Here is a 72,089-nt window from a genome sequence, read left to right on the forward strand (position 1 = left end):
ACGTGTGCGTAATGCGCATACAGACGCACATTCGTGAGAGGAAGAAAACGAGAAAGAAAGAAGAGAGACGGTGAAAACGAGAGAAAGATGATATGTATTTACGCACTACTGGCCTCTTCCTCCGGATCTCCAAGATCAGATCACAATCAAATCGAGAAGGACGAGGATTTCGGCACGAGCCAAAAGCACAGATAGCAACGGTAGAAGGTGGAATGCGGAATGTCCTCTTGGAATTTCGATTTAAAGTAAAGATAAAGATAAGAAAGCAGATTTGTTCGACGTCATCGGGTATCATTCACCAACGTGCCACTGATTGACATTCTTATTGATTTAGCGATTTCGCGCTAACCACTATGCAAATAACCATGGAAATTTGTGCGAGACTACTCTCACGAAAGATTTAGGTGTTACGTCCTGTTTTTTACTTGCTAAATGCAATGGTGAAGATACAGCAGCTGCGACAGGAATTGCCTACTTGTCAGAACTTTCAAAGAGACACATGTGCAATGTGCTATGCATTAAAGATGAATTATCTGTGGTAGCATAAATTATTTGGCGTAGTCTTCTCTCCGGATGACTCTTGAAATGACTTGCCAAATTGAATCACTTGTCATAATTAGTTTCTAGGACAGAATAAGGGGACTATCCATATTTAATTTATTATCGAATTTAATCTCTTTTGTTATAATGCACTTCCACTTGCGCTTAAACTTTAAAGAAGGAATGTGTCTTAGAATCTCTAATTAACGTTACTTTTATTTCAAAAAATCTCATGGCACCATTTGCAAAAGATCTTATATTATATTAATAGAGAAGTCGATAGTCGATCATAATTTGACCAAACACTACGTTCAAGATAAGTTAGTTTATGATTTCACTTTCAAAGTATATTTCACCGACAAAGTATACTTCTATACTATCAAGTAGATGATACTTCATTCGCGTAGACCTCTACAACTTTCCAATGTGCTTATAATTTTATAGCCGATGATGGTATTGCAAGAAGTCGCATAGCGACTCATTCATTATTATCTGTAATTGTGACGTTCCTCGCTTACCGAAGCTTCGCTCTTATTATGGGATCACATTTTTTAGATTAACTTTATTACTATAGTTATATTTCCCAATAATATATCTCGATTTTCGCTGATGATAGTTACTTTTGGATTATGTATTTGTAATATTGCATTCCTCTTAATTTTCTTCTCCGCTTACCCTCTTTCTCTTTCTTTGTCTATTTCTTTTTCGTTTTCTATCCTATTCACTATATTAGTCCTACAACTTAAACACATTGTTAAGTTAAGATCAATATGATAACCAGTCAGTAATCTTTGAAATTAATGTATTCCAGTGACTCTGTCGCACGGAACATTTAACGGTTTTTCACATGGAATGTGCGTGCATCACTGTGGTTCGATCATGTGTGTGAGTTGGGCCCAAGCCAGAGGTTTCCTCCAGGAGGACAAGCCGCGCCTCGCTACGTCTCACCTTGCCTTGCCTCGTTCCGCATCATCGTGACCCGAAGGCTTCTTGTCTAGAAAAAAAGATGGAAAAAGGGAGGAGACATATCCAAAAGTATTTCATCGCTGCCAGTGTATCCATGCTCGAAGGAAAGAACTCGGATGTGCGACTGACTTTCTCCGCGCTTCAAGTTCGAAGATGGTCAAACGAATCTCTGCATCGGTCCAGCTTACGTTCTCACGAAGTCACGAACTCGTCTTATCGAAGAATTTGCTTACGGTATTTTAACTCACGACAAGCTATTTAAATGAATGGTATGAAATCTTCATTTAAAAATGATATCTAAAAATCAATTCTATAATTGTTTTTTTACTGTATTTATTAAATTGATGAAATTTACGTTAGAATAAGTAAAAAATTTGACATATCTAAAAGATATTGTCTAAAATGTATTAAAACGCTTAACATTTTTTTGTTTTTTTTTTTCAGATAGAAATATAAGATACAAATAGTATGAGAATATGAAAAAAAACTTTAATATTTGGTTTGTAAAGATATACATTTTTTTGTATAAACTATCGTGATGTAAAAACAACTGATATAAATGTTAATTATTTCTATGTATATTTTTATTGCTCTAAAATTAAACTATTAAACTATTGCCTCTTTTCTTTCTCTCAGTTTTTCGTGACTTCCTCGCGACAGTACATAATATACAATGGGTCTCAAGTGCAACTTTCACTTTGTTCCCGCTACTTTTTTCTCCCGTCCCTCACAAGAAACATTTATTTTCCTCACATGTTAGATTCCATTGTTATCAAATGTCCCTTTATGATCGGCAAATCTGAAAGCTCTGCTGTACTTAGCATTATATATGTATATCATATGTAAATTAACTTGTACATAGCATCGCAAACTAAAACACTAATCCGAGTGGTACATCGAGCTGGGTGGCAGCCGTGCGTACTCTTGGTGGTGGAACACTTTCCTCTCGTCGACGTCGGCGAGAGTGAACTCGTCCGAGGATCGAGGTCAGGTCAAGGCCCCCACGAAGTGAAGCCTCCGTACCTGAGAGTTCTCGCTCTCCTGCTTGTTCTGCTTCTTCTCATACCTCATCCTATGCCTTCGTATATTCCGTCCATTCGTTCGTGCGCTGACCGCTTCTTTAATGCTTATGAAACGTTTTTATAAAAAAAGTTTATCAAAACAAACTATCATGATAAAAGAACGAAGAAAATATTATTTGCTACGTATAAAATCATTTCTTAAATTTATTTATCCATAGTTTTTAGAGTGTATTTTTTTTCCTACTTTTTATGTACGATACGAAAGATAAGTGAAATGTGTATGAAAGTACATAATTTTGTGCAGTTATTACATGCATTTTATGTCGCTATGCGGGTTAGCAAAATCATAGTATTGATCCGTTTTGCTTCGTACCGTTGGGAATGCGAAGTAGGATACAAAAGAAAAAGAAAGAAAAGAATTCGCACCTTGCACGTTGGAAATATATATGAATGAACGAAACGAAAGTTCTCGCTTCTCTTTTTTCTCATTTGCGCTTGGATGCGATTCCGTTGCTTTTTACCTAACGAGCTCTTCTCTTTATAGTTCATTTAGAACAAACGAGGTGGACTAATAAAAACTCGCACAGACGAATAAAGCCGCATAAACAAATACACAAGAGCTATAATCGTTGAAATAATACACCCACCAAGATGCAAACAATAGGATAGGCAAGCAGATGAATGGTTAATAACTACTTCGTAATAACAGCGCCCGCGATACCGCAAATACGGGTATTCTCTGTGCACAGCTCTAATTTGTTTATTCGCCGCCGAAGAAAGCAGCGATATTAGTACTTTCACGAGAATAAATTTGTGCTTAATATAAACTCACTCAACTAGTTAGTGCTAATTCTTGCGTATGACCTACATACGACACTTTCCTAATCCGTTCCTCAGCCTATTTTACATCGCTGTTCGCCAATCATGACTGGAATTTCTAGGAATACCGTTGCAATTACGAGCAACATTGTAACTTTGAATGCATAAACGCAGTATCAAAATATCTATAAGCGATCGGTACATGCCGTATCTAATAAAAAGAAAAAAAAGAAGTGAAGGATTCCAAATCTCGATTCACACTGAGATTACTATTGAAATTCAAACGTGGAAGGGCATTTCCAGCACACGTGTCAGGAACGATCACTTGGGCAGAGATGCGTTCTTGAAAATCGGCAAACTTCGGATTTGGATGAGAGATGGAGAGGTCGACTGATGAGGACGAATATAGAGAGAAAGAGAGACGTGGACTTGCAGAAGATCGGAGAGAATCGGGGGACCAGGCTTCAACTTTTTCTCCGGTATGGTAGAGAGTGTTAGGCGCACCTTGAAAAGACTCAGCGCGGATGCTGACTGGCCCGATCGGTCTGCTCGGCCTGGTTTACTTCCCGAGTATGTGTCCACCGACTGGTCCCCGCGTGTACATCCTACGTATACGCAGGCTCTCTCGTGAGCGCGCACGTGTACGTTTACACGCTCGAATACTCCGTGGACGGGACGAGAGTCGAACAAGTGCGTAAAGATGGATATGTGCTCGCGTGGACACATCAGGTTTTATTCGTGCGTTTCTCGTATGTAGGTGATGCCGCTCCTTCCCTCGGTCCCTCTATCTACGTATCTACGTCCTATTCCGCTGCTTACTACTTTGACGATCTTTCTCCATTTTTCTCAAAGAGACAACCGGAGACTTCGGAGACGTATGTCCAGTTAGTTACTTGCATCGAAATGCTAAACCGTCATTCAGATGACAACTCATCGCGTACTATGCCCATAAAAGCCTTTCTCTATCTCATGTATTTGTCTCGGCGCTTTCCACCTCTGATTCTCTCACCCCTCCATCTTTCGTCGCGTCTCGCGCATTGAGATCTCTTACTTTCGATCGCGAGTCCCGAATCAATGGGCCATCAGTCGGTCAGGCTCCAGTTCTTTTACACGCCTCATCGTCTTCTCGCATCTATCTCACTCATGCTCCTTCTAGCATTTCGCTCTTTTCCGCTTGTTGTTCTCTCCTCGTCGCTCTATGATTTTAATATATCATCCGTTAATTTCGTCCGAATTTTAAACATCTAGCAGGTGATGCCTGAATTCCAGCTAGTAAGCGTAAAAATACGAGACAGTATAGTCGAGTATAACTAACACACAGTAAGAAGTTGAAATAACCAGCCGTGCGTATATGAATTTCATTCAAGGAATAGTAAGAATTCGTTGATAGGGATGAAAATGAGAACATAAAACATACAGCCGTATTCGATAATTATAGGCTTAATTTATTTGCGTATTTATAAATATACATATTTTATCGCAGCTACGCGAAACAATAAATATCGAGGATGATTGGTGCATGAATAGTTTGATACGTGCAATGATTTAAAATGTCGTAGAGTGAACACAACTAAATAAGAGACGGTGAAAAGAGAAATCAGACAGATATGAGAGTTTTATCAATAGTTTAGAGAGAATTATCCGCAAGATAGAAATAAATAAAAATTACACGAAAAGAAAGAAGAAAATTTTGCAAGAGAAAACGACGACATGATTAAAAAGATGCTATGATAACGTTTGTAATTTTTTTCCTAGATTGACGATGGTTTGTATGCGGAATAGGCAATATCATGTCCCGATCTCGCCCATCCGCCCGATCCATGTCCTCCTCCCCCAACTTGAACAACTTCATGTCCGTGCTCGTGGCTGCCAGATACGAGTTTCTTCAATCCGATGATAGAAGCGAGTACGAGAGCAAGTTTGCTCACTATCAATGCTTTACCAGCTAACAGCGCGAGAGCGCCGAGCGCCAGGGGTACTAATGTACCACCAATTAACAGAGGAATAGCAAGAAGACCACCCATTTTACCTTTCTTCTTACGACCTAGAAAAGATAATATAATTACGATTTAATGAAAAAAATTCTATATATTTAACAATAAAATAATAGGATTATAACAAACAATTATTTAAATTAATCTCATTATAATAAACATGTAAACTGTTTAAATTGTGCCTATATTATATATATATATATATATATATACATATTTATTTCAATTATACAAAGATATCTGATTAATCATCAGGCAACTTTTATTTTATTATTTATCACGTTATTGGAACAACTTTATTAACGGTATCTTCCTACCTTCTTCCGTGAGACTACGTTGAAATTCTTCTACATTTGGTAACTTTAGCTTTAGAGTGTGACTTTGAAAGAATTTAGCGATTTTGTCAAAAATCATGCTATTAAGAGCGTCCTCTTTGTCTTCCAACGCTCGGGGTAAACTAGCTTCAATTTCCTGCATAGATTTTTCTGGTTCAGATTCGTTAGTAGTTGATTCATCTTGAACTAGCGTGACGCCATCAGCTACATTCAATTGTGCAGTTCGAGAGACCCTATCTATAGCCGACAAGAGTTTCAGCTTTAGACAAGGACTTAGTTCCGCGCCGGAACATTCCTTGTATACTTGATAGACAGAGCGTAAGTCGCTAAATAGGCCATTACTATTCGATCTTGCGGTTTGTTGCTCGTTGATGGAATTAGATATGGGATTAGTTTCAGCTGATCTCGCAGAGACCGCTGTTAATACAGCCAGACATACATAATAGTGCGCAAATCGTTTCATTTTGCGAAGTGAATATCTGCGAAGAAATATTAATTTGATATTCCCACCAAATGATTGATATATTGATAATTTAGTTCTATAATTTAATAATCAAGACAATTATAACATGTTGATAGCGTAAGCCAACTAATAAATAAATCAGTTATTAAAGGATAAGGCAATTACTAATTTTCGTACATGTGTGTATAAGCACAAATAATTTTTTAATAGTTTTAAATTTTAGATTGTAAAAAAATTGTTATTCATACCATAATTAATTATATTGTTAAATTATAATTGATTAAAATTTATTAAACTTAGAAAAAGTCAACTTCTAAATTTATAAAAAATGTTTATGCCCTATAAAATATATCTCAAAGCATAATTTCTATTCAAGAATATATCGTGATATTCTTCGAATCACTTTTGCATTATCTAACTAAATCAATTCTGGATATATTTTTATATAAAATTGTATATGTGTGTGTGTATGTGTATTTCTCGTATATATCACAGGTCTATAAAACTTCAACACTTAATACGATTGCTCAAAGTTCGAATGAAGCCACGCAAGTCAATCAAGCACTGTACCTTCCACGTGGCTCGATACGAAAATCAAATTTGTCCTTTGCTTCTCTCTCAGCTATCCAACTGCATCCACGCGGATATCGACTTTTGGTTAGTTTGGTTAATTTACCACGATGCGTATATACCTGAGAGCGTATATACGAGATGCGTGTATACCTGAGAGCACTCTAAGTAGACTGTACGTAACGGAAGCCCTGCCCTAGCTCTATATATCTGGCCAGGTATACCTCCGTACCGAGCGATATTCTCCCCACCCGGTTAGCTTCAGTATTTGCCGCCACCATTTCGCGACTATTTTCATGCTCAGACATTGATTTGAGAACGGCTTTTACACTTGCAACCAACCACCCGGGAGGGCGAGAGTAGAGAGCAGAATCCCATGCGCTTCATGATCTGTCGAGTGCTCCCCCCGGATTTATCTCCCACCAGCGACCACGTGTTAGATGCATCCGAGCGATTCCATCGCAGTTTTGCCGTGAGCGGACAAATAATTCTGTGCTTTCCCGAGGGTCTCTTCTTTTTCTTCTTAATTATTCTTCGTCCGTTGGCGAGTTGATACTCTGCCGAATTATTTCGACCGGTTTAACCGCATTTTGTTCATATCGTTATTCCGTTGCCCTTCTTGTGCGTGGGCGGCACCGTTTATACTCACGCATTAACTGCCAGTCGACGCGGTTCGATGATCCCGCCTTTGTTCCTTGGATCTAATTTCTCGTTGTCATTCAGGTTCATGGAGGCATAAGAATAAGACTGAAAATGAAAGGAATAAACACACTTTGGAATGAGCCGTTGAAAACGCAAGATACACGTACCAAAATGTCAAGTCGAAATATTATAATGTGTCGCGGATGTACAATAGAAAGCGCTTTGAATGACGTTCACACGCGGTCATTGATATATTTGATAAGCAGGAAGCGCAATAAAATATTAAGTGTGTTATTGGCACAGGGCTACATGCCCATAGATTATTCTCTCCCGTTTATGATACTATAAAATCGTTTCCTTAAACCGAGGCGGTGAGGTAATTTTTAAGAATCCGTTGCGCTATCTGCTCTTTTCCTACCATAGATTGTCTTAATTATTTGAGATTTTAACGGTAATACCCAATTTAGAGATTTAGTAGAAGAGATATATTTCTAAATGTAATACCTGTTAAAAATGTTTCATAAAAAAACGTTTGCAGATATTGATCGAGACCGTTTAAAGTTACTACGATACAAAATTATCATCATCACATATGTACGATTGGATATAACTGCATTTCTCAAGTATTGAACACACAGTTATACTACTGGCATTAAACTTGTGATTCTTTGGTTCAGCTATTAAATCAAGGTGACAATGTACGTTCCACTTTTCAATGAAAGATCGAACAAACGTTTCCCTTTACGCATCAACATAATCATGTCATCGAAAAAGAGAAACGATGAATCGGCGAATTAACGTATACCGTTACGCGCGTTAGGCACAATTTCTTCATCCAATTAATCATCTAATTCACATGATGCTTCATCCTTCTACTTGGTCCTTCGTATCCTTGACTTTTCATCCTGTTCAATTCGACATACGCCAATGGACACAGCATTAACTAGGTCATACTAATTGTAAGTGAAAACTTGTAGTATGTATATATATATATAATATATATATATAATATATTATATAGAGAGATATCATTTTTTCTTTCCAAAGCTTGCCTTGAATAATGTTACAAAGCGTATCTGAATTATCTTCAAGTGTCTCCATGTAATTCAAAATTGTTTTCAAAACATTTGGTAATTCAATGTCAGTATATGAATTTCGATAGGCTAACGCAACTAAAAAATTTGCTGCTACAACCAAAAACTGGCAGCCGATTAAAAATGCTATGCCATATTTTACTATCTAAATTGTTGCAGCAACCAATCTTTTCTTTCAGTGTAGAAATATTATTAGAATATAATTTGCTTTAGCATATCATTGTACTACCCCCTTCGCCTTCATTAACACAGCGTTAAAACTGTCAGTGCATGACGTTTTCATTGAGTCGCACGCTACTCAAGAAAGCATTGCGACCGGATAACGGATACAAAGGAAAGAGACGCTTCTTCTTCTCATTCGCGATCGTTTAGCAGCTCGCTCCCCGCCGCGCCGCGTTCTTGTCACGAGTCCACGCGACTGCAATGCTGCCGACCGGAACTTACCTGCATAATGTCGCGTTACCGATTTCTCATACGCATACGTGCCATGAAAATGATCTCCTAACGCGACGGCGCGGCGCGGCGCGGCGTGGCATGGCGAAAGCGACGGATCTCGTAGGACATTACGATAAGACGCGAGATAATAATCGTGCGTCCAGGTCTTCACCATTTCTGGTTCGCGGAACCATCGGGCCGCAGTTCTGAATTCCATTTTGCACAACCTCGTCGTACGGTGATTTTCTCGACCGGCCCGATACGCGTGGCTGCTCGGCCGATGAAACTGTCGTTATTATACATCCTTTTTCTTCTTTAAGGCCACTCTGGTAGCAGCGGGAGGAGCAGTATTACCCACGGTATGCAGGTTACCAGTTGTACCTGACTGCCTGTGTGTCCGGTTTTGGAGGATAATTACTGGGTTAAATTAAATATCGTCGATGTTATACCGTGATTATAATGCATTTTTTTATTTCCACTATACCTATGAATCAGCGAAAAATCTAGGAAAATCTTATTCAAAATTCACGGACACTTTATCATATGTAGAATTAATCCTCGTGAGACTAATAGTAAATCAAATTAGTGTCCTATATTAGTGTTATATGACATGGAAACACATATTTCTAATATTAATGCTGCTCACGATTTTATATGAATATTAACTTGTGTTTTGCAACGAAGGTTATATTTTAAAGATAAATTAACTTTTTATGAATAATTCAACTCAAGTAATCTCAACTTTTGCAGAAATAAATTAATTACATATAAATATATATATACATATATATATGTATATATATATATATATATATATATACAAATAGCTAAATAAAAAATTTAATTGTTTCCAACATATATTAATCCCTTTTAAGTTTTTTGAATGAGAAAATTGCTTTGAATTTCTGCAGAAATTTGCTAATAATTCTAATAAAAATAGGCAACAAAAAATGCAAAAAAGAGAGAAAGACAGAAGTTGCAAAATATTTCTGCATATATCGTAAGTCTACATTTATAAATGAATCGTGCATGATCCTGTATATATTATATGATATTGCATTCCTGCAATAGACCGTTTATGTTGCACATTCCTCGACTACTTTCGCCCGCACTTATTAACTTCATCCTATTTTCTTTATCTATTTATGTATGGAAAATGTGGTACAGCAGCGCATCCGGTCTATGATCGTCATGCTACGAGTTCAATAGACCGTATTTCACGGCCTTACGTTACGCTTTATGACTCCGAGTGCAAGTGCAGTATTATGTATAAATAGAAGCACTCGGTCGTGAACCACGGTCACTCTTACGAGAGCCGCAGGATGCGCTGGTTTCTTCGGCCGGCGAACGCTATAGATGAACTTATCAATGAAATTTTTTTTTTCTTCGGGATAAGGACGGAGGCATCTCATTTGTTGTTTTTTTTATTACAAAAACAGGAGGTGTCATATGGAAGCACGCAGTCGAACATATCAAATAAATATTAATTATATAAGATACAACGAATAAATAACGAATTCACGTAACTCTATACGTATATAAAACAATGAGCATCTCCCAGAGGTACTGGTGACTGGCCGCGGAATCGGCCGTTATATAAGATAAAATAAAAGAGAGCAAGAAGTTAAAAAAGATAAGAATCAGAATATAAGAGATCATGTAGGCATGAGAAAAGGATAGATAGATTAATTCGAGAAGATTTTAAACTGAAAATAGCGTAATCGAATCGGAAATAACATTGGAAATTATAGGTAGCGGCACATTTTCTTGGAAAGTAGGAGAAGACTACACAGACAGCAACAGTTTAAGTAAGAAAGGAAAAAGGAAAGAAATAACGAGGAATGCAGCAAGTGAAGCAGGCGTGAGTGTAATGAAAGGGAAGAGAATCATCGGAAGAAAATGGAAGAGAAGCGAGAAGCGGCGCGGGACGGAAACTTTCTATGGTACGCTTAAGCTTGTGGTTGGGGTTGGTGGGCGCGATACGCAATTTCATGAGCATCTTGTGGCAGACTCCTGGCCCATCCGTGTCCACTGGTACCATAACCACCGCCGAAGTCACCGCCGCCGCCACCGCCGTAACCGCCATGGTCATCATGGCTAACATGGCTGCTGCTGTGATGCGGATGCGAGACTACTTCGTAAGTCACATGCTTCTGGTGAGAACCGAGAAGTTTCTTCAGTCCGATGATGGCTGAGATCACGAGAGCGATCTTGCCCACGAGTAAAGCCTTGCCAGCGATCATGGCAATCGCTCCGAGTGCCAGTGGTAATAAAGCGGCCGCTTTCAGAGCCATGGCCATCATCAGGGGTCCCAAGATCTTTTGCGCCTTCTCTGTAATATTTTAAATATTTAGATTTTAGTTTATATCAAAATAAGGAATAGATATTTTTCTCGGACGTATTTCTTCAAAATTACTCTTAAATAGCTGCTTAATCTGATTTTATCAGCATATAAATATGATTTAAAAACGTATTTGTCTTTACTATTTCTGTTATACTTTATTTTAAACGCCTGAAAGTATATCTTTGATTTAAAAAAACGTGTTTTTATATATGTCTATTTGGAATTTATAATCGTATTATTGTAATTAATGTAAATTATTAGTCTATTCAGACATTTTATTTGTGTAAAATAAGATTAGTATGTGTAATTCATATATTTATGTATATATTTCTTGCTAACTATGAAATGTGAATATGGAATATGAATTGCAAGGTTTGATGTTATCATTACTCTCTTTTCACACTTCTGTGGAGAACGGGAATTTGAGTACATCGTGAGCTGTATAGCAGGTACGTTAAGAATGTACGATATTCATTCCATAATGCGAATTACCCTATTATGTGATGTACTATTAACATATATATATATATTTTCACGGAATGATATATTTATGTACAAAATGCATATCATCTTTGTGTACTTATTTATAGTTGATCGTGCATTTAGATTTAATTTGATAAAGATATAAAAATCTTCAATTACAAGAAAAATTAATTTCATTAAAAGACAATATCAATTCTTAGGTAGTAATAATTAAAGATTCAAAAATCTCTAATATAATATAAAATTAATATAACAAAATATGATCTTCAAACTTCAAAAAATATGTATATTGATTGAAATGTCATAACGTAACGATTGCATCAAGATAATAAAATTTGTAAATGATGTGATATAATCCCGAACTAATTTGTATGGAAAACTGATCGTTAATATTCGTACGCTGGAATTAATAATCGTGTAACAGTAATAGCAATTTATAAATAGATAAGATGCTGAGATACGAACGTGCACACAAGTCAATTGTTCGAGCATCGTTTGTAACCCCGATAATAATAGTCTTCGGTAAATCACGTCACGCCGATCACGGAGATGTTAATGTTTTTTAAAATGGAATGGTCGAAGGTCAAGGCAAAGTACTAGGATGGAAAGTGTGTCAAAAATCTTGCGCGGCAGGATCTCTCTCGCTCTTTATCTATCTCTCTCCCAACCTTTCGGTATCACCGGCGCTCTCCTCCTCCGTTGAGAGGTTCAAGGAGAAGCGGAACCAGTTTCTCAGTGGGTCAACGTCTGCGACCGGTATGAGCTTCCTCGTCGTCATCGTCGCTGTTCACACGGCGGCAATGAACGCAGAGAACTCTCATACCGCAGCTGACGTTGTCCCGATGAACTGTGATTACTTCTTCGTTATGCGAAGAATTTATTTCTTTTTCTTTTCTATTATATATTTCCATATAACTTGAGAAATATTTTTGTTAAAAATAGAAGAATGCAAATTAATAGCAAAGAAACGTGTTATATAGATATATATTATTTATATTATATATTAATAAAAAATACATATATATATATATATATTACATTAAATATTAATAAAAAAAACTTTTACATGCAAAAATATAATAGAAAAGCTCTAAAACTCCGAAATTACATGATATAAAAATTGTAAATAATTGCATAAATAAATATTTTTCACCGCAAAATTATCCCTTAAAGTATTTGTATAAATAACTTCTTTCTTCTCGTATTGTGTATGGAGTAATTACAAAAGCTCTATAATTTTGATTAAAATTCTGATATTTATAGATGCAAATATTGAGAATCACACTTGGGATGACTCACAGAATTACTCAATTACTAGTTTCGCTTTTAAAGCAGTCGTTTATTTAGCAAGAATAAGCAATTATTGTAAGCAAATTTAATCAAATGTAATTATAAATGCTGCTGTAATCGATTTTATATTACGGGTTGTATTACGTTTGTATTCGAGTGTATCCAAGTCCTTAACTAAATATTAAAATGTAATTTTCATGACGTGCTATACTCACTCTTTTTTCCACGGCTCTCGACAGCATTGTCGCTAAAATCCTCGAAACTGCGTCCAGCAGACTCAATTGCTCCCAAAATATCGCTGCCCTTGAGGTCAACTTTGACTGAATGTGTCTTGAGGAATCTTCCAAGACGATCGAACAATAATGTATCCAAATCGCTGGATTCGATAGATCTGGCAAAAATGCAAATATAAATATATTCAAACAAAGTTCGATGTTTAAATTGGCATAAGCGCAATCTCGGAGTTCACAGAACAACAACAAACAACCAACCTTGGAGCACCTTCGCCCTCGGCGTTGGACGTTTTAACAACAGTGATGCCTTCAGATAGTGTAATGTCTTCTTTGTCGGCCAGCATCTTGTCGACAAACGTGAATACTTTGTACTTGATGCAGCTGATGGACTCCTTCTTCAAACAATCGGTGTATATACTCGCCACCAGATCGTTCTCACTTCCGCTGGCCTTGTCGCTGGTCGGCAATGCCAAGGTCGCGGTCAACGCCGCCGACACCCACAATAACGTCACGAAATGCTTGGCCATGGTCACCGAAGTACGACTTCACCGCGTTGTACGCGTCGTCAAGTCGCGTGCGTCACCGTGCAGTCCGTTTCTCGACTCCTCCGTGCCCAACGTGCGCGTTGTTCGATCAAGCACGCCAGGATGCACCGATGCTGCCTCGTGTGTTACATCTAAAAGAGGTTGCTTTGCTTTTATACCGAAGTATCGCACGAGGGGAACCCTCGTGGATTCGCAGGCCACCGGGGGTCCGCATTCGCGACATACGCTCTCTCGCCTCCCTCCTTTCGCCTTGCTCCTCTCTCGCCTTACCCCCCCACCCCTTTCTCTCTCTTGCTCTGTAGAGTGTATCGGGTGCCCCAGGATCTCCCCACGCTCACTTCCTCCCCTTTCATCGACCTCCCTCTCATCGTCATCCCGCTTATTTTGGCAAAGTAAAAACTAAGCGAGGCGCGAGAAAGAGGAAAGATGGTAGAAATGCGATCAAAGAAAGATTGAAAAAAAATATATAGTACAGATGCCTATATCGATTATCTTGATACATACTCGGAGCATTTTGTGCTAGCTAGGACGTGTATTTTCGAATGACATATAAATATAATCTTAAATTGCATTCTTCCGAAGCCTACAAGTCTTCTCTTCTTCATATTTCTCCACTCTGATCCTGCTAACATATCCATGGTCTCACGCCATGGACCTACTTTAAGTCACATTAACCCACGAAGAAGAGGAGTCTCTCCGGTATCAATTGGAATTAAATACAAAATGAAGGAAGTATAGAATGAAAGAAACTTGTAGGCAACCTGGACGATGGAAAAAGTATATGTAGATCCTCTGTGATTTACCGCACCATTTCGCCCGACCACCCGCCTACTATTATTACGACCTAGAGTGTTGTGCGACTTAAATTACCATTGCACATGCAGAAGTATGGCCGTATGCGTCGTAGTGACGTTGATTCGAGACGCCTAATCGAGAAATTCTGGTCAACTGTGAGATTCCTCGATGATCGTCTGCCAGTGTGCAATTCATGGAACGAAATTCTAGGGCTCTTAAAATGAGTTACTCAATATTTCTCCTCGTTTATTCAAATAACCAGAAGTGCTTCGGCCGCTCCAGATACTTCAACTCAACGAGGCCATATAGGCAGTAGTTTCGATAGGTATACGATGCGTCGCGTGTACCTCTCAAGGATGAAGATTCGGTGTCGGCGGATGCGATTACAAGGTCCATTAGCGACAACTGATGACTCATGTCGTACAACTTTGGCTTGATTAATTCATTGTACTAAGTAGCACAATGTAGAACGCAAAGAATCTAGATACTAAGTCGCTTACGGTAAACTGTAATTATTTTCGTTCCTTTACGCAGCTTTCCTAAATACAATGGTGAATATAAGGAATTATCTTGCCGTCTGATCGCTTAATTTTAGTCGGAAGTTGCGATTTATAGCGATCGCTCTGAACCTATAGATAGAGACAAAACTATACAAAGGACATCTCGTCTATGAGCGTTCTTAACATACAGAAAGCATTTAATTGTTGCAGATGATATTGCTCCACCTTCGAAAATTCATTGGCAGATGATAAACGTGAGATATCATTCCTGGAACGAGGTCGCTCACCTATTTATAACTGGGTCGAGAGTTGGGCAATCATTTTGGTATCTTTCTCTCTCTTTCTCTCTCTTTCTCTCTCGCCTCCCTCTCCTCTATCTCTGTCTCTCTCTTTCTCTTTTTCTTATTCTTTCTCACAGTAACCATGTTCTCGATCCCGACTTCTCTCGGGGATCAAGATCCCCCCTGTACCCAAGAATGAATGTCGCCTTGAGCGAAATCACACACCTGACGCAGCCTGTAACCCGGCGGGTTCTTTAAAACAAGCTTCAAGTAAAACGAACAAAATATTCAACAGAAAATCACGCCTATATCTTTTAAATAAAAGCAAACGTTTCTTATATCCTCGATACATAACTGGATCGAAAAATAACCGATGTCCTCATTAATAATTCGTTTATTTGGCAAAATATATGAGTAAATGAATAAATTAATTAGTGTTTATACTCTTGTTATACTAGTATTATACTATTATATTTATGACACTGAAAACTGTTGCTTATAATGGAGTTATGTTAATATATTTTTATCAGCACGTTTTTCATCTTTAGATCGCATTAAAACAAGGAAATTGACTGAAAGTAGAGAAGTCTTTATTAAAGCTTCCTCAGAACACATGTTACAGGGGAGACAGAGAGATCAATGCTGGGCGAGCACGAAGAGAGCGTTGAGAACAAGTGATGAGAGAAACCGGGCTCGAATATCGCAACGCTTCTGCGATACTAATTAGTCAGCCGCCGAAAGCAATTAAGCACGAGAACAGCAATTAGATTGCGTTGTAGCAGATATATCCATTCTGTACGACTACGTGACCCTGGCCGTAAGTCGTTGAAAGTCACGGGAAAGGTAACGGTCGTCTAGCAATTGTTTCGAAATCGTGGTGCTCGGTTAAGTTCAAGTTGTATGCACCAACCAGAATCTTATCCAATGCATAATGCCTATGCATGAGCCATTGAATTCAGACGTAACACCAATATCTTATACATACTATGTATCAAGATTTCAGACTGTCTGATCTGCCAAGTAAAAGTGCTTTTCACGGATATCTTACGTGAGAATATGTCAAATTAAATATATAATAATAAAAGATCGGAAAGTAGATAAAGCGTGCGACGAATTTCAACTCGCAAATTTGGAAGATTGAATAATTTTATTTATAAATAAGTAGAATATATGAATAATATATGAACAAAATATATGAATAATATATGAACAAAGACTTTATTATATTTTTGACATTATAAATAAGTAGAGTATAACTAGGAACGTAATGATTCAAAATTTTTAATTGCTAAATGTCTCGCCATTGTTAGTGAAGAGAAATGTTTGAATTGCTAAGTAAAATGATAAAAAGATCATTCTATGCCAATTGACAACACGATGATATGCATACCTAATAATGACCTAGCAAATCGACCTATCACTAGGAAATCTAGTAACCCAGTGACGCATGAGAAACTCTCGAAACTAATCGTGACGTGAGAATCATACTTGGATTTAGATGCCAGTAAAGACGCTATCGACATGGAACTTTACGACTCTCTAATAATAAGACGATGAACGCTTGGCGCTATCAACACGGAGAAATTACGCTTTTGTGAGCTCAAAGAACGATTTTATTCATCCGCCTGCTCAACGCGGGCCACAATGCTACGTTTCATAAAATTTTTTGTTCACTCCATGCACATCGCTCCGCATTACATGGTACAGAAGAAATACTATAATATTTTCTATTTTCAAAATATTACAAATAATACTATATTTGCGATGTATGATACTTTATGATACTTTAAATAAAAAATTAAGTAAAATTCTAAGTGATTATCTGAAACAAATAAATTACTAATTATATAAAAATGCAAGTATAAATATACATTAAAATAAATTTATATTACTATACCAACAAGCAAGAATATCCTATGAATTAAGTAATTTAAATTTAAAAGAATATCTTTTATTGCAATGTATAAATAATATAGGGGATTAAGTACATAGTATACATACCTTGAATATAAATTACAAAAAATGTAAAGCAATAAATAGCTTGAAATTGTTAGGAAAAAAGATTTGTTCCAATCTCAGTGGTATTGATATAACGTTGCACTCGGTTATATTATGAACGAAAGTAACTCCTCTTCCTCTCGAAGCAATTCCGCGTCTTTTTCCCTGTTGTTCCTCCCGCAGTCACGTCGTCGTAGTCGTTGTGTTACAGAGGAGTGTAATGATGCATGACAATCGCTTTTTTTGCACTGACGCATTGCCTCCTCTTCGCGCCATTCTTATATCTCATACTATGTTTCATACAAATAATATGTTTCTTGTCATATTTCATTCACTTGCAAATCTAATATATTTTCTATTTAGCTACATGCTTTTTGCTTAAAGCAAATTATTTACGGGCTATTATCGCGATGAAGTCGTCTATACGCTGCACTGGTTAAAAGAATCACAGGTTTTACTTTACTCCCAAAACTTACTATCAATTGCTTTCCTTTCTTTTTCGATGACAATCATATTTTTTCAGTATATGTAAGTATTAATTATCAATGTCCACATTGTCGTAATCCAATGAACGTCGTTCTAGAAAATACGACGTTATACATACCTGGACATCTATAATGTATTGTCGAAGTAAAATAATTCTTTTTATTGCATCAAGTGAGGTTTTAGCGTAGTGCGAGAAAGAAACGCGCTATTTTGCCTCAACCTCCTTTCCAGCTAGTTATTTTTCTTCTATGTGGGACTTAAGGACATCCGTTTCGAGAGATTTAGTTGTATGCCTATCCTCTCGACCCGATTAGGAATGACGTACGCGTGCCGCGACCTCTTCTCGACCTCTGGCCATCACGGACCGAGAAAACAATCGACTCTGCCCGGATGCACCTGAGACATGCACTTTCCCCTACAACCGTCCGAGAATGCCGAGAGTCAGCCAGCATTTCCATCTCATCGGCTCAGTTTCGAGCAGCCGCTGGCCGGATGACTCGTCAAGGAAGCAGAACACTCGCGATGTATTAACGATTTCGAATGTGCTCTTTATGCAACGCGGCCGCGGCGCAGTTTCGCTCGTGAGAAAAAAAAAAGAATGTTTCGGACCTTCCTGGAAGACTGGAAAGTTGCCGCTGCTGTCGCGATGATTTCTCTTTTTTGAAGCTTCTCTCTACCGGCTTATGAACGATTTTCGTATTCAGCATTAAAAATAAAAATACAAAAAGGTCCTCTTAAAAAGGTCCTAACCTCTTAAAATTAGTGGAGTTGACGAATCAAAATTGATTATCATTTTAAGATTGAAGTACTTTCACTATTATGTTACAGAAATATCTCACAGAAAAGAAAAACAAAATATTTATTTTAAATATAAATATAAAAAACGCGCGTAAATGGAAAAAAATCAATAAATACACATTCGAATTTTTTAAATACTATTAATGAATTACATATTACAAATTTGTAGCATATATTTAATACGTTGCATATATATTGTATTGGACTAGATGTAAATATTGAATTACGAATCATTACAGAAACGTTTGTGAGCACGCTAAAACTTATGCAGAAATGCCAAGTCGTAATACATACATAATATCGTATATTTCGTAATTAGTAAATTATATCTTCACACCAATCATACATATTATGACTAGCTTTTCAGTTTGATTATTTATTCATATTTTTCAGATCTATTTTTCACATACGTACGCGGACGAAGTATTGTTATATATTTAATGTACATCACGGAAGGGCCAGAGGCGCCCTATTTACTATTTAATTAATAAAATAAATAAAAATAAATATCTCCATGATTATATGAATGAAAATCAACGTGAGGCTTAAAAATCATCTGACTTCCACCGACATCCCGTTCTTTCCACTAGCCGTTGATTAATAAAAAAAAAGAAATAGAAGAAGAAAGTATCAACGATCACTAGTGATGATATCCATTATATGCTTGGTTTTGCGCGTAATGAGAATCTTCCCAACCGGAAGAACCACCATTGCTCCATCCACCAGGTACGGAATTGGACCATCCACTGTTAACGGGACTTGGCCATCCACCGCTAACAGGACTTGAAAATCCACCACTCCAGCCACCATTGTAAGGAGTGACGTCGTGGTGGTTGTTTTTGCCTGACCAGAATGTTTTCATACCGACGAAGGCAGAGATGATGAGGGAAATGATGGACGCTTGGATCGCCCTTTTCGCTAAGAATCCGGTGACAAAGTATAAGAGAACTCCCAAAATACCAAACTTTATTTTCGCGGCAACCAGGAGGGGTAAGATTCCTTTTAGAGATCCTTTTTTCTTCTTGCCTCGCGCTAGAATGTTAGAAGAGATTTATTAAATTAAGACCAATCAAATTAAGTTATTCTTTTAAATGATTGTAAGACACGTAATGTCAATTTAATTTTGTCGTAACACAAATAGAGATAAAATTAGTGTGTGAAAATTATTAGAAATAATTTATTAATTCTAATGCTACCTTCAACAATCTCGTTGACAGCTTGACGAATTTCTGGTGGAGCAGATTCACTAAAGGTACGAACCGATTCTTGGATTTTCTCAAAAGCAGGTGCAAGATTGATCTGAAAAAAATTGGTGGTTTGTATTCAACCACGCCGTGTTTCTGAATATAAGATGCTAAGAGAGATAAAAAAGTATATAGATCATTAAAGTGACATTAAACCGTTACACTAAGGTACATTTCGTATTTCCCGAGTGACCCCTATGTATCATTTTATCCTTGTTTAATATTCGATAAACAACAACAATTATATAATAGTTTTAATAATTTTTTAAGTACCCTAAGATTGCGACCGGTCAAAAATTGCCCAGCTTCATCACTAATGAAGTTTTCGAGAGAATTTTGTCTTTCCACGATATTATTAGTGGCCTCCATCTCTTGATCATAAGTAAGTTCCTTGATAGATCTGGCATTGACATTACTCTTCACGAGACTGACTCCGTTTATAAGCTCTAATTTATCCTTGGCAAAGAATTCTTTGGCGGTCCTATATAGAGTCTTCTGCACGCAGGATATGCTGTCTTGCTTCAGGCACTCGTCGATACTCTGACCGGTGGTAAAAACGACCGCAGTTATTAAAATTAAGAATTTCTTCATTATTTTCATGACTTCTTGCGAATTCCACGAGGCGTGTGATAAAAGCACCTGATTGCAGCACGCGTTTACAGGAGATATAAGAAATTCGTAAATACCGATGGATCTAAACTTCACCGAACCTCGTTGTGTGCAGTCAAATTTCGTGTGGTCCATGAGACAATCCGTTAGCTTATATTTGGCGGGCCCCTCCTTTACGGTTTCCATCACAGACTGCCCCACCGACTTCTTTTTTTTTTTCTTATTTTGCATGCATGAATACGTGTTCATCCAATAGACGAAGTGTACTTATGACAGAGGTTTGGCTAAGCCACCTATTACGACCTGCGACCTACCTACGACAAAACAAATAGAGGCCGGGCATATAGATGTTACAAGGGGCAACGCCTTGAGCGCTAGTAAAATCGCTTTCTTTCAACAACGATCTTCTCAAGTATACCGGACTAACTTTACATTGCATTAGGATATGCAATTTTTAGTTGAATGTATTGGATGTAGAATATTAAGAATTCCGACCAAATGCGAATATAATATATAATAAAATGTAAAAACAGACTACACAATTTTGCAATATCACATTACTAATAAAATTACTTCAATATTATGATTATATAAAAAATTATATGCATGAAATATAAAATATTTCTATTTTTATACATATAGGCATCTATATAGTACTTATTCTTTTAACTTTATTTGTTACTTAATTTTTAATCTTTAATTCGGTTGAATTAAATTTTGTAAATAATATGAGTTTAACATTATTCGCATTTCATATAAGAAATATTTTAATATATAATAATATAAAATAACTTAATATTTTCAATAATATTTGTTTTTGACTTTAGTAAATTTTTTAATTTGATGAAACATATTTATGATAATTACTTTAAATAATGTTAATATTTAATTCATGCACATATTGTGTAAAAAACGGTAAATTATTAATTTTTAAAGGTAAACTTATGTTCGCTCGAATTCAATGATGTATATTTCTAGTTTGTCCTAATTATTTTACGTATTTACATATTTAAAATTGGAGAACGGATGAGACCTGAATTTCAAGAATGTGTTAAATCTTATGTAAATAAACTCTAGAGAAAGCTCTTTCAACAATCTCTTAAACTCCAGCTTTAATTCTAATTAGCTTCGGTAAAAATGTCTGATCTATTCTAATTTATATTAACATTGCCTCGGTTTATTATTATCTTCAATACAAGAACAATAAAAAATTTAATAAGAAATGATAGCTACACGTACCTGTTTATTTAAACTACGGATATATTTCAATTGAGCATATATAAAGTGTAGTATATGAATTACGAAGATATTGAAAAATTTAATTGCCTAGTCCGTCTAGCCATAATGCATTTATTATAATTTCTGCAAACAGCAACAAGTTATGTTAAATAAGCTTATATAACAGTCTATTGCATTGTACTTTCTAATAAGGAAAAAAGAAAAATGATAGTAAATAATAGACGAATAACGTAATCTTTACGTCTGATTAAATCCTATACTTTTACTACTGAAAACTTCATTTGTAAAATTAGTACATACATTCGAGCTATACGAGACTCGAATAAACTCGTTTAAGCAAATTGTAATATAGCTAGCGATACTTAAGTAGCCAATTAGCTTTTTAGCGATGAACTATCATTGCAATTCAAGGGAAAGAGTCTCGCAATACTCTCTTTTAGGACATAAATCCTTCTGTGTGAGTCGTTCGGCGTTTAAGGAGCAGATACGGGACATGATCGATATGAATGAAAGAAAACTGGTATAGATCAGGTTCAAACATCCCGGATCCGACCTTCATTGCGGCGCACGCGGACACCACTTTCTAGTGTGACCCTGCAATTCTCACGGGCCAACGGATAACGCTTCTTGTCATTTTCATTTCGTTTCTTCTTACCGGAAGTGTAAAGCAGTACAATGCGACAATCAAGAAAATCTTCATATTCAATAAGCGTATACGTGCGGCGTAGGTTTAAATTCCGAGAAAGTAAAACCAATGGTCTGTATAGGACTAGATCTATAAGACTGTAAGGCTATCAATGCGAGGACGCATACTTCCATACTTATCAAAATTTCCAATTTGCGGAAATATAATTAAAAATATATGTAAGATACAAAAATGTTTATTTACACCTTGGAAAGACAGCAACATATTTAAAACAGGAATTAGACTTTTTTACTTAGAAAGTATTATATTAGACGTTTTCTATAGAAAGTGCGTTCTCTCTCCTCTCTGTTTCTCTCTCTCTCTCTCTCTCTCTCTCTCTCTCTCTCTCTCTCTCTCTCTCTCTCTCTATTCTACTTTTTTTATCTTTAAATCAGTTAAAGACATGTGACTTAGAACTGAGATGAGAAACGCGTTCCACATATTTTTATAGTAAACGACCTAATATTATGGAAAAGATAAACATCATCCGATTATAAATTTGCAAGACTTTCTAACATTGATTTTTTATCTTTTAACGTTACACATTACAATCATTACTTTCCTTTATCATTTATATGTTCAATAAAATGAGATTATAAGGTGGAAGAGAGGAAGTGAAAAAATTGCATTCATATTGTACATTTTACGTCCATTCTCTACCATTACTAAAGACCGCACGAGTCTCTTTATTAATTTATGTACATAATCACTACGGAGTGAAGAAGGAGCACTCTCGTCTTGAATTCGGTCAACAAATTCTCTCGTCATAAGAAGGGATTCAATGAAAAGCAAGTGTAACAACAACACAGTTCCCATTCCCGATCTTACGTCAATGCTCATTCATCCTTTCTCGGTCATTGGGTAGCACTCAGAATCCTTTCGTCAATCCTTCACTCCCAACAGAAGAGCAGCCTTAAAAAGTAAAACCAAAGTTTCTCCTGTACATACAACGACAGCAATGATCGTTAAACCACAGACACGCCCATCGCGGTAAAATCACTATCCTTTACGCGGGAATACAACGTTGTAGATGCGATGTATGATTTCGTTCAGTGAAATGCAGATTGAAAACGGATATTTCAATTAAACAGATTACAATAACTCTCGCTCTTATCACGCAAATTTATTAAAGTGATTATTATTGAAAAAATTTACTTGATTAACTTCTTTTTGAAATATTAAAGTATCAAAAAAATATGTTAAAGGCATATTGAATATGTAAGAGATAGAATTGGTATATAATTTCTTCTATTAAAATCAATAATTTATACATATTATTTTATTAAAAAGATGACCCGGGAAAACTTATATTCAAATTTATCGGTTCTTCCAATTTTCTCTCAATTCCATTTTTACAGCAATAAATAATATTTGTTTTATGTTAGAACAATTGTTAATTATAATTTTACAATTATAATCAAAATTAAAATTAATTCTTTAATTTTTATAGTTTTTCTTGATAAAGTCTTATGTGAGGAAAAGTTTAACTCCACATTTTTTAATTACTTTTTCATAAAGAATTACCCTCTTTTCGAATGCATTACCAGTTTATATGTAAATGTCTACATATTAAGGTCACCGACTTTTGGAGGTCATGGTATTTTTCCAGATCAATATGCCAATGAAACAAAATGTTCCCACGGTATCTAAAGAATCGCTCAAAAAGCGTATCGATTTAGGACAGCAAGGTCCATAAAAGCGTATCTAGCAATCGTGTTGCGTTTCCTGTCCTAAATCGGAAAGAACCGGTGGTCTTCGATATTCTAGCCTTCGAACTTGTCAGTAACTGGTTTAATGTCTGTCAATCGATTGTGCTAGGAATTTCTGATGCAATGTTCAATCAATTCCATTGGCCATCGACATGCGTACGACCTGAAAAATCAACCGGTAGCCAACCAGATCAAATTTGAATTTTAAATTTCTTTACGAAGTTTGTAATGAGTGTGGAATGTAACGGGAAACTCTTCCGCGCCCAACTGGTTCTTCTCGTCTATGGACCATAACGCGGTTGCTGTGCCAGAAACTGTGTCGATAATTCTTTCCATGTTGAGCATTATAAGCAATAGATCACAAATCATAATATTATTAGACTATTTTAATTAATAATGAACATTAAAAACCATTTAAGTCATATTTCTATTATAGTTCAGAATAATTAATAAAGGTACAACAGAAGAGTTGAACAAAATAAATGATAATCCGAATGACAATAGATATATTGCCCATTCATTCCTTTGTAGAGAGTTGTAAAAGTTATTTAGAAGGATCAAAGGAAAGAAAATAAATCGTTCATTTTCATTAATCACTGCGTTGGCAGTAATTGCAATTGATTACTGCTTTCAATCTTATTAAATATAATGAACCCGATTTGATCGTAATTAGTGAGTATAACGCGCCACCTCCATTCTTTCTAGTCACTGGAAAAGTAGTGCAATGGATATAGGTAGAAAATTAAGCATAAAAATGTACAGTAAAATGGTGAATTTCGTAAAAAATTTAATTTGAATAATCAAATAATGAGAAATTCTGAATCAATTGATCCGACATTCCACATTATAACGATCACAGACTGTAGACGCTGAGAAGCGATCGGTTCTGTTCGGGACTGCATCGCCGTCTGAGCTGCTTTCAGTGCGAATCTCCACGTTTTATGATATTCGAAACGTAAAAAAGGAAACGATTGGTATGTATGCCAGTGGGTCTTAGCCGGAGCTCTTCCTTCCCCTACCACGCCACGTGGAGAAAGAAGGAGCCGAGCCGAGGACTGCAGTGGGAGGAATCCAATACAGACAGAGAAGACGCGCTGCATAGAGAGATGCGTAAAGAGAAAGAGGATCCGTGTTCCTCTTACACCACTCGATCAAGCCTTTCTTCCATCACGCCTCTCCTCTACCTCTTTCTCCTTCGCTTTTTTTCCTTCCATCGAGCTCTCCAATCCGCTTTGGGCATGGATCCACGTGCACGCGCGCAAGGGAATGCCGCGAATAAAAACAACCACCGGCATTTGTGTCTACAGACGCGTTCTCGTAATTTATCTTTGAGTCTGAAAGACTCAAATTGGCTTTCTCAAGATTCACATGAAATTCCTCGTACAAATTGCTGCAGAATCCCGCTACATTCCACGACACATGAAACGACTCTAAATTTCATGAATTCGCGATCTTGAATAAGCAAATATATGAAAGACATAATGAAACACTGCATTATTAATCAGATTCGTTGCATACTGTCGTTCAGCCGTGTTTAACTTTCGATGCGCTATCGCCATTAGTCTATTTAGATGACATTCACGCGCTTGGGTTATTATTAGCTTTGCATCGTGTACGCGCGTCGCGACGTTAGCTAAGTAAACGCTCATCGAGTAAACGCAGGTGAATATGCGACACGGTAGGTCGCTGGCACACTTTCCTCATTGGCTCGATTTGTTACCTCGTTCCTGCGATTTTCCAATGTTCCGTGTGCAAGTAAATGGAAAATATCGGCTGACTCGACCCAGCGAACCGTGTCGCTTCGCTTCCAAGCCTGTTATACGAAATGTCTTATTAATTTCTAGTAATAAGCGACGTTACGCTGGCTCGTCCGAAAATTGCATACTAAAAGCCGCTTCTGTTTAAATTAATTTTGTGATTTATATATCTCGTTTAACGTTCAATTAAAATAATGCGATTTCATCATTATTGTCATTAATAAATGTAAGTTAAACAATTTCGCGTTTCAATCGAGATGGTAATAAATGTAAACACGTATATATATTTCGTATCTTCCAAACACGTATGCTTTTATTAACATGTGTTGCACAACAATAAATACGTGGGTAAAAAAAAAAAATAAATAAATAAATAAAAAAATCGAACAACATACTTTGGTTTCTTCGGTGCGTGTCTGTAATTTTTCACTGAGAGTCCTGTCAAAGTGGCAGATCAATGGCGATCAGTTACCACGTTTCTCGTGAGCAAGCATTTGTTAAATATCACTTTCTACCGTAGTTGTCAATCAGTCATTGTCGTTTCGTCAATGTCACTGTCACTGATCTTGCGTCGCGTCACGTCTTCGGTCATTTTCCAGCGCCTATTAACCCTCCTACCGCAACTGACGTTTGCAGTTTTATTAACTATAAAGAAACGAAAGCCACGTTGTGAAAAGGATGCATGTTAAATGAATGTGATGATGAATAAGAGGACAATGATGATGTGACTGAAATGTAAATTACGTGAGCGTAATGTCAATGTGCTGTTGTCAACGTAGTCGTATCTAGTCGTATCTATCTGAGAAGTTCGCTTTAGTAGCGATAAGAGAGTTGAGAAACTGGAGAATCAATTCAATCTCGAGGTTGGTGCAATTAACGATTAAAAGCATCAAGATGGTCCCAAGTTAGCGTAAAGATGAGCGTATCCTCTATAAGGCAACTGTGTGGAATCAACGTCTTCGACTGATCTCTTCTTGCGATGGTGATGACCACCAACTTCCTGCGCGTAAACGACATGATGACCGCCGCCGTGATCATCGCCGCCACTCGCTAGTTTCTTCACGGCTACAATCAGTGACAGCATCAAGGCCATTGCCGATACCATCAACGCTTTCATGGCTAGGAGACCCAATGCGCCGAAACCCATAGCAGCCATCATCTTACCTAGATAGTTGAAAAGAAAAGTAAATTTTTAATTACAGTGAAATTTACATTATAAGGTAAAATCGAACGTGAGATATGAGATTATGTCAAAAACATACTGATTATGTAACAATATACATATGTAATGATAATTGAATGTAATTATACTTCGAGTTTAATTCTTCCGTTAGATATAACTGAATAAAAATACAGTTTGAAAAGTATAATACAAAGTCCTAAATATTTGTCACAAATATAATACATAAACTCGAAATCAGCAAATATTATATATAAAATAAAAAATAATTATTATTTACCGTCTTAATATTTTAATAAAATTGACAAAATATTTGCGCGAAGATGTATTACTTATAAGATGTATATACGCGTTAGACAGAATGTAATAATTATTTTCTTATAATAATCTTTTTCAATTATAATCACCTCTTTACGCAATAATTATTCACGAAAACTTACCCATCATAAGCATCATTAAAAGGAGTCCACCGCCACCGCCCTTCTTGCCACCTTTGCCGCCGCCAAAACCGCCGCCGCCACCGCCGCCTCCGCCGAAACCATCGCTACCCTTTCTCGCTAAAAAATGTAAGATTTTCAGAAAATTTCGTAAATTTCGTAAATTTCGTAAATTTCTCCGACATCCGACTCAGTCGTGTCGCTCGTAAATTACAAACCTTCAGCTTCGGAAGGCAAACTCTCCTTCAAAGCGGTTTCAATATTCGGTGGGAGTAAAGACGGCAGCTTGACTCTCAGTTCTCTGCCTTCGAGAAACTGTAGGAAGGGTCCGAAACCTCCAAAGCCCTTCAAAACTCTAGCCTTTCGGGAAGAGCCGGGCACCTCGACCAAAGATATTCCGTCGAACAGTTGTATGTCCCGTTCCTTGCTGGTGGTCTCCAGTAGCTGTTGTACAATCTTCCGTACAATTCGCACTCCGTGACAAGAAACCGACGCGTTCTTCGAATCCTCCGACGTGCATGACGTCGAGAATCCGGTCCACGTGTCCTTACTTTCGTTCGTAGCGGCGTCGATCGTATCAACGATGAAAAATGCGCAGATTGCCAACGTCAGGCAGATGTGCAGACGTCGGCGATCGATCCCCGGTATACTGTCTATCCAAAGCATCGTTTCGTCGTGGAAACGAGGGTGTCACGACAAACCAAACTAAAAGATTAGGCTCCGTCGAAACCGCGGCGGGCCTTTATCCCTGCGCTTTTTGCCTCGTTAAACCACCGCGCGCGGCAAAACTAAGGGAGAACGTCGCGTGCGTACCGTGAAGCTGCGGAACCTACGGCGGAGGTCCGAGTGCTGCAGCGTAAGTGCTTGCAATTCCCATTTATATAGATCTACTTGAGGGTCGGTGATTGTACCAAGAAAAAAGCAAGGAGAGCATCGGGCACGATGGCTGCCGTTCTCTGCTCTTGCTGTGCATTAGCCGGTAATTTTTCGTTCACTTAGATGCCGGTCTCTTCGACGATTCGTTTAATTCTTGTTTCTCTGACGCGCGTTTCAGAGCGTTACGGCGCGGTTGGCTTGCGAGAGCGAGGCGAGGTTCCATCATCGCATCGCATCGCATCGCATCGCATCGGCGCGGATGACGCCTTCACGCATCTTCCGCTCCCTTCCTTCGCCTATTTCCTTTACCTGCTCCGCCAGAGCACCGACGTAATTCGCATTTAGCGAGATCTCACTATTCTAGATCACGTACTACTGCCTCCCGGATCATTCGCAGCTCTCTTCTCGTAGTTTCGCTTCTCTTTCCTTTCTCTCTTTCCCGCGCTTTAGTAGAGCGGAAGAGAACGTACCGATTTCGAATCGTGATCGCCGGTATCGATCGTAACACGATCGTACGCATCTTTGATAAATAATAGATGCGAGGGTAACGTGCTTGAATGTCCCCCATGCGAGAAACCAACATCAAATTTTACGCTGCTCCATCGATGGCTGCGAGAGACAGATTCATTATTGGCGGTCTCTTATTCCGACAGGTAGATCGTGTCAATGTACGCGGGATAATGAGGAGGACGATGTAGCGGAGAATGTGAGAAATGTGAATTTACGCAGGAAGGGGCAGGGTGTGGAGGAAAACGAGAAAGAGACAAAGAAACCGATGATGGACAAAGATGGTGAATGCGTGGAAAGAAAGGAGAGATGACTATCCAAATCTAGTTCATCTTCACGTGCCTTTCTCTTCTGTTCCACTTCCCCTCACATGCCTACAACACCGCAGTATATACGTAGCAGAGTCTGATAGGTATAACTACAACCGATTCAAAATTATTCTTCCGTTCCACGACACGGCTCGATCGCATACGGACGATCGTGATCAACTAAAAACTTTACCCGAAACTCACGAGGCTTTAAAGACGGCGTTATCTATTCAAATTAGATTAATGTCGAAAGCAGTTGCGCTTTATCGCGTGTACACGCGGAATTCATACGCTTAAACAGGGTTGGAAAAGTTGCTTTACAAGTTACTTATAAGTTATTTTTCATTATAGAAATTGAGCGCAACAAGTTCGGGTATTTTAATTTTTCTATTATATTTTATATATCATTTACCCCAATTTTGTATTATTTTTTTATACTCGATCCCTATAACAAACATATATAAGGTAACCTAAGTAATTTATAAGTAACTTGTAAAGTAACTTTCCCAACACTGCGCGCTTACGTACCGAATGATAGTTTTAATTAGTGCACGCTAAGCTGTGCTCTGTTTATTTTGAAGCGCGAATACTTACGACTGCATTTGTTATGTATCTACATTGTATTTTAGTTCATTCATAAAATGGAGGTTTATTGCAAATTTATCTTATACAGTGTAATGTTCGCGTTTAAGTATCTAACGGGCCGTAACACAATCATGTTATCGTGACATTATCGCGTTACGAGATTTTCACATTTAAGTGTCGTCCTTTCTCTCGTTGCATTTTTTCCTATACTTTTATTTCATTGTAGTTCACTATATTTAATTCTACTAAAATCTGAAGAAAATGGCAACTAAATAGAAGAACTTGGTAAGTCCTAAAAGATTAGGGAAATCTTTTAACTTGGTAAATTTCTAACTAACAAAACAATAAATCATCTACAAAAATACTATTAATTCTGTTCGCTGTTGATTCAATTAGATATATACAATTGCAAAAATCTAAAGTAATATTAACATTCTGTATAAAGTTTTACTGTTATGATAAATTTTGATGTTTTTTTTTTATTTTTAAAACCGAATTAAGAATCAGGAAGATTATTTGCTATTTCTAAGGAAAATATATTAAATAAACCGATACTGTAATAATTACGAGATGGTAGATCTTTTATAATGAAAATTAATTTTCACCACTTTGCTCTGTGTTGTGTTAATATCTCCGATCTAGATAATTACATCTCAAATAAAGAAGAATTCAGGTTACTTGCGAAGACCTACATATAACAAATTAACAATTAATTCCAGATTCGTCCAGTTGTGATAAATTTCTGATATCGATAACGCTAATTATTTGCCTAGCGATAAATGGTAAATTATGCAGGCAAGAAGAAGAAGAATGCAGGCACCGCCTACAAATATCAGATAGTAACAGTTTGTAATAACAGTAATTGAGTTAAGATCAAAAAATGTATTTATCAACGAACATCGGTATGTCAACGATATCCGTATACGATCGAGGTTTCGGACACACCAGAGACTTCAGTTTCTTTCTCCACCACGCGTGAGAACGGTTTTCAAAAAAGAAAAGGAGAAAGAAAAAAGGATAAAGAAATTGGGTCAAGTCCGCGATGCCCCCGTACGTCGGAAATCGAAAGTCGATTTCCTGAATGGTACGAGATGAACGGTACTCTCTTTCTGCTACATCGAGTCTGTCTTATCTCGCGAATATCCTTCGAATCCTTCAAAATCGATCAGAATGGAGAAAGCGGACATTCTCAGATAGAGGTCAACTTATTTAAATGAGAAATGTCTGGCATATCACGTGGTCCAGATAGTTTTCCTTTGATTTAAACGTGCCTAATTCCTCTTTTAAAACATACGTTTTTTGTTCTCACTTAGATAAATATTATATAAGCGCATTCTATAGATATGCATATATATATAGTATATGTAAATTGAAAGATAAATTATATAGAAAGTGTATAAAAATTAAATGATTGTATTACTATATGATGCATATGTTACAAGTTGCAAAAGGAAGATTTCGCGATTTTTTAATATGCAGCATATTACGAGACTTTATAACATACCTCTACCACAGACGCATATGTAAAGCTAATTAAAATAATCACATGCGCTAAAATCCTGCTAAAAATCACAAACTGGGAAATGTTGTATTTGACATTTAATTTAACCCTGCTGATCTGTTTGAATCTATTTGACATAAATTACATTTAAAAATTTATTTTATTTTCTTATTAATATTTTATTTAACAACTATTTTCTCCGACTTGATTCGTCTGTTAATATAAGAGTTTTTTCTGTGAAATATTTTATGTCATATTTTTTAGAGTTTTTTATTATGTTGACTTAAAAAATATATAGTCGTATAATAAATCATATAGCTGGTTAAAACCAGCAGGGTTAATATCTTCAATATGTCTTTTAACTCCAAGGAAAATTTCATACTTTACGTATAATTCTGCTATGTTGTACATTGCAATAAATATTAAAGATAAAGATAAAGATACAAATAAAATTCTTATGTAATAATGTACGTTAAGTCTATTGTTAAATTAAAAAAAAAACAGGATGAAATTGGATACAATTTCTTTGAAAAACGTACAGAAAATAAATTTTCTTTTACCAGTAAAAAGTTTTTATCGACCTTAGGTGATTTTAATACTTCCATAATTTGTCATTTAAAAATATCAGATGTTTTAATTATTATACATCAAATTTCTATTGCACTAGCATTGTTTTGTTAAGTAGCCAAACTAATGAAATGAATCGCTTGGACGTGAAATCGCGGTGACTTTTATTCTCGCATTTATGCGATATTCTACTCTATCCGGTCTACAAGTCGTATTAAATAGACCACGACTAACGATCGTGACTAAAATATTTGCTGCACAGATCGTTCTCAGGGATTTATGTTTAGCGTAGTCGAGCGTATCCGTCTCAATTTACTTGAAAGTTTTTTTTAAGACATCAGTCACATGTCACTATTAAAAAAGGAGGACAACTGTAAACGTAAATATTAAATCTCTCAACAATTTAAAAAAAAATAGAGTAACGCATTAAAAAATTGCAACAGGTTACTATCATTTACTATTATTTTTACTACGTTTTATAATTGAACAATTATGACCAAGCTTTGTTGTGAAAAATACGAAATAAAGGCGGAATAAGTATATGCTGAATTAAATATACACGATGTATATGCATATGAATCAGCGATGCTCTAATAAAAAATGTTATTAAATAAAATAATAACAATTACTTCAATATTGATATCTTTTGAATTAGATTTTGATTTTATTTTATTTTTTTATTTATTGAAGTATATTATAAACTTTTTTAACTTTATTAAACATGTGTATAAACAAAAATGTAATATGCATATAGTTAGAAGTATAAATATAAAATTTGCTTGTAATATTTTTATAATTATAAATGGTAGATAAATAAAGTTGTGTAAAAATAATAAATAATTTATTTTTATGTATAAAAAATAATATAAAAGGTGTGTATTATTATACATTTCGCAGTCTTATTAATCAGACAATCATAAATTTATAAATTTATAAACGTATAAACGTATATTAAGTTAGGATATTAATATTAATATAAATAAAATACGCATACACTTTATGTGGCTGTCATTATTTTTTGTCATTTTTGCTTTGTGTGTTGATTTTTCGTCATTTTGACTTTATTCTTCTGTTAAACAAGTATCTATATAAACTTGTCAGTCTGTTGCGTCAAGTAAATCACTACAAGACTCTCTGTTAAAGATAACGTATTTTAATTTACAACACGAAATAATCGTCAAATTAATTAGCATGTGTATAATTGTTTTATCATTACAAATTATTTACAAGCATAGAGAAAATTTTATATACTTTTCTCTTAACGATTCATCACACTAAAATTACATAGAAATCTTGGAAAAGCCAATAAAAAGAGCTTAGAGAGTTTTTGGTATTATATCACTCACACGTCTTTTAATCTTATTTCATAACATCTTTTGTCCTAATTTTAAATAACATTTAAGTTAAAAGTGATTAGCTTTGATAAATAAAATTCTTAATGTTAAATGTAATCTTATAAATATAAATATGAAATAAAAACTAAAAATAATAGAAGGTGAAAACAATATTCTCTTATGTTCATTTAACCGTACATTTAACGTCAAGAATATAGTCACACAGTACAGCCTCTAAGATTAAATGATCTATCTAGAATAAAGTTTCTATTTAATATAAAATGACTATATCTAGCGCTAAATATACGACGAGAATACAAACTGAAAGTAGAATAATTACATTTAACGTTTAATGCACATCATGAACATAATTCTAAGCTCTCAAGATATCACAGATCTAAATACTATAATGTGAGAAGCGAGAAGAATATAACGTTCGTGCATAATTTTATGTCCTAATGACGAGAGTCTCGTAGTATCTGCAATTATATTCACAAATACAAACGCGAAAGTAGGTAGGTAAGATTCTCGTGATGCGTATCCTCCATACATACGCATCCAAGAGTTTCCTGCCCACGTATCCGTAAATCGTAATGTGACATCCTGATGTCACCATTGTCATAAACACGTGCGTCACTGTATGTCATTGACGTATTCATGTGTCGTGTAGTCATTCGGAAATTTAAGTATAATAACAGATATTAAAGAAAGAGAGAAAGAAAGTTATAAGGAGAATCACGATGTTGATGATAAGAAAAATGAAAAAAAGAGCAAAGTAAAATGAGTAATTATGGGTAGAAATAAATATTCTATGGAATAGATCTAGACGGTGATTTAAAAATAAGTTTAGTACGCGGATCCAAGGACATCGCTCTTCTTATCAAACGACTATCTCAACGATTTTTGGATCCTGCTTTCAGTGGTAGGAATCAATCACTTTACATGCGCCGCATAAGCCAGCTCATGAGCGTCTGGCTGTTCAGGAATCAGCGTTTGTTCGTGGAAACTTCTCGCCCATCCACTGGAGTAACTATCGCCATGACCATGATCGAACGAATGGCTCGAGCTGTGATGTGGATGCGCTACCACTTCATAGGTTACATGTTTCCCTTGCGAGAAAAGTTTCTTTAGGCCTATGATACTAGCCAATAGGAGCGCGATCTTCGACAAAAGGAGAGCTTTGCCGACTAGGAGAGCAAGAGCCTTGAACGCTAGACCGCCGATGAGACCAATCTTCAAGACGGCCGCAGCGATCAATGGACCCATATTGTTCTTCTTTCCACGACCTACAAAAAATGGAACAAATCACGCTATTGTCACTTTCGGCGAATTAGTCAAGCAGAAGACGAAGAAACTACTTTGCAGGTACATAATTATACTTTCCATGGAGAAAGCAATAAAGTTCGGTGATAAGCAGATGAATGAGCAGATGAACAAGGTAAAGGTGAAAGCTATTTGTTTATGCATTCGGTGACACAACTTTACTCGCGTGAAAAGAGTGAAAATTGAACCAGAGTAAAACTGAAACGTCACTTATATTTAATGATAATTTTGTTAAAGATCATATTATTTATCAAAATTATTTTATTAAATACTGACATAATATTATAATAACAAAAAAGTGTTAATACATTTAAATTTTGAGTAATTAAAGTTAATTAAAGTTAGATAAAATTTTTGTAAATTAAAAATGACCAATAGATAATCATATTTTACATGATCTTAATAGAATCCTATCTGAGAGCTTAATTATCGAATTTACTTTTGTTGAATCTTCAAAATCTATAAAAGCATGGCGCATAATTAAATTTAATAAAGCAAATCAATATTTAGACGCGTTTACTGCAAGTTCACTGCAAGTTATTGAATATCTAACACTTAATACACACTTAATTAAATTACATAATTCCATTAAAAATATTTATTTTAATTCTTTAGGACAGCTATTATTGTAAAGGTTATAATTACCTTGTTGAACGGATCTGTCGGCGCGTTCAATAGACAGACCTAAGTTTAACGAACTGGTCCCATCTTCCGATGCGGATACCACAATATCATCTTCAGGTAGAATTCTCCATTTAATACTTCTCGATTTGATGAAGGTGTAAACTTTATTCGCGACAAGATCAAGGACTTGAATCTCATCGTTCTTGCTTCTGCCGGCCTCGAACGTGATTACATCTTCCGACGTCTGACTCGTCTTTCTGATCTCGATATCGTCCGTGAGCTCGATCGAAGCCTTCTTCAACAACTTGTTCATGTACGTCACCAACTTCAACATCACGCAACTGCTGATATCATTCTGGGAGCATTTTGAGTTGAGTTTACGAAGAAGTTCCTCCTCGTATTTAGCTCGATCTGTTAGCGTCACAGACTGCTGCTCGATGACGCTTATCTTTTCCTTTTTCTCCAGAGGATTGGCCAAACATACCCCAAGACCAAACAAAATCAATATGAAAGTCGTCTTCATGATGCTTTTCTGTTAAACATATTTTACGATATAGATTAATAATTCCAAGATAGCGACAGAAAAATATTAACTCACAATAAAAGAATACAAAATATTTTTTTAAACTAAAATTTACAATTAAAAATCTAAAATAGATAAAAATCTTATCGACCGATCAAAATCCAAATTAAAACCGAAAAGTGATTTCGTATATGTATATATAACAAAATAAATTTTAAAAATAAAACTCGATTCACACACACACACGCAAGCGCGCGCGCGCGCACGCACCCATACACGCACGCACGCACACACAGTTAATTTATAAAAACAAATCACAACAAATTCAAATGTAATGCTTAACGTATGATAAAATGCTAATTACATGCAAGATGAGATACAACTTTCAAGCATGTGATCCACTCGAGTAACGGAATGATAAATTAACCCACCTATTAGAACCGAAGCTTTAAAAAGTATAAAAAAAGAATAGAGAAGGCAAAGCGGCGACTCTTTTCTCGATCCAATCAGCTGGTTAATCCCGTATTGCGAAGAATCTTTCTCTTCCCAATCCCGATACGTAGATCAAGGAGTAGCACGAGACTTCTGACTCGCGTCTCGCCCCGACGAGTTTATATACGTAGATCTCCGCCTTAGTGGATAGATACCAAGGTGTGTGCACAATGTCGTCGCAAGTTGACCCACCACTTCCCGCAGGAACTATATAGGGGGCCTCTGTGAAACGATGTTGGTGCGGATGGTGGGTGGCGATGGCTATGGACGAATGGTAGTGGTGCCCACTTTTGCCTTTAACATGGCTTCGAGAGTGGATGCAATGGGCTTGCTACGGTAGACTCAGGTAGTTCTTGGTAGTGGGATGAATCGCTTCATTATTATGATCTTGCAAGCGCGTAAGAGAAGATCAACCCGATACCGAAGCTAAAGTTTATTGCCATCCTTTGCCCGCAAACTAGTTTCGCCGCAATGCATATATACGACGCCTAACGACGCGTAAAAGAGAACGACGCTAGCGTATTTTTTTCTTGGGAGGAAAAGAACGGCGTCGTCGTCGTCGTCGTCGTCGTCGTCATCCTCTTTTATCCTCCTGCGTACGCGCAAACTGGTTCCCAACGATGCATGGTGCATCGTGTAAACTGGCGTCGTAAACTCGCGAACGAGTAGCGGCTCATCGCTCCCGTATCCTTGTGTGCAGACTGTGGATGAAGTGGCGTGTGTATACGGCTCATGTACGGCGTGCGATTCATAAACAGCCGCATGGAAACATGCGAGATCCCCTGTAGTTCCGATGGACCATTACCCAACCTGCCCGCCCGCGAGAACCGTGTCACGGATGTAGAGCACGCATGCCATCCATCCCCGACTCGCAAATGCGTAAGCATCTACCTTATATGAGCGTGCGACTTGTACGGCACGTTAATCGCAGATCTCTACCTGCGTCTTTGCACGAACCTTCTCTATGCACTCATAGACTTTTAGGGTAGAGAGAGACTTAACCATGAGGAAAGAAAGCCAAGATGCTAGGCAAGCTGGGATAAACAAGCACGGTTCGAGGTAATTACTGGAGCAAAGTAATCCGACGGGGATTTAATATCCATGGACTTTTCAATTAATTCTCTTTATGAGGCAATTTAATTATTTTTTTTTCCGAAAATCATAAAAAGCTGACCGTAACAATTGCATATGTCAGATTAACATACTTCGGCGGCGCGGCAGTATGCAGATGCACCGGATATACGTTTGTTCCAGAATGACAAGGATTCAGGGTATTGAGGAGAAACTCTAACACGTATCGGTACATTCGTAATGGTTATGCGCGTGTAGTCAACATTATATCTAATCAAATGTTACACACATGCACTGACATATACCTACGTGTATTGTCTGACGAACAATCAGGCAACTCTCGGATTCGATTAATTTTATTGCTTCCGTTGTTCCCGATATTCTTAAATAAGATTCTTATTGAGGAGTAAGTACTATCGGATGTGCTCACTCGTCATTCATTAACTCACTCGTAAATCTGTCTACGTCATTTCGATTGCAAAACGAAATCAAAGTGCAAACGAGTAGAAAGCAGCGTTGCGTTACAACAATTCCGAGGAAAGTAAAGAGAGGTAAAGAGACGAGCAGCGAAGGTATCGTCAATTGTACATTTATCGCATTGCATGTCACATGTGACGGATACGTAAGTTGAGTGCTATTTAGGTATCATTCAGTCACATTTTCCAATGAGCAAAGATCATTAATATTTTATCGGACTTGTAATACCCGTTACACAACTGATCCACAACAGACAAAGTATATAGAGCTAAGAAATTATTCTAGAAAGTAACTATATAATCTACAAACTAAACTAAGCATTGCGAGGCACGTTTCACACGACTGCCAAGAGTTATGCGAGCTTGGTATCAAATTTCATTATCTTAATAATTAATCATGTACATGATATAGTTTAATTAAATTATGAGATCTCACAAACACATACATAACAGTGAACTGTTATATTGAAAACAATTTCTCACTAAGCTTGTCTGACAAAATATATTTTTTACTAGATAATAATATAAGATATACAATCTATGGAAAGATAACATATCGATGTCCACTTTGTAATGAGATAATTTTATATAACTATTTAACATCAAAGAAATCCGTAGTTTTTCTTTATTCAAAATATTTTATTGCAATAAATGCTGGCCGTAATAATTATGGCAAACAAAATCAATGATGCGAATATATATTTTATTACCAGATGTGCCAATTAAAAGAAAATCATGTTAAATATTACATATGCAATATTAAATACTAGAATAATCTTCACAATCTCGTTACAACATGTATATTTATGTTTATTTATGCAAATACGAAATGAAGATGTAATACAATCATTCTGTAAAACGCGCTGGGTGAAAATGGTGTTTAAGACCATATATTAATATAATCTGAAATATCTGTTAAATAAATCGAATAGTGTTAACTGGATGGATAATGAGCCGTAGAGAATATCGAGGAAAACAACCATATCCGCCTCTCTCGTTCTTGAATTCAGCCCGTTTTCTTGTAAAAGCGACTTTCGCGGTACAGAGGTTAACGTCGCGACCTAGACGCGAAAGCTCGTCCATATACACGTTAACCGATCTTTCCCCACGCAACTGGTATCATCGTGAAGACCTAAGGCACTCGCAAACGAGCGTTTTGGTGCTCCGTGCACCGTTACGTCGAATTCCGGACGGACATTTTATCAGGATCCGGAATGTACATTTTATTCGAAACTATAACAATAAGTAGAGTGATACTAACATGCAAATATATAATTACATTATATATTATGTAAGATTAATACGTAACATTATTTTGAACCATTAAATGATCACTATTAAAAATTGCTTTTTTATTTATTTTTATTAAAGTTTATAAATCTAATGTGTATACAAATTTTATAAAATATAAACATTAACTGCAAATAACATCGTAAGATAGATACTCGATGAAACATAAAGTCTTGAGTAAATATTTCTGAGTAACTGTCTAGATCCCATACTAATTAATATGTGTGTGTGTGTATGTGTGCGATAATTTGGAATCATTGTACGATAATGCAAAAAGATATGAAAGTATGATTTAAACTGAAGAATCACAACCTTAACAATTAGATCTATTCGTAAGATATATATACATTGGCAATTATTATTTAGTGCGTGTAATTGTACAGTCATATATTGTTATTTAGAGTTGAAGCGAGTAATGTAGGAAATGAAATCGCTGATAGAAATGCAGAAAGTATATAAAAGAAAGTTTTCAAGCAGTTCCTTACAAGGATATTTCCGGTAATTTAATAGAAAATACCCGAAAAGTCAGATGGCCCATTTTACATACGCATATGCGAGCGTCGCTTTCGCTGCACTGCACTTACAATACATGTGAGCATCAATGTCCTTGGTGTAATTCGACATAGATATGCTTGCGTATCTAGGAAAATTTATATTATTATAAATGCACTAGTTCGCACGTACTACTGTGTTTTCTTTGCAACACGACGATCAAATAATTGCATTGTAATGCCGTAGCTTATATTTTAATAATCTTCTTTCACTCATAATCTTCTTTCACTTCCGTAATCGTCGCCGAACAAAAAAGATTAATTATCTTCTTTGTCAGATACAAATTATTGCCATCAAATACTTGCATTGTATTCGAAAATTTTTCATAACAATCATAAAAACATTATCCTTAACTATATGTAATATTCTTTTTATTTTATATTAATTTCTTTTTTGTCAACAAGTCAGTCGATATAAAAAATATTACAAATACGTACATCAAATTATTTCAATTTACTCATTATTATTTACATCAATATTTTATTATCTAAAAAAAGGGGGGGTTTAGTATAACGTAATTTAATGTGACGTTCTCATTATCTTTGTAGTTTTTATTCTCATTATTTTCTGCAATTGTAGTATTTATATTTTCATTTCTTCTTTGGGTCCGTGATTATTTTGAAAAATAATTCAACATTCCTCAATTCTGAAGGGTTAAAACTGACATTTTTATCAAAATTATTTTCCATAGATCGCGGGATGATCGGCAGCTTCCGGTCTTCTCGGCAAACGGGGCCACTTGGTCAGCGGGTCTGTTCTATCCGATTCTCTGGATCGCGAGTGAGAATCATATCGAACCGGTTTATGTAAGAACAAGATAGTTCCTTGTTGTGCACCTGAGAGAGAACCGGTGTAAAACCGCACGCAGTATTTTCATGCAATTATAAAGAGACATTCCGACAATAGTCAGCTATCTGCGAATAATTCTATCATCAAACTGGTATTTTTAGGTATAATAATATCTTTTGATCGGATAAAAAAATCCATAAATTAATTATTAATTAAAACCATAAATTGGAAGTCTTTATTATACAGTTAAATTAATAATTTGATAATACAATTTTTTCCATTTTTTCTAATCTTATTTAATTTAATATAAATTTTACAATACTTGTATCTACTTATACCTTTTCTATAAAATTTTATATTTACAAACAATAAGTTTTTTTACAAAATTTTTATTTCTCTTGTGCGCACACATATTCAAAAATTAAATAAAAAATATATTATTTTTTAATCATACACATTTTTTACGGATATAAAAATCTAGCTCAGATTTGTTTATGTTATTAATATAATGTAAAGAATTAAAATTTAATTTAAGCATCATAGTGAAAACGAATATGAAGTATATTAATGCTTAAATATGTAATCAGCCTATAGATATATGTGAAATCGATTCATGAAAGAGTCATAAACGCTGTGTTGGTTACAATGGTTACAGTGAATCTTTCTCCGAAAGATTTATTTCTCATCAAAAATTATAGTCTTTCCTAAATGTTTTAATATCTGTGATTCAAAAAATTAAATATTGCAAAATAATTACAAAAAATATTGAATATATATATAATTGAAATATCTTAAATAACTTCTAGTAACTTTTTTTTAATAAGACTGTTAAAATAATATTTAAAAAGTTGTTTAATATTAAGTTGAATTTTAAATAAATTAAAATCCAAGAAAGTATAAATGTATAAATAAATGCTATAATTTATTCACTTTATTTTAAATATATTAAATTATCTACTTAATTTTAAAGCATTAATTTATACATCTATATATTATAATGCACAGACTGTTAAAGTTTTACCTTATCCTTTTAATAATAAATTCTTAAGTTAGTTTTTACTTAGAGGAGAGTCTATAGAAAGCTTATAATAAAGATGCGTTATTTTCATTTTAATAGCAGATCAGAAAACAATTAAGCGTGTTCTCCTTTGCTTAATTTTATATCATAATTATTAACCCAATTGCGATAATTTTTATAATTTTTACAAACAAATTAATCATATCACGCGATACTATGCATCGATTCTCGAAATTGCGAACGTATACCATAAAAGTAGCGCAGGAATAATAGGTAGAAACTAAGACAATAAGAAAGTCAGTTGTATACCATTACGCATATATGTACGTGTATAGAAAGATTCAAGCATTTTCGACATTAGACATAAATAGAATATCTTTTAATATACATTTTATATACATGTATTCAATGATATTGATATTGACATGAAATTTTAACTATGTACATAATTAACACAAATTAATAAAAAACGGATTGTTATATGGTAATACACATAATTAACTTAAATACATACACATAATAATGTATACATAAATTAAATAAAAAACAGATTTTTTACGTTCCGATAAATATAAAAATTAATATAATAAAATTAAAATAACAAGCATACATTTCAGAGAGTGCTTTTATTGAAAAAGAAAATATATGATCTCTCTCTTACACATTCACGCTTCAATTATATGTAATATACAAGATATTTAAGTTATTTTTTAATATACATATACAAAACTTAGTGTTGAATATGAATAACTAAATAAAAAATATGCTTTATAGTAATATAATTTAAATTTCATATATTTTTGAATCAAAATAAACATTTTGTATATAAATAATCTTCATAATTAAAAGTTTATTTTTAACTATTTGATTATAATTTGTTTCTTTTTTAGAAATAACGTAATAAATAAATTAATAAAGATTAGGATTTATAATGCTGATATCCGCGGTATGCTAAATCATGACCATAGGAATCTATATTTCCATAATGATCTCCATGATAATCAAAATTCGGATGTGATTCATAATGAGGTTGAGCAACTCCGTTTTTAGTGTATACTGGGGGATAATAACTTGGATACGGTTTATAAAGCTTAAAGAAACCTATTAGACCAGGTATGACGATCGCCAAAAATCCAAGGAACTTCTTGAATGAAGCCAATCCCAAAATTAAAGGCAGTAATAACAGAAGTTTCAATTTGAAAAGCTTTACAACAAGTAAGAAGGGTATAAGAAATTTTCTGAGTCGATGACGAGCTAAAACAAATTCAAAATTTGTTTTAATAAGTATTTAATTAATTAAAATAACTTAAGTAACCTAAGCTTGCTTTTATGTTTTTAAATAGCTTTAGCAGTTAAACAACATTTAATATAAACATAGTAGTTAAGTTTTAAATTAAGTTACTTTATTATTAATTAATCGTTTTATATTTTAGTAATTTGAGTAATTTATCTGACAGAAAGAACTAACTTTCCAAATAAATAAAAATATTATCTTCATTAACTTTGCATAATAAACCAAGAAATTAATTGACTATGATACACAATATGGCATTCTATTATTGCACTACTTATTATATATAAATGTGGTTATAAATTAAGAATTAATAATTGCTACAATAAAATAAAAAAAATAATAATTTTCTTTCTGATAGACTTTCTGATAAATGATTTAGATTGTCCAAACTTAACAATGTATTTGCAAGCATCGTTTGCATATGTATTACACCTTTGAATTTTTCAAATATTTTCTCAAATACCTTTATCATTATAAATATTTAAGAAAATTTTTTTGTGTAATAATTTCAAATGAATACTTACAGAATAATGTATCCTTCTTATCCTCAAGTGTATCAATTTCATCAGCGATTTCGTTCAAAAATCTTGGTTTATATACATCATTGAGATCAGTCTCCTCTTCAGGAATAGTCAATTCGAAAGACATGGTTTTAACAAACTTTTCCAATTTTCTTTTCATAAAATTGATCATTTGATCCCATTCTGTTTCATCGGATCTAATCAACATATTTTACTTTTAATTTAGAAAAATCACAGTATTTATTTAATAATTCGGGCAATATATTCTTCCCGACATATTATCAATACATTTAGAAAAATTATTTACGTATTTCTTAGACGCACATAAGAATCATTATATGTAAAAAGAAATGTCTATATATACAATTATATGTATATACTTTTATACCTATAAAGATATAGATAACACATACCTAGGTTCGTTAGAATATTCATACGGCTGACGATGTACTTCTCTTACAACTTGATCAGACATTCGCTTAATTTGGACGTTATCATTTAAGGAATATTCAACATGATCGAAAAAATCCGAAAAATAATTTAACGCTCGTGACTTGAAACATTCAGCTAAATCGCCAGTTAAGCAACGTTCATTGACCTTTGCCAAATACGGATCAACATTTCGTCCAGTTCCAAAACCAATATAATTGAATAAATCTTCTACATGTTGAACAGGATTAAATCCTCTCTGTTGCGATGTAATTTCTTTAAGATTCTCTGAAATTATAAATTTATATATAATTTTGATTTTTATTATTTTAGATAAAGTGTAAGTATTATTACAACTTAAAAATAAAAAAAGCATTTAAAATAAATTAAAATAATTTAAATTTTCATCAATTAATATTGTCAAAAATGTAGAATTTTTTAAATTTAAATTTTAAATTATATAACACGAAAAAACTAGATAGTGAAATTATACATGTTGTGCAATGAATTAAACATATACAACTAAAAGTATTGTTAAAAATCATTAACAAACATTTATTTATAAATACCCGGTCTGTTTTGCGACTGTCGCGTGTACACTTGGCACAATTATATAAGACATCTGTGTCTTTTGATAAAAATAATTTCAAAAACTAAAATACCTTGCTTATCTTGCTTAGCTGCTTCATGTTCGGTAGCGCTATCCTGAAAAGTAACTTTCCCGGTAGACTGACAACATGCCAGCAAGGACAATACCAAAAGGACTCCTAGAATTACCAACAACCGCTGCAGTTGCATTCTACTCTTTTCTTTACACCACCTGCAATCACGTCTCATCATTAATATTTCTAATAAAATATTTCTATATTAGAAGAAATACACATCACACATATCGATACAATTAAGATTTCTTGCCGTTTTAAACGATATATATATATATAACAGTATAAATTAGCGCAAATTACTAATTTCATCATTATAAATTTTTTTGTTTGTAACAACACTTTTATTTTGCAATAACAAAATCAATGTTAAAATATTTTATATACACACATATATTTTAAATATATACGTGTAAAATAAACAATTATACGACTATTGAACACGGAATATGGTAACAACGAAATATAGTTACATGTTATTGATTTTTAAAGAAGACAGAAAAGTTAAAATACAATCAGATATCTCACCAAACTGTCAAATTATCGTGATTCGATATTCCTTACGCGACATCCTTGTCAAAAAGCGTTCTCGTGGTGATTCTCAAACAGCACTTACAAGTCTGCGAGATCGACTGTTGGCAGTCGACGCTCTGGTTCACCAAGTGCCGTTAGATGAGCGCACCAATCAGAAGTAAAGGACGAAAGCAAGCGGGTTTCAGATTCCAATTTCTGATCACGCGCGCATTCCACTTAAGTAATAGTAGTAATATATATCTCTAGAGTCATCTTTCTAACCGCAAATCTTTCAGTTAAGTTGCAAAATTGCAAAATAAATTGTTGCTCCATAACATAATTAGGAATTGTAACAATAACGGTGAATTTTTTCTTTCAGAAACTGAGCAAGATCTTATAAATAAACGATGAATAAACCAAAAATTGATAAAAGAATGAGATTAAAACGAATTTCAAGCTAGTTGATAAAAGAAACTGCTAGAAAAGGGACAAAAACTAAAAATGATTTGAATTACATTGGATTATATTTTGTAACTTACCTTATTAATTGAAAACTAAAGGAAGAATTATTAATGTAAAGTAAGTAATGATTTATATAAATTAAAATGCCAAACGTTTTAAAAATAATTAATACTGATTGACTTAACGAGTTTGACAAGACGTACTGAACACAGTTCTAGCCAAAAGTTATATGACGCCTTGACACACGCACTATCTTCGTATTTATATGAGTGTACCATCGAATACAGAGAGGGGATAGGATCCGCAAGTCGTTCCCAGAACGGCAAACAGGAGGATTTACAAAAATTGAAAGTGAAAGTAGTGTCCAGAATAAGAACCGGAACTAGGTAGACTCAAGAAACGGAGACGGAAGGTACGTCGACGTAGGAGGGAGGAAGTCAACGTACTTTCATCTCCGGTTTATACAACCCAACGTGCGTCATCGCCATATTAGGGAATACAATTTTTTTTATTACCGATATTTCTTTTTCTTGTGCCATAATATGGTTCCTGAATCATATCATTATCATTCATCGTCATTATCATTCATCGTCATAATGATTTCTGAGCTAATTTATATTACTTTCCTATATATGTGAGATAACATCATTTTTTTCTGTGACGCGCAGTTTAATATGGAATTTCGTTTGTTATAAGGTTTAATCGATTTATCATGTTGTTCCGTGTGGTTGTAATTCATGTTTTTAAAGTTAATTAAAAAAACTCTTTTTCTCTCGTTCTTTTTTTTTATCGCTTTATATTCTAAATAGGATTTTGATTATATAATTGATGTCGTATGCTGACGCATTGCTTTCGAGAAACTCATATGACTGACTTCATAATCTTTTATTGACGTACTCAGTCTGTACATCAATTTATAAATACAATTAATGGAATAATCGCAATTTTTGAATAAAATTAGAGTTAATCTAAATACACATACGCTCTGCGCAACATGTTTCTCGCTCGTATTACATAAATTAGCATCTTCATCCTCACGTTATATAAATAAATAAATATCCAGAGTTACTATCATCCATCGTAAGATTAAATCTTGTACACGATAGTATTCCATAAATAAATATAAATTAAATATACAATAATTTTAACTTAATTACGTCGTATTTTGCACAACTCATCAAATAAATATTTATTAACGTTATTAAATTATTTACCAAACATTTATTTGTATAAATATTCATTTGAGAAAATTGATTTGTTACAATTTTTTTAAGATTTGCAAGAGTTTTGAGCAAATTAAACTTGATGAGAATGTTTTTTAGCATAATTGTTGATCGTAAATATTTTAAGATCGTTTACAAAAAAAAATAAATTTCTCTAATATTTTCATTTAAAATCATAAGCAGATCTCATTTCTATTTCCATACAAAAATCGCTTTATTACGTGAGAAGTAGATTAAATCACATGTACTCGTCTCGTAATCTAAAGCGAAATATTATTATGTGTAAATTGATGTTCTTGATTGTATCAACACAGTTTCTATTTTCCAAGATACTTAGAAAATAATACTGGCTTGCCAACAATTATGCTGGCATAATCGAATGCTTTGTTCTATGTAAAACGTTCCCTGTTTCTATAATGTACTTTCATTGAATTTAGTAGTTTATATGCAAGAAAATGTTGTAAAACATATTTTAAAACTAAGTTTAAATAACATAGTAAACAATTAAAAAACATGCATTTATAACTTCAATATAATTTTAACAATCTTAAAAAATATATCCTAATCATTTACAAAATGCATTTTAATTATAAACTTAATTTCATGAAAAAAAAAATAAAAGTTCTAAAATTTGACAGGTTTACATATTTTAACGTTTACACGTTCGATATCGCGCTCTTGCTACAAACGATAATTTAGGAAACTGTGTATGGTATATCAAGAGCTTGTTTAGCTTTGGAAGTTGAAGATTCAAACAATGGCGAATTAAAACTATCTCAGGAGCCCCAAATGTAAATTAATTTCAGATTCTCTTATCTAAGACGCTATCCCAAAATTGAAACAATTTAAAAAATATTTAAATATTGTTTTCAGTCTTAAATTTTGACTAAAAGTTGATCAAGTTTTTGGGAAAAAAAAAATTGACAATTTGCATCTTGAAACCCCGAATGAGCGCATCGACCGTAATAATCCACCATTAAGAATACCTACAAACTTTACTTGCGCGCAAAATCTATGAATGAATGTTCAATCATTAGAGCAAACGCTAAATCTTTTTAGCGATTGTACTAGTGCATCCGATCAGAACTATAAATCACTGCTCCTAAAGCTCGTGTATTCGATGAAGCGATATGAGAGACATGTCTTCTTTTTTTTATCACGTTTGCAATTAATAATAGCAACAACAAAAGTAAATTATAACGTTCTCAGATCTTTCTGGCCTGAACGAGCTTATTAATATCTTGATACGTCGCGAGCATCGCTTGATTTTGCTTTAAGGTCTGATCTTCACGAGCGTTCGCACAATTCGCATAAATCTCTTCACACTTGACGCCATCCTGGCCATCCTTGGCGGATTTCATGTATCTGAAGAAACGTAGAACGTCGGGATTGTCGCTGCTGGGTTTCCTCAGCTCGTTTAACTCCCTAGACAGCTGAGCAGAGACCAGGTTCGAATATGGCGCGTAACGCGCGGGACTCCGATACATCGCGCACACTGCGTACTCCCTGCAGCCTTCCGTGTTGTGTCCGAGGCGGGAGAAAACGGCGTCCAGACGTGACAGCAGGGGTGAGTAGAACGGGTCGTAGTTCGTCAACAGCAAAGAGCTCGTCGGTATCTCATGAAAGACCTGCCGCCAATAATCAATATGTGTGTTTACAGCTACGTAATGGTCACCGTATCCGTTACGCGCGCAGCTAGGCGCCGATTCAGTTAAAACGAAGCAAACAAAGAAGTGGGTCGCAATGACGTGAATCTCAATGACCAATGTCAATAGTCGAATAGTATCAAAAGTGGAAAGCACGGTCATCACTGTTCATTGATGGTGAGAAAAAGTTGCAGTATAAAAAAAAAAGACAAAGGTATTCTTATGGCATACTTACCCATTTCATTACTGAGTCAAATATTAACAAACAATTCTTTCATGACTATGCGCGATTATCAATGCGACTATTAATGCGACATGTACAAATCAACATGCATTTCCTGATCCTATCAGTTGCAATCATTCGGTAAGAACTATTACATAATCAAGAATTCCATTAATTAAATATTAATAAGAACAGTCCTGACAATTAATATATAGTTTCGATTAAACTTCCTTATTAAATGTATGGATAGCATTATTCGAGTCCAAAAAAAAGAAAGTAGTGCAGTGACTTGAAAGCCATTTATTTACTGTGTGTGACAAGGAAATATATGAGATCTGCAAGTAATTGGCTGCGTTCAGCAAAGAAAACTGATCATTGATTTAATATGATTGATTCTTACCTTTAGTTCTTTGCTGGATAAGCGTACGAACGAATCAAATCAAAGAATCCCTGAGCGCTTACTAATCTGCAGTTTTCTCTGCCGAACGCAACCAATTAAAAATCGTGTATTACTTATTCAAAAAGCTCACCTTAAAATCTTGTGGTTTAGAAAGTCCATGTGCAGCCACGTGTCGCGTATAGTAACGATCCGAAAGCGCATTTGCATGAGATATTCTCGAATCGACGAATCCATAGCGGGACGCAATATCCGGAGTTTTCTGTGTCTGCATCATACTCTCGTCGTACATGGCGGATGCTGGTAACGTGCCTACCGGTTGTCGCGTCAGATAATCATCGTTATAAAGATCAGAATTATCTTTAAACTCGAAATTCTCTTCCGATGCCGCCACGGGCGCGGCATGCGAAGATTGCGCGAAAGAGGAAACACCTGGAATTTATGCGTAACATGTATTTACACTTTTAGTTCAGCTTTCTCGATTAATATTAATGCTACTATGTGAATTCTTGCAAGAATACAAAAGAACTATCTTCTATAGAGAAATTCTATGAAGAAACTGTTTTCTCAAGAAGATTTCATTTCTACATTTTATATATGCTATTTTTCACTTCTTTTTTTTTTATTTTCATTTAATAGTATTATTAAATTATTCATTTAATAAGACTTGATTTCTACATTTTTTTTATATATACATACATGCTATTTTTTAATTTCTAATATTAATTTTTTCAATTTTCTAAACTTTTAATGCTTACACAAAAATAAAATTTATTAAAACTCGATTGAAAAATAAAAATTTATATTATAAAGTTATAATCTCTAAAGCTACTTGAATTGTTAAAAAATTTTATTAATTTTTCAATATTAAATAATGTCATACGCAAATATTGATTAACATCGATTAGACACTTACCGTTTACTACACGTATGTATAGCATATTCTTTGATAAAGAAATAAAATATAATCATAGTTATACCAATTATTATAAATTGTTTTGAAATATTTACAATATGTTTGTAATAAGATTTACTAATCGCAAAATACGTACCTTTTCCAACGATATTACCAATACTGCCGATGATACTGGGTAGGAAGAGAGCAAGTAACACACTCTTAACTATTTGTACGCCGAAGAACAAGGGTAGCAATAGTTTCTTCAGACCAAATGCTAGAAAACCAAGCCCGAATCCTGTTAAAAAGGTACTCTTTCCCTGAAACACGGCTGAAAGCAAAAGTACCAGCTCGTTAAAGCCCTGCGGTTAGCCCTGAAAGCCATGCTGCAAGCAGCATCTTTTTTCATATTCTCCCTCTCCAACTCCACGTGCCACGCATTTTGCTGAAACACACTCTCCACGTGTGAATAAAAAAATATTCACCGTAATTATAATTAATTTGACTGCTCGCACAATGTTACACGCCTCGTTTTTCCTCATACCCGTTTTTATCGCTGGTTTAGTTCGCATTTTTGCCAATTAGCATGGACCCAACCTCGTTACTTGATTTAACTCCAAAAAGCCAATTCATGAAGTTAAAGCTTTCTCTCACACCCTAATTTTATTTATGCCAGATCGTGCTTACGAGCGTACTAGATTCGTCGCTTATCAGGTAGTTAAAAAAATTAAATAATTCATTTTTAAAAAGAGAATCATTTTTTAGGAAAAATGTTTGAAAAACCGCATTTCTATAAAAGCATTATAAAAATATCTTGAAAATCAAGTTGAAAGGTGGAAATAGAAAAGATTGCGTTATTTTCTAAGAAATAATTTCTTTTCTAGTAAACTACTCGATTACTTTCACTACGTACCAATTAGAGATTATGCAATTGCTTTATAGTAAGCGTCGTATAATACAGGTAGTAAAAATAGATACTACGTCGCTCAATATAAACGATCGTAATTTTCAGAAAATCCACCTTTCGCGTCGACAAAAGTAACGGCACTAGTACACACGCGACAAAAATCTGTAGCAAGCGGTCTAGAAACTCACAACCGAAGAACGTCCTGGCTTTCCTGGCGAGACTGAGATCCTTATTCAGCTGTATCTTCATCACGTGTGTCCTGGCATAACGATGAACCTTATCCAAAAGATTTAAATCCGTATCATTTTTCTTTCGATCGTTGCACGTAACGTTGACTTCAGGATTTCTTATAATCTGCACAGATTCTGTTACATTGTACGTATCAACCCTCGAGAGTTGATCTAAAAAGTTCGAAAAATCCTTCCCTATACAAGAAACCGTGAGCTTTCCTTTGCATTCTGTTGAATTTGACAGAGATTGACTGGTCAATGAATTCATTTCAATTGGATTAGCTGTAACATTAGCTATTCTCGTCGGCTCAATCTGATAATTCGATTTGTCGTCTTCGATATCGAATTTCGTTGGTTTTCCATGCATATTGTGCGGATGATCACGCAAGAGTTTGTCAATTTTGTTTTTAGATTCTTGAGAAAGCGGCACCTCGTTCTCCTCGACGATATCATCATCGTTGAGCGCGGTCTCGTTCAAGGGCGCAACCTCCGCGTAGACCTTGACCCCCACGACAGAATGAAAGTGGCACGCAATAGCCAGGAACACAATCGAGAATATTATGGCTATTCTCCCTTTTGCCATTGTCCAATTCATGAAAAAGGCACCAGGCGCTTGTCTATTGGCTAGCTACAGTTATTACATGAGGAGAACTGCATCTCGACCTGCGGCTCCGTTTTCTAAAATAAGATAAATAAGTAAAAACACATCAAGAATAAGAAACTTTAAGATCGAATGTATAAAATAACAATTGTTACGGTACAAGTGCAAAAATAAAAAACTAAATATGTAATTGAGAAATCGATAAAGAAAAAACAGATAAGTACAAGACTTGAAAGTCTGAAAAATAAACTTCCTTAGACATAAATACATAAAATAATTTTATATTGCTTTTCTTTTAGAAAACCTATTGAATGAATTAAATGTTAAATTATTGATTTGGAAATAATTAATATTTGTCTATCTATTAATATCTAATTCTATAGATTTATATTTTTACGTTATATTTTGAAAACTTTATTGATTTCACAATTATTAAATTAGAAAAAAAAACATAATAGTACTAATAAAAAAATATTGTTATTCAAATGATTAAGTAAGCTAATAATAACATAGTACTCTGTAAATTTGATAAAATTCGATTATGTTAGGTCAATCTTGCACGTATGTATCACCAAAAACAATCAGCTGATTCTTTTATTTATGCGGGTAAACTGTACGCAAAGATTAAACATTCTATTAAACATTTGTGATTGATTAATTAAACCAATTCTGTTATTCAACTACAATTTGTCGATATCTGCATAAACTATTCGTTATTCTCAAAAACTTTTATTTTAATTATGTTTTTTAAAGTCAATCAACAACTAATTAATGAAAATTTATTTCTTATTAATCTTAAATATTGCACCATTATGTTAATATTAATTATAATACTCAATTTTTCTTGATGTATATTTTCAGATTAAACAAATTTTCAGAATAACAAGTGATATATATTTTTAGAATACTTTTTAATTAAATTGTTCATATATAAAATTAAATAAAGAAAAATTTAATTCGAGATAAAACAAATCTTTATCTCATCATAATCTTTTGCTTTATTAAGAAACTATGTGTGTATTTACATATATACACATAATACGATAAAATATAAAAATGAAAAATCTCAAAAAATATCTACATGTGTATACATTAATCTAAGTCATAATTTAGTCGTTAAAGATCCAACTATGCGCACGTGTGCAGTTAGAATTCATAACTGGTATGTAAGTGTACGGTTATACGAGTGTTCTTTCACCAAATGACTTTGATACAATCTCATTAACAATGCTCTGTCTATACATTTTTCCGCATGTACATGTTAAACATAATTTCATTCACCAATCAAATACACATAACTATTTATAGAAAGTTATTAGTCAGTATTTCTTGTTGTAAATGATTTTATACTCACTTTCACAATATATCTCTGACATCGACAACTTGCCCGCACTTAGACTAAGTGATCGGTGTCAAATTCAGTAACCGGACTTCTTTTAATATTGAAAAACGACCGGTCGACTATGCGCGCCTGAATAATCAAACGGCCAGAAGAGTCGGAATCGTGTACGACGTCCGATACTATACTGGCAGCCGGTCTCCGTAGGATCGGCTCGACTGACCCAATCTGGGTTACCCGGCCATCCGTCTGTCCGTCCTTCTATCCATTCCCCTTTCCGCCTTCCTTGCTCACCACGTTCGTTCATTCGTCCGTTCGTTCCCGCCATTCGGTTTAGGAGCTACCCTTCTTCCAAGGAAGAATTGCAAATATAACTATTAGTCGAGGGGGAAATTTTCTCATTTAATCAATTGAATTCTCGTCGCAGGTCTAAAATTATTGAAAACATATTCCACACGACGATTTTACTTGGCAGTATTTCGGCGAATGTCCAGATCGGTCAGTTCAATGAGCCTGACGAGATGCCGCCCAATGGTACAGGAGATGATTCTCCGAGACAATTCTCTCGCTAATAAATAGATCTTAATTTAATCCAGGAGAAGGGGAAAAGGAAGAAAAAGAGCAAACAGGAGGGCTAAATTATATATGAGGGGATGATCGAAATAAATCTAAGCTGATCTAAGAACTCCCAGTTGATTTAGTCTATATATTTTTCTTTGAGATTACCTCTGCTCCACAATAGCTTTTATATTATTTAAGAGATCCTTTTTTAGAAAGGAAATAAGAAAAATAGAGTAAAGTACAATACAAGAAAAAATCAAAACTTTTTCTTAACTAATTGAAAATTATTAATAAATCTATTCTTTTCCTCTAAATGAAATCTTTTAGAACGAGGATGTGATTCTAAACACTTCTACAACAATTTCTTGTAGGAAATATATAATTTTTTATATAGCAACAAGAAGACAGCTTGATTAATTAAGACTACTCTTCCATATCCGTTTAATTGTCAAGAGTAAAAAGTAGCGATTTTTTTAAATCTCTTTTGTGTGATCTACTTTTCATATGGAAACTATCTTCGGCTATGACGTCAGCAAAGATCACTCGTTCAAGTCCAATCAAATTAGTCACGAGTTCAATCGCGGTTGCACACCTTTACAAACAATTTCTCTTGTGTTTTCTCAGAAATCTACCGATCCCAAATAATGTTTGTGACCTCCGAAAAACTAGTTTTGGGTTTCGTCTACATCAACATGTTAGTTAATCTTTTATTCATTTTGGTAGATATGACAAATGATTCAGTTATTGTAAAATGATTATTATTTACATTTGACGGTAATCACGGTATACATGTACCGTGTTTCAAAGTACTATTTACTAATGGACGTTGACAGAAGGAACCCGTTATAACATAACGTCAAAAGAATCTTTACGAGCATATTATAGAATGCTGTCAATATTGTCAAACAAAAACAAATTTTTTAGAACTTTATAGCCGACAACCTTTACATCGTAAATTACTAAGTGCTTGTAGAAAAGGAGTAACAAAACATAACATTTTAATTTTCTTCATAAAAATTAGTACTGTGCCAGTAATAGTTCTACAAAATTCAAATGCAGCTTTTATGTGAATATTTTAAATTGCAAGGAAGTAATTAATTTAAAAACGAGCATAGTTTTTTTGTCTTTACGAACTCAGAATATATTTTCATAACAATTTATAACTTTTTATTGGTATTTTGTAGTATTTACTATTTAGACTAAAATTTTTTATCAAATTTCCTTATGCAAAAATGTATTCTCTTTACAAAAAGAAGGTCACACAGGCCAGTGTGTTACTTCTTTTGGCTTCAGTTTCACGTTAAAGTCGGTGACACCTATAGAATCGTTCGCTTGTTCCTTAAAAACGTATTGTACATACATTCTCCGTGTTTTTATTTTTATTATAATTTTCATAAAGAGGAGAGAGAGAGAGAGAGAGAGAGAGAGAGAGAGAGAAATTATTTCCAAGTATTGGTATTCATATCTAACAATAAACAAAAAGGAGCATATATCCGACTCATTATGCATTGAAATTAATTATTAATCAAGAATTTATAAATAAAATAATTTATCTTTAAACACATGAAAATAATAAAGAAAAATCACATTCTTATAAATATTTTTATATTAACATGTGAAGTATGTATGAATAAATGTAATGCGATGTTACAATCTTTTATCATTGGTCTGTTAATAGAACAAGGAAAAAGATTCTTAAGAATATCACAATGTACAATTCAATTAAGGAAAGGAAAGTAGAAAACTATTTAATTATTCTACAATTTTATTTTTCTTATAACTATAATCATGCGCATACGCACACACACATACGTGTACATATACGCACACATCCAAATGAAAAATAACATAATATTAAACATACAACTCGGTTTCACTAAACGGTGAAAAATTTCAAAGAACAGATAATTAAAAGGCGAAACAAATAATTATCAACATTTACAAAAATTTGTTTCCGTTTACTCTTATTTTATTGAAATTTATTCATACACATAGTGTACATTATAATCACAAGCGATACTAAAACCTGATATATAATATACAGTATTTCTTATGTGATAAAATTGAAATTCTATCGCGAAATAATATCTTTTTTCTAGAGGTCAATCGTCCATCATAATATAAATTTGATTGACTTCCGCAAAAACAATGTTCATTTAAGAAAAAGGAAGGATTGTTCTATTTAAGCTAGATCTACAATTGTTCACGAGGCTTTGCTCTCTGTGAACTTCATCTGTGGCATCTCGAGAAGTACCTCCGGTATTTAACGCACACCACTCAGAATTGTCTTCGCCATACGTGCGCATGAATCAAATACATACGAATCATACAATATGCAGGAAATACGTTCGACGTAGATACGCAAGTCGAACGCCGTGACATGAACGATGGTCCGTTACATTAATGCGACTTTTTCGTTCGTATATAACGTAAGAACGTAACGGTCGAGTTGCCGCGGACGAGTGCACGTTGCGTATCGATCGTACCTATCCTGTAGCGATGCGCAATGTGTCGCTTCCGATTCGCGTTTCCTATTGTGTCGTGGAGCCCAAGCATTCTTGTCACTTTATCGCTTGCCATCAAAGTCAAGCGTGTCTTTTTATTATTCTACGTATAACACGTTTCTTATGACATACAATATTTATTCTTGCAATAAAAAATATTAAAAATTGTAATGGTATGAAAAATTCATTCTTTATGAAAAACATCGGTTTACGTCTAGACTAGGGGCTTCAAAGACTTGCGTTGGAAAGTCCGATGAAAACTTCACCGTCGGGAAACTAAGATTATTCCTATCGATGAACACGTGATGGGTCGAGAAAAGCGTATTGAAGAAGGGAAAGGGTGAGAGCAAAATTCATCAATTGTAACCATCATCTGGAGCCTAAAATATGTATCGACGACAAGTACGATGACTGGGCTCTTGCCGTGTACTGTCCGCGAGTCAATAACGGTCTTCGATCGACTCGTGCATGGGTCACATGTTTGTATATATGTGTATATGGACACACACGGTCAAGGTAGACGCACGGACGCATAACAGCGACACATGAGTTGGCTCGTGAACGCGTTTGAGCTACAAACTGGGAGCTTGTCCAAATCTGTCAGTAGGTCAGTAGAGGGGCCATCGTACTCGGTCGAGTGACCTTGACCACAAATGAACTTCCATGGCAGGATCTTTTACGATTTTCACTTTGAAATTTGAGGAAAGACGGTCTATGAGAAACAAGCACGCCGAATACTTTTGGTAAAAAAAATTAATAGATACTTTGCGCTATATTGTAATCGTATATTGTTGTCATTAAAAAACAATTAGAAAACAAGCGAAGATAATTGAACCTGGATTACCTGGATGAGCTCCACACTCGACTATACTGCTGACTATACTGTAATTTAATTACTTTACCATAAATATTTATAATTTAATAGTGTCCATAAAAAATAGTGCAAGTGTGCATTTTTTGGCAGTTACATTCAGTTGTGTAAATAATCTTCTAGAAAGTTAGTTTTGCAGTTGCAATAGCTTTCATTAATAACATCAAGTTATAATAAATCAAAGCTAATCAGCAACGAATATATCACCAATATCATCTTGATATAAAATTAACAATAAATAATATAAGACAAGAGATAAAAGATAGAAAGTTGTAGAAATTAATGTTCTAAAAAATTAACAGGTATTTTACGCTCTTTCGCGTTCCCGTTAATGGGAGTTTTAAGAAAAAGCCGGATGTATCCTTAACATCTTATCCTTTCTCAAAACCTGCGAGCTGCAAAGGTTAAAATATATCAATACATTCCTCAAATAACGGTAAACTATGTGAAAGTTATTTCACGAGTGTTCTTTGCTAGAATAAGCGACGAACGAGCGTAGCCGAGATAAGCGTAGCGTTTGGCGACGTTCATTCAGTGCATATCCATTCACCGTGATTGCCACGAGTAATTTTACAGGAAATTACTAAGATCACATACACGGATCACAATTAGATTAATCGTAATTGCACTACTTGTTAAAGTGTTATTTCGCGTGCTTCGATGTAATTGACTCGCCTTCGAAAGATTATCAGAAAATTACAAATACGATATTCTCATTGATGATCACGAATACTCTATATTTTCACCCGTAAGGATTACGAAGTATTTGATAACTCGGATATCCCAACTGATAATCGTTTCTATGCCAATTACTGTCATCCGCTCCGTATCCTGCAAAGGAAATGTCAAAATGCATATTACAAGTTTATGATGTTTTTAACAAATAGATAAATATCTTTACTCAGATGTACAAGTTTTGTATGAGAAAAGATTCAGTATTATTGATGTCAAAGATTTGTGATACGCGACATGACATTAAAGATTTAAAGGAATTATTAAATATAAATATGTCAAATATAAAACACTATCATATAACGTACACTGACAGCTGTTTCAAATGTAATACTTGTCGCTGTTGGTCAACATCAAATATGTTTATCCCAACATAAATACGTCATATGTATTGGTCTATAAAGATGTATCAGCTGTTACAGCTGAGCGACGCTATCTTAACTTAGCCTACATAACATATAATCGTGCAAACTATCACTAGGATGTGCCAGTTATTTTTATTTGATAAGAAAATTTTTTCACATACATTAACATATATATTTAACTCAACAACATAAAATAAACGAAAAATTTTTTTTATAATACGAATTTCTAATACTATTTTTAAGCATGAATATAACGAATAAAAGAATCACAATTTTTAAGTATTCATTATTCTTCGCATCGTTCGTTTTATTTAAAATTTTACTAAATATTAATAAATATATGTCTATATACCTATAATTTGGCATATAACTTGCTTAGAAAGCATAGTACTTTTGTCAAAGACAAAAAATATTTTTAAAATACTCTCACCTGTTGGATAATCTGCTGTTGCATCCGCTGCAGTGGACCACAGATGAAAAGGATGTGCATGATGCGCATGAGGGTGTTGCACTTTGCAAATCTTTAAATGGGCGAATACTGATGGTAAAATTAATGATCCAAGTACGAGAAGTTTTTTAATAAAATGAACTCCTAGGAAAATTGGTAACAGCAATAGTTTCAGTTTTATTAAATTTAATAATATAAGAATGGGAAAGATAATATTTTTCTTCTTCTTGAAAATTCGCCAATCGCCTGTAAAACAAATAATTTATAAATTTTCTTTTTCTCGAAAATCGTCAAATATTATTACAGACTATGCAATTGTTGACATCGTTGCCGTTACAGGAAATATAAGGTAGTAAACTCTGCTATTTCGCTGTTCATCGCTTTTTTCAAATATATAGCACATTGTAGCAGATTGCATAGTTTATACAATGATTACTTGTTACGTGTAACGTTATCCGAAATAAAGTACAATAGAAACTATAATTACGCTCAGACACATCAAAACATTCCGTTATATAGAACAGTAAGTACATCTTTTCTTTGTTATTGCCAAGAGATCGATATATCATTATAAGAATTTTCAGGATTTTTTCAGAATTTCAAGAAAAAATAAAGCACTCTACAATATTCATCATCAGTTTATTATATTTAACATAGATAAAAATATTCGACCAAATAACAAGAAAAAGAAATTGTAAAAAACAATATAAGAGAAAAAATTGTTAAATATTTTATTATTCAGCAGATCTAATAAGATTTTACCTTCCGGTTCTTTGCTATCCTTTAGCCGCTCAAGTTCATCCTCATCCATAAACATCAAATTCGAAGAGAAGTCTCTGGCATCTCTGGCAACTGCCGAGTTGTCTATCGTATATACAATGGCACGTTTTGTCAATAAATCCTCTACACTATCTCTAACAAAGTTCAGAGCTTCTGTTATACCACTTTTAAATGCTTGAGAACGTGGCAAATAGGGTAAAAAGGATTGCTTGTAAATCGATGGTATCCTTATTATTCGAAATGGTCCATAACTAAATTCCTAAATTATAATAATTTGCTTTAATTAACTAATTTATATTGATATGTATAATTATTTTTTTAATTAAAAATATACATTTTTATATACATTATATGCATTTTTATAATTGTTATCGTATGATAATATATAATCAATTTTAGAGAGTTATTTATGTCTATAATTAATTTTTTTAATTTTGTTATAATTCTATAAAATCAAAATTATAAAAAAAAATAAATATATATTAATTTGTTTTTAATTCTCTTATAATAAATTATTCAAATATTTTTATAATTTTTTATAATTTTTATAATTTTGATTATTAACTGTAACAAGATACAGAATTAATTAAGATTAGAATCAAATTTTAATTGCTTCTTATTACAGTTAACGTTATACAATGTGGATTATTAATTTCTAATTTTTTGGATATAATCAAATTTTATGTAATCACTGCAAATACCAAACACGTACCTTTTCTCTCACTATTGTGTTTAACCATTTCGCGACTTTATATTTGCTACAAGTTGTGTAATCTCTCTTTAAATCGCATTCCATTTCACATTTTTGAACAAAAAGATCCGTTGTATTATCAAAAGCCAATGAATGAGTCCGCCGTGAACAAACAATCAACAAAATAAACATCCAGCACGATACTTCAATCACTCTTGGATATCCGATTTTGCGAGACCACTCAATAACTCCGAAATATCCGCACTTCATAATTTAGGTCAATGACTTTAACTTTACACTATTGATTTGGATTTTGTTAGTTTTGATCAATTGATTTATATTTCATTGCAGAGAATTGTGACGATCACCTGTCTCGCTTCGAATTTCTGTACAGTCATTGTTATTGTTACTCATGATGGTTGCTCATCAATTATACGAATCATCGAGATGCATCGCATCGAAAGTGAATGCCGTAATTAATCAAAAAAAATCATAAGTGACGTTATGTGATACGAAAGATTATCGCATAATACCGCGCACTATTTTCACAGAATAATGCAGGATGATGCAGAAAAGCAAGATTAGGTGCACACGCTCACTGACAGTGGTTAGAAGGTGTTCTGACCATTTATACGGCGTGCATTTAGGTCGGTGGGGGTAACGGTCCATGGCTTAGATAATGCTATACAGAGATTGCTCCTGCATTCTACACGGTACAACTCTTGAAAGACACTCGAGGACTCGCTGATGGTCGCTGGCTGGTCGTGGAAATTCCATGTAATGACAATGAGACAAACTCATCGCACCATAAAATTTGTGATACATTAAACCGGATATTTTAAGACTGAGAAAAGAGTATTAAAAAGATTATCCAACAATATTGCAAAGATACTTTGCGATAGATTTATTAATATTCTTCGCAAATTATATTTTTTTGCTTTTTTATATTTTCAAACAAAAATAGAAAAAACATGTAATAAGCATTTGTATATATAAGAAACAATTAAGCTGGCTTAAAATATCATAATTTAATTACTCGATCGATCTATTAGAACTGAAAATCTTCGAAAGAATACGTCCTTATTTTTGACAAGTATATAATTTTAACGGTATATCGCAGCCGCACGACTGTCGGCTTAATAGCAACCACACAATCAGGAAGATATTTCACGAAAACTCATAGCTGCAGGAACAGTGGTAAACCATACCATATTAAACATTGCATATTACATTTTTGTTTTGTATCACACGATTAGCAAGCGAGAAATTCTATAATATATCTCGAATTTATAGAAAGGAAGCAAACGACTGCACGTGTCACCGTGATAACAATTACTATTTTTCCGTTAGCCATTTAAAAAATTTAACGAAGGGTTTTCTCCGCAACATATTCTCCTCCACATAATTGCGACATTCCTCGTGGCTAGTAGAAGCACTACATTTTCTGGTGCACCCACCCGCAACGGTCGCTCAGTTTTTTTAACATAGATAATAACAGGTAACGTTATAATTCATAAATTATCTCTTGGTATAGCGGAAATTTAGTAAAATTGGACATACTAATTTGTTTTTTGAGAAAATACTAATCTACTAGCAAAATCTGAAATTATATCCCATACAATCCGTATAATTTTAATGTTGAATCTCATTTTTTCTTACCAAATAAATATCAAGATTTCAATAAATTTTTGTTCTAAACTTAATTAAAAATTTAGAATTTCTCATAAATTCAAATGCAATTTAATTTGAGATAATAAAATATTATATTAAAATTAATTTTAATTTAAAATTTTAATTTTACGACAAAATTTACTATCGAATGTTAAGAAATATGAAGAACAATGTATTTTTGTTATAAAAATAATTGTAAATTATTAAAAAATAAGAAAAAGTATAAGAAAATATATGTATATAATGTTATAAATTGACTATTATATAACAGCCAGCAAAATGCGATAAAAGTTATCAACAAGAAGCAAATGATAGAAGGCAATTGATTGACCTATTAACGCCACTGCAGTCTTCAAGTAGAATCAGGATATTATGCACACACGTTAGCGGTACAGCCTCTTTTCCGTAACCGGTTTGCACAACAGTCGTCTGCTTTACTTTGGCCTTGCATCGAACTGTTTAAAAATCCAGTGCAATTTTGTAAATTGTTTTTCTTCTTTAATTAAAATCTAATTTGCTCAGTATATTTGATTTATTTTAAAACACGACTTAAAGCAAACATAATTCAAGTAACATACCGTTAACATGAAGTAAACAAATAAGAGTAAATAATAAAAAAATCTGTCGCTGTCTCTTTAAAAATTTAAATCTCTATGTTATGCTTTAATTTCATAATTTTTATATACGACATGTTTTACTTGAAATCATAGGTATGTTTTAATATTATATTTTTATATCTATTTTATATTACTCAATACATTCGCCATCGACAATTTTTTACTGATTCAATCAGGTTTTAATACTTAATCACAATCATTTACGTTATAAATCCTGTAATCCTGCAACTTAGATAGTTATCGCATGCAAGAGCTTACTTCATAGAAAGTTAAAAACTGGAAAATCTTGTACGCATCAAACGTAAAACCCGTAATTATTAACTCTGATTTTTATTCGTAATAATGCATTTACTAGACGCCTCTATGCAATCGCTGATAATTCAATGTGAACGCAGAAATTCTTAAAACCGGAAGCGTTCATCAAACTTATTTTTCGGGTCACAAAAGAAACACGATTTGTTAACCCACTATGCTCGGGCAATAAATTTTTGCTGCATGTGTGCAAAGCTAGTGGGCATCAACTTACTCCACTGGCCTGGAAACTTGATCTATCGCGTCTGCATGGAGGAATATCACCGAAAGATCGTTTTTCGTGCGTGACACGCACCGACAGGGTTGTAATGGCCAAGAGTGGATAACAAACATGTCATTCTCCGAGTATGTCGAGCACGTACGTATATATGTGCGCACCTGCTTTCACTCGCGGTTATAGAGCAATGCACAACGAAGATACCTGTCGTTCATCGATGTTTGCCCCGAGACTTGCGAGGCTTACGAGGTAAGAAGACGTTAGGCCACGGGCGAGCCTAGTGGGCGATACGCATGCTTGTTGGTTCGCAATATAACCTGTTTACTCTTTTGCCCAGTTGACCCAGTACGTCGACAGGATATGAAGTGGTAATATCGCAGCAACCGATTACCGATCTCGATATTCCAGCTTGTTACACATTCTCGTTTGAAAAAGAGATTCTAGAAAGAGGTGCAAGAAACTGTCTGCGAGAAGATCAGTATCCTTTTTAACATCATTAATCACAGATCGAACTTTGTTAATTGAAGTCTAGTGATTGAAAATTTATAAGCGTACACTATATGGAATGCGAGTTTGTCGTCGTTTATTTTAGAAAAGGTATGAGAAGTTAGAAAAATATTTTATAAAGAAGAAGACATGTTTTTTATCCAAGTATAATCCTTTAGGAAATAATTACTTTAGTAAAGATTAATGACAACGTTATATATCTTTGCGAATGCAAATAGAAATTTGCAATTCGAAATATACTGTTAACACAATTTTATACGATATATGTATACCCATAATTTATGTCTTTTTAAAAATAAGTTATATATTCAATTTCCTCAAATACGTCTCTGTTTGCAAACAGAGATTCTGCGGTTATATAAGTAAATTATTTATTTTAGCGTTGTCAATAAATCACTTCGACGTCTTATAATATAATCAAGATCTAATATCAAAAATGAATAAAAAAGGTAAACACAAGCTTACGAGACTTCACAGACATTAACCTTGATGCTGGTGCACATTTACAATAATGTTACAAGCAATTTATTTTATTCTATGTTAAAAGCCGGAACCAATCGTTAATATCCACCCTGAACGCGCGAGATTTATCTCAGTGGCTTAGTTAGCTACGGTTACTTTGTGACATTTACGGCCTATTTCATAAAGATTATTATATGCACAGTTATATAAACAATGGCAGACAAGTGTCACATAAATAATATTGCTAAGTATCCATACATTTTTAATTGAATAAAATGTATTGTTTTAATATCTAAGAAACATTTTAAACAATGTGAAATAATTGTTAAAAACATTAATAAAAAATTAATTTATATAGAAATAAAATATTTATAAATATAAAATCGCTTTTACATATGTTCGCGGAAAAAATATTTTTATAAATTAAATTTCATAACAAAAAATCCCTTCGTATTTTAAATCGGACGGAATAGTTATATTGCAAATATAACTGATGATATCTATTCATACTGTGTGTCACGTATCATTTTAATGAATATTATTAATTTATGTTCAACTCATTAATTCACGTGAAGTAAACACGTATTTGAAGACATATACAGTGGCCAGTTCGTGACTAGAGAAATGCTTCAAATTAACCCGGAAGAGCATCGATTAAGGCCTTTGACTGTCATCAACATTTGTAAACCACAAATTGTCATGCACAATAATCGCACATTATAAACAGAAGATGCACATTTCCTCCGAGTTCTCGAATTCTCACGATCGAATCAGAAAATCAAGGTACATATTTTTCACTTCCATGTTTAATCTATTTTTAATAAAAATCTACTTTTATGACTATTTATATTCGCACACCATATAATAACATCACATTATTAATTGGAACTAAATATATTTATTTTCTAATGTGTTATATATTTCCAAAATTTATTTTCTAATGTGTTACGATATATTTCCAAAATTTAATCACCATGAATAATCTCTCTTTTTTAACACTATTCCCTTCTCTTCTTATCCTATGAATTTAATAAAATTAATTATTAATGTTTGAAATTATTTGCTCTGAAATATATATTTAATTATACGAACGAGAAGTCGACGTCTATTATATCCATGCCATCTTCCATCAAATTCTTACAAATATGGAGATAAAATCATCTATACTTTCGATTCATATTTATGCAATCAATCACCATTCCACAACTATTATCATCGATTAAATCATTTTCAAAGATAAAATCAAAATATTTGATCGCTCGACAATCAGCTTTTGATTTCTTTCAAACAACAATCTTATCTACAATAAATAACACTAAAGAATATAATATACGGATTAAAGTGTCAAATGATACTAATCGTAAGTTTGTGATTTCTTATGTAGGGAAAATAGCGTAAATATAAATTTGGTAATATATATATATATGTATACATATATCTGGTCAAACTGTGTGTGTGTGTGTGTGTGTGTGGATCCGCTTATTAATATTCATAACAACAAAATTGGAATCGTTTGCTTTTTATTATTTGCCATGGTATCGTGATCATATCAAATTATTGAAATAGAAACTATGCCACAGTCTCATACAAAATATCTTCCTAAGATGTCAATATAGAGACATAATTGCAGCTGCTTAGAAACTCATCCTTGTAAAGTGCGCGAAATTTATTTTTGCTGCATGTATTAGTGTTTATGGTCAAAATAAATCAACCAAGATTATAGATATAACATAATGAAATGACTTTTGTAATAGAATTAGAGAAATAAGAGCACTATGACGTTTCTTTTCTCAAGTGTATAATAGCTATTGAATTCTAGCGCGCAATATAAATGCGACTCACTGCATTTAGTTTAATTACCAATAAAATTAGACGTTCATAAAGCTATATTTGGTTATGAAAAGAAGGGTATTATGTATCATACTGTGTCTGATGTTATCGTGTCAAGATCATATATCATAAAATACACTGTTAGAAATGTAACCACGAGCTTCCTTTACATGTAAATGAAGCTGGTGGTTATGAACGAAATTAAAAATAATGAATGATTTAACTGAAAATTAAGTTACAGTAGTTATTTAAATGTAATGAACGTGTACATTAAATTTATAATATTTAATGTACTTTTCATAAAATTTTATAAAAAGTACATTAAATTTCATAAATTTTCATGAAAAATACATTAAATTTCATGTACATGTACACAAATATACTTTTCAGTTATAAATACATTAAATTTAATGTAATGTCATGAAATTAAGTTCAAATCGTGTAACTTAAAAGTATATTAAATTTCATGACATTTTTAACAGTGTAGAGCAAATCGCTGTCAACGATCACAAGCATAATAATTATTCGCAATAATAGATACAAGTGATACGAGAAGTCACATAGATATCGATATGAACAAATTAACATTCACAGTACAAAAATGAAGTAAAAGAAAATCAAAATCAAAAGAGATGAAGTAGAGAGTAGGAAACTGCGAAAACCTAGAAAAAGTTAAATAAAGCCAGCGATTATTTATCAATTAGAATTATTTATTCAAAAGATATTTTAATTATTTGGCTTTAAACTACAATAATTAACATTCATGTATTATAAATTATAATATAAACTATAATTTTAAACAGAAAAATGAAATCTTTACAATTTGGAATTACCCGCTGCTACATGAGACAATGTCGAATCCATTTTGTTTTCTTAATATCTTTTGAATAAAGATTTCCATAATTGATAAATAAGCATCGACTTTATTTAAATTTTCCTTTAAGTATTCGCAAATTTCCCTACTCTGCCCTACATCAAAATCATTAAAAACATGCAATGGTATTTACCATAAACAGTGTATGCGTTCTATACATAATCATGTATAGTGTGGCATTAAACGTATATTGATCTATCATGCATAACTGAATGTGAAAAATGAAATAGAGATGTGTACTCTAATATACTGCAATAGTTCATTCGTATTTACCTCGTTTTGTAATTCCCCCACTTCCTTCTACATAAAAATAAAAAATGTGTTTATACACTACACTGTATATAAATAATTGATATCTTTCAAGTAGCACTATGTTTTTTTATTATAAATTAAGAATTTTCATTCTTAAATTTTCATATGAAAAAAAATATTTCCATATGCAGAATAATCCCATGTCATATCTGAAGAATTTAACGGAGGTTAAATCCGATTGAAAAGTACTATGCTTCAAAAATTTGTAACGGTAAATTATTATGACTTTGATTACGAAGATACACGTGTATAATGTGTTGGAAATATTCTTATCAGTAACTGGTATTTCAATACAAGGTTGAATCTTCAATAGAATGTACACGTAGGAAAACCTGTTATGTTTCGCATGAGATGAGATACTTATCTAAAGGAGAATAACGCGATATGCGTGCACCCACAAATAAATATATCTTGATATCATAGTGAATGTGCACTTCTGTAACCTTCCACAATCTCTACATTTCCTTTCCATCTTCGTACATTTCATTTTCGGTCCCGGTTCCATACTCAAACATGTAAGTAGGCTAGTAGTGCATCTCTATTATTATCATCCTGGTATGAAATGTGACACAGAAAAAAAACAAGCATTAGCGGATGGTCATGTCTAATTTATCCGGTGCTAACTAAACATTGTTTCGCTCAAATTATCGCCCAGTCAGCTATCGTATTAACGCTTCAACATTATTTCTTTCAGTAAGTGTTTTTTCAAATTTCTCGTTGATGGTATAAGAATAAATTCTCTAATAAGTCACTGTAAAATATAATAAAAATAAATGTGTGAAATAGTTTTGAGACAAATTAATTATTTATTCTGTTAGATGTCACGCAATCATCTAATAATGAATATCTTTTCTTATTATAATATTTATACTTCTCATAAAATATTGATGCACACTCGTTCTGCATTCCATTTCAGAGAAAATTGCACATGGCACACATTAGCTGAATTAAAGCCTTGCGGACGTTAAATTGTATTTTGCTATAGGGAAATTAATATATTTATCTTTTAGTTTGGAACGCGGGCTATGCACGGTTAGATAACGCGTCTTGATATATACATTTCACACATATATGTTTGTGTGTGTGTGTATTCTCTCAATTAAAATTGACATCATAAAAATTACATAAAAAAATTTTTATATAACTCCCACTAAGAATATCGCGATAATATAAATACAAATTTAGCAAAATTTTATGAAAAGTTTTTTGGCATTTCGGCCATTGAAATTGCGATTTGATTGCGGTCACCGCATTTAATTAGTGCTGATAGGATTATATGATTCAACGGCACAATCTATCTCGTAGATCGTTTCGCTAAAAAATAAAACATCACTCACATTCACATCTGATCCATTTTTTAACAGAAATTAGTTATTTTTTAATTAGAAAATGATAATTAAATGTCAACATTAAAGCTATTACCGCACTAAAAATGTCAACCAAATATATGAGTTTAATCAAATATACACAGCATACTAATAAAAACTTGTTGGCTCACAATTATTGTCATAATGTGCAGATAATCTCGGGATAATGAATTAAAATAAATATATCAGACCAAAGGAATATCAAATAATCGAGCTAAAAACAAGAGGATAATAAACTTAAATTGCGCCATTAAAATTATATCAAGTCATACGATACTTAATAAGATTTAGAAAGTCTGGTGAATGATCACGTTGACACATATAACATAAAAAATATGGTAATCAAATAATAATATAAGGTTGTATAATTTACCTATTGACATCAAGGATTGACACAGCATCCTCACTAATAAGTGGTGAAACGTAACTATCGTATCAATATCAGATTTGCATGATAATAGTTGGATATAATTCTATATAATTTAAAAGATTATACCACATTGTGCATTTGATCTTTTTATGCTTCACTTATTTTTAGTTAGAGACTTGACATAAATTCTTTTTTGTTTCTCAATGCGAAATATTGGTTTCAAGATCAGTGTCATATATTTACATATAGTATTTAATTTTTCAAATAAGTATTATAAGGTTGGAATATTTATTACCGAGTCCATTGTTGATCATGGGTAGAAAATACATGTAAAATAAGATATTATTATTAGCCTTGTATATAAAGTAGATAGTTACATACAAGCATACCTTTTTATAAATGCTCCGATAATTTTTAGAATTACGTAAATTGAAAGAAAAGTAAATATTAATTTGTTCTAAGGGCTGTTATTTGTAATGTGTCATTTATAAAATTATTGACGCGTGTATAAGTTAAAATTAATGTCATTAAAATTAGATATCATTAATCATACTATATAATTATAATAAAAGTAGAACACTACCTTTCCATATTATTAAAAGATTGTATTAAACTCTGACATAAAGTGCTTATAAATTTCTCATAAAAAAGAAAAACAATCCTTATTAAACTAATAATTATACACTGATATTATAATGCTACGTATGAAACATACGTAAATTTAATTATTAATTATTTATATTATTAATGGTCGATTAGATTAGGAAAAAATAACATTTTAATACTGTTGCCTCGTAATGTACGAAATATATGTTCATATATTTAATAGAACCATAATTCTATTATGCTAACTAAAAAGATTATACCCATAGCAGTAAACAGTTTCTTTATTATCACGAGTATGTGTTTAATTAGTAAAGCCACTTAACAGTATTATCACCTCGTAAATGAATTTTTTTGTCCCAGAAAACTCATTTGACAATCAAATGCGCTACTTAAAAATGCAAGCACATTAAATCACGATGACAATGTTAATTTATTTTATACGATATCTATTTAGATATTGCATAATATTTAAATGTGATACCCGGTATATAATAAAAATACAATAATTTTGTAATCTATAAAAGTAAATATAGACTTGAGATATTATCAATGTAGGTGTGTATACGTATGGTATATAAAAAAATTATGAGCTCATATAAATAAAAATTCTGTTCAAAGTATAGAAATATAAAAATATATATAGAAATACTCCCAATATGATAAAGTTAATACTTTGTTAGATATCTGTCAACTTTTAAGCGTTAAATTTAAAAATGGGAGACATTAAATGATTACAATTAATATAATAAGAGTACTTTAGTATTACTATCCTTCTCTCTCTATGCATAATAAACATTTTGTTTAACAATATAAATTACATTCGCAAATTAATTAAAAAGAATTTGTTTATAATTTAATATTTTAATTTGTACTTAATATTTTTAGTCACGTTTTCCTCTTTCACTTAATATTGGAATTCACTGGATCATCATACCTTTGAAATATAATATCAAAATAATATCAATGTAACGTCAGTAAGATAATATTTGCAAGATTAACATAATCATTTTGTATAACATACTATTTTATCAAATTTATTAAATATAATTCAGTTTTTCTCGCCTGGTCTGGTTGTCTGTAAAATTAATATTAATATTTTTAATTACATTAATATAAATTTGTATCAATTAACACGAAGAAACTTTCAGCGTGCCACCATCTCGTGGTAAATCCGCCAAACGTAAATACTGCTGGACGGTCTGTGCGCACGCACCAAGCCTTATCGATGAGAGTCGGCACGGTTCATGGATCGAACAAGGGGGGTGAAGAGGAAGAAACGGCGCCGAGCGTGTGGAAGCGGAGCGTGGTAGAGAAAAAGAGAGAGGAGACTCAGTGACTGGACTCTGGAGCGGGTCAGTCGGCTGGGAGCTGGATGATCAGCCTGTCTTGTGAACGGTTGTAAAACGTCACGTATGCCGTCTCTCTGGAGGCTGACGGATTCCCAGCAGATGTGCAGGTGTGACGAAAACACGACGACGATTCACTGACACGTCGTCGTGATAGCAAAGTGGGGAAGAATAGGTGAACGTGGGTGAGGAAGAGAGGATACAGCCAACCAAGCCCAAAGACGTTAAGAGGGAAACCTGATAAGATGTTTGGAAGAAAGGAAATCGAAACGCCGAAGGAAATAGACATTGATAAACCGTACTGGGATCAGAGCACTTACCGCGGAAGGGCATTGCACTTCTTGACAGTAACAAACCCGCTTAATGTCTTCGCCACGAGCCAGCAACTTGAACGCGCGCGTGATGTCGTCACGAAATACAGGTAGTCGTAGCTATAATTAGTTTTGCTTTTTTGCGCGTCCGCTCAGTTGGGACGCATAATCAACACGATGACGTCATATGTTTTACTACACACGTAGAGAACATGTGTTAGAATGGCATCTTGTTTATGCCTTGAGTTGGAGTTTCATTTGCCGCAGAATTCCTTATCGCATGTTCAACTTTATCGAAAAAAAAAATCGCAACGGACAATTCTAGCATAAGCCATATATCTTCAATTTACATGTTATAAATCATTTCTTACATATATTATATATTTTCACTTTTATATTAATGTAACGTATTTGTTTGTTTACTGTGTAAATATGTGTGAAATAACGATCATCTGTACGTAATCTTGATATTACCCCGTTGCAGACAGGGTGAGGTCCTAGAAAAACAAGGAATCACCGAAAACGAATTATGGAGATGCAAATATCTTTACGATAGCGCCTACCACCCTGATACCGGGGAGAAAATGCTGTTAATAGGCCGTATGAGCGCGCAAGTTCCCATGAATATGATGATAACCGGCTGTATGATGACATTTTACAAGTACGTAATCGAAATTATCACACGAAGACTTATTACGATAATGCGATAACAACACTCAAATATTATGATTCTAAATGCCTCGTTAAGACACGTTAAAATAGTATTAGATATAATTGTACCTCTGTTGGAATAATGTTAGCATACAGTAATATAATTTTGATAATTATATCTTTCGACGAACGGTCAAAGTTTTAAACAGAAGCAAATAAATAAACAAAAGACTCAAATATATCTCGATCTCAAACAACATAGAATTTAGAATCATTCAAGAAACATTCAGGAAATTATCATTTAAGAAGTCGTTAAAGAGATTGCGGATTAAATCTACCTGTCTAATAGTTATATATAAGAATGCGTTATTATCGCGATGCGATTATTATCTTGTAGATCAACGCCGGCTGTAATTTTCTGGCAATGGGTCAATCAGTCATTCAATGCCATAGTAAATTATACGAACCGTAGTGGATCAAGTCCGATTCCAACGGAAACGTTAGCGCAGAGTTATATCGGCGCTACGGGAGGCGCCGTGATAACGGCATTGACTCTGAACCGTCTCGCTCAACGTGGACCACCGCTCGCAGGCCGATTAGTGCCACTGGCGGCAGTTGCGGCGGCTAATTGTGTGAATATCCCTCTTATGAGAGTCACTGAACTTCAAAATGGTATTGAATTACAAACCGAAGACGGGACGAAAGTCGGCCACAGTAAACGAGCAGCTAAACAGGCAATAGCAACCGTGACATTATCGCGAATACTTATGGCCTCTCCGAGTATGAGTAGGTTTCGTTGCATTTATTTTTTATAATATTTCATTAATCAAATTTCTAACCGAGTTTATCACCGATGAAAGCCAATTACGCCAATTAACGATAACATCATTTAACGATATGAAGTCTTTCTATATTTATATTATTATGGATATAAAATGGCAAATCATTCATGAACAAAAATTACATAAATACATATAATTATATTATTATCATATTGACTATTTAAATAGCTC

General features: G+C 33.8%; 9 protein-coding genes across 11 annotated transcripts in view; 1 reads left to right on the forward strand and 8 right to left on the reverse strand.

Moving 5' to 3' along the window:
- Positions 1-6,873, reverse strand: part of LOC108766997 (uncharacterized) — a 9,108-nt gene extending 2,235 nt beyond the window's left edge. The window contains exons 1-3 of the mRNA XM_018516613.1: positions 6,710-6,873; positions 5,659-6,155; positions 5,101-5,391 (exon numbers count right to left, since the gene is read on the reverse strand). Coding sequence (XP_018372115.1) covers positions 5,101-5,391; positions 5,659-6,139 — 772 coding nt within the window. The 5' untranslated portion in view covers positions 6,140-6,155; positions 6,710-6,873. The remainder of the gene's footprint in view (positions 1-5,100; positions 5,392-5,658; positions 6,156-6,709) is intronic.
- Positions 6,874-9,940: 3,067 nt separating this feature from the next.
- Positions 9,941-13,919, reverse strand: LOC108767080 (uncharacterized). Its single transcript, XM_018516771.1, has 3 exons — positions 13,489-13,919; positions 13,213-13,388; positions 9,941-11,212 (listed from the first exon to the last, which is right to left on the reverse strand). The coding sequence occupies exons 1-3, from the start codon at positions 13,755-13,757 to the stop codon at positions 10,830-10,832; spliced, it is 828 nt and encodes a 275-aa protein (XP_018372273.1). The 5' UTR covers positions 13,758-13,919; the 3' UTR covers positions 9,941-10,829.
- Positions 13,920-19,126: 5,207 nt separating this feature from the next.
- Positions 19,127-20,592, reverse strand: Osi6 (DUF1676 domain-containing protein Osi6). Its single transcript, XM_018516772.1, has 3 exons — positions 20,151-20,592; positions 19,830-19,932; positions 19,127-19,665 (listed from the first exon to the last, which is right to left on the reverse strand). The coding sequence occupies exons 1-3, from the start codon at positions 20,475-20,477 to the stop codon at positions 19,274-19,276; spliced, it is 822 nt and encodes a 273-aa protein (XP_018372274.1). The 5' UTR covers positions 20,478-20,592; the 3' UTR covers positions 19,127-19,273.
- A 5,824-nt stretch (positions 20,593-26,416) lies between these two features.
- Positions 26,417-28,448, reverse strand: LOC108767078 (uncharacterized). Its single transcript, XM_018516770.1, has 3 exons — positions 27,712-28,448; positions 27,497-27,613; positions 26,417-27,040 (listed from the first exon to the last, which is right to left on the reverse strand). The coding sequence occupies exons 1-3, from the start codon at positions 28,157-28,159 to the stop codon at positions 26,766-26,768; spliced, it is 840 nt and encodes a 279-aa protein (XP_018372272.1). The 5' UTR covers positions 28,160-28,448; the 3' UTR covers positions 26,417-26,765.
- Positions 28,449-33,288: 4,840 nt separating this feature from the next.
- Positions 33,289-36,303, reverse strand: LOC108767010 (uncharacterized). The gene is made up of 3 exons (XM_018516631.1): positions 36,073-36,303; positions 35,140-35,650; positions 33,289-34,457 (listed from the first exon to the last, which is right to left on the reverse strand). Exons 2-3 carry the CDS (start codon positions 35,639-35,641, stop codon positions 34,105-34,107), a joined length of 855 nt encoding a protein of 284 aa, XP_018372133.1. The 5' UTR covers positions 35,642-35,650; positions 36,073-36,303; the 3' UTR covers positions 33,289-34,104.
- A 5,945-nt stretch (positions 36,304-42,248) lies between these two features.
- On the reverse strand, positions 42,249-45,338 carry Osi2 (DUF1676 domain-containing protein Osi2). Of its 2 annotated transcripts, none has more exons than XM_018516648.1 (5): positions 45,288-45,338; positions 44,236-44,393; positions 43,558-43,861; positions 43,148-43,341; positions 42,249-42,583 (listed from the first exon to the last, which is right to left on the reverse strand). In XM_018516648.1, the coding sequence occupies exons 2-5, from the start codon at positions 44,369-44,371 to the stop codon at positions 42,249-42,251; spliced, it is 969 nt and encodes a 322-aa protein (XP_018372150.1). In that variant the 5' UTR covers positions 44,372-44,393; positions 45,288-45,338. The 2 variants fall into 2 exon arrangements, with proteins under 2 accessions (XP_018372150.1, XP_018372151.1); XM_018516649.1 differs by lacking the exon at positions 45,288-45,338 and adding an exon at positions 44,764-44,991.
- Positions 45,339-47,074: 1,736 nt separating this feature from the next.
- Osi24 (Protein) lies at positions 47,075-52,869 on the reverse strand. 2 transcript variants are annotated; one of them, XM_018516630.1, is made up of 5 exons: positions 52,687-52,869; positions 50,690-51,409; positions 49,752-49,871; positions 48,833-49,131; positions 47,075-48,061 (listed from the first exon to the last, which is right to left on the reverse strand). In XM_018516630.1, the coding sequence occupies exons 2-5, from the start codon at positions 51,324-51,326 to the stop codon at positions 47,639-47,641; spliced, it is 1,479 nt and encodes a 492-aa protein (XP_018372132.1). In that variant the 5' UTR covers positions 51,327-51,409; positions 52,687-52,869; the 3' UTR covers positions 47,075-47,638. The 2 variants fall into 2 exon arrangements, with proteins under 2 accessions (XP_018372132.1, XP_018372131.1); XM_018516629.1 differs by having other exon boundaries at positions 49,752-49,925.
- A 4,016-nt stretch (positions 52,870-56,885) lies between these two features.
- On the reverse strand, positions 56,886-59,893 carry LOC108767028 (uncharacterized). Its single transcript, XM_018516647.1, has 4 exons — positions 59,645-59,893; positions 58,915-59,191; positions 58,135-58,398; positions 56,886-57,438 (listed from the first exon to the last, which is right to left on the reverse strand). The coding sequence occupies exons 1-4, from the start codon at positions 59,891-59,893 to the stop codon at positions 57,350-57,352; spliced, it is 879 nt and encodes a 292-aa protein (XP_018372149.1). The 3' UTR covers positions 56,886-57,349.
- Positions 59,894-70,011: 10,118 nt separating this feature from the next.
- The window catches only part of Sfxn1-3 (Sideroflexin-1-3), a 2,661-nt gene continuing 583 nt past the window's right edge, over positions 70,012-72,089 (forward strand). Inside the window, exons 1-3 of the mRNA XM_018516793.1 lie at positions 70,012-70,535; positions 70,910-71,086; positions 71,474-71,862. Of these exons, the coding sequence (XP_018372295.1) occupies positions 70,360-70,535; positions 70,910-71,086; positions 71,474-71,862 (742 nt within the window). The 5' untranslated portion in view covers positions 70,012-70,359. The remainder of the gene's footprint in view (positions 70,536-70,909; positions 71,087-71,473; positions 71,863-72,089) is intronic.

This window comes from Trachymyrmex cornetzi, unplaced genomic scaffold (genome assembly GCF_001594075.2).
Source record: "Trachymyrmex cornetzi isolate Tcor2-1 unplaced genomic scaffold, Tcor1.1 scaffold646, whole genome shotgun sequence".
Classification (NCBI taxonomy): Eukaryota; Metazoa; Arthropoda; class Insecta; order Hymenoptera; family Formicidae; genus Trachymyrmex; species Trachymyrmex cornetzi.

Coding starts and splice junctions, on each gene's coding strand:
- LOC108767028 (XM_018516647.1), bottom strand. CDS start 59,893: ATGAAGTGCGGATATTTCGGAGTTATTGAGTGGTCTCGCAAAATCGGA. Junction 59,192..59,644: donor ACACAATAGTGAGAGAAAAG/GTACGTGTTTGG, acceptor ATTATAATTTAG/GAATTTAGTTATGGACCATT. Junction 58,399..58,914: donor GGATAGCAAAGAACCGGAAG/GTAAAATCTTAT, acceptor TTTGTTTTACAG/GCGATTGGCGAATTTTCAAG.
- Osi6 (XM_018516772.1), bottom strand. CDS start 20,477: ATGAAAATAATGAAGAAATTCTTAATTTTAATAACTGCGGTCGTTTTT. Junction 19,933..20,150: donor TGACCGGTCGCAATCTTAGG/GTACTTAAAAAA, acceptor AATTTTTTTCAG/ATCAATCTTGCACCTGCTTT. Junction 19,666..19,829: donor TGTCAACGAGATTGTTGAAG/GTAGCATTAGAA, acceptor CTAACATTCTAG/CGCGAGGCAAGAAGAAAAAA.
- Osi24 (XM_018516629.1), bottom strand. CDS start 51,326: ATGAATTGGACAATGGCAAAAGGGAGAATAGCCATAATATTCTCGATT. Junction 49,926..50,689: donor AGCCAGGACGTTCTTCGGTT/GTGAGTTTCTAG, acceptor TTTTGCTTTCAG/CCGTGTTTCAGGGAAAGAGT. Junction 49,132..49,751: donor TGGTAATATCGTTGGAAAAG/GTACGTATTTTG, acceptor CATAAATTCCAG/GTGTTTCCTCTTTCGCGCAA.
- LOC108767010 (XM_018516631.1), bottom strand. CDS start 35,641: ATGAAGACGACTTTCATATTGATTTTGTTTGGTCTTGGGGTATGTTTG. Junction 34,458..35,139: donor CGACAGATCCGTTCAACAAG/GTAATTATAACC, acceptor CATTTTTTGTAG/GTCGTGGAAAGAAGAACAAT.
- LOC108767080 (XM_018516771.1), bottom strand. CDS start 13,757: ATGGCCAAGCATTTCGTGACGTTATTGTGGGTGTCGGCGGCGTTGACC. Junction 13,389..13,488: donor GAGGGCGAAGGTGCTCCAAG/GTTGGTTGTTTG, acceptor CATTTTTGCCAG/ATCTATCGAATCCAGCGATT. Junction 11,213..13,212: donor CGAGAGCCGTGGAAAAAAGA/GTGAGTATAGCA, acceptor AAAATATTACAG/AGAAGGCGCAAAAGATCTTG.
- LOC108767078 (XM_018516770.1), bottom strand. CDS start 28,159: ATGCTTTGGATAGACAGTATACCGGGGATCGATCGCCGACGTCTGCAC. Junction 27,614..27,711: donor TTTGCCTTCCGAAGCTGAAG/GTTTGTAATTTA, acceptor TACATTTTTTAG/CGAGAAAGGGTAGCGATGGT. Junction 27,041..27,496: donor TTTAATGATGCTTATGATGG/GTAAGTTTTCGT, acceptor TCAACTATCTAG/GTAAGATGATGGCTGCTATG.
- Osi2 (XM_018516648.1), bottom strand. CDS start 44,371: ATGCAACTGCAGCGGTTGTTGGTAATTCTAGGAGTCCTTTTGGTATTG. Junction 43,862..44,235: donor AGCTAAGCAAGATAAGCAAG/GTATTTTAGTTT, acceptor TTATAATTTCAG/AGAATCTTAAAGAAATTACA. Junction 42,584..43,147: donor TAAGAAGGATACATTATTCT/GTAAGTATTCAT, acceptor AATTTGTTTTAG/CTCGTCATCGACTCAGAAAA.